The sequence below is a fragment of the Leuresthes tenuis genome, unplaced genomic scaffold (genome assembly GCF_036924035.1).
Source record: "Leuresthes tenuis unplaced genomic scaffold, fLeuTen1.0.hap1 SCAF_24, whole genome shotgun sequence".
NCBI lineage: Eukaryota > Metazoa > Chordata > Actinopteri > Atheriniformes > Atherinopsidae > Leuresthes > Leuresthes tenuis.
Window position 1 is genome coordinate 3,701,297 of NW_027325378.1, and position 72,089 is coordinate 3,773,385.

General features: G+C 41.5%; 1 protein-coding gene across 1 annotated transcript; it reads left to right on the forward strand.

The window, feature by feature from the left end:
* Nucleotides 1-16,761: 16,761 nt before the first annotated feature.
* On the forward strand, nt 16,762-23,139 carry LOC140284751 (dermatan-sulfate epimerase-like protein). Its single transcript, XM_072378738.1, has one exon. The coding sequence runs from the start codon at nt 17,736-17,738 to the stop codon at nt 21,390-21,392; it is 3,657 nt and encodes a 1,218-aa protein (XP_072234839.1). The 5' UTR covers nt 16,762-17,735; the 3' UTR covers nt 21,393-23,139.
* The last annotated feature ends 48,950 nt before the right edge of the window (nt 23,140-72,089 follow it).

The following is a 72,089-nucleotide window of genomic DNA, read 5'->3' on the forward strand; positions in this document are numbered from 1 at the left end:
ATTGGTTTTTATTTTGGTTTGGTAAAGGGGGCTAGGAGTGAAGTAATTAAGTATTTGTTGGGATAGTGTTTTCTGCCAGTATGTATTAAATGTTTCTAAGGGTCACAATTGTAGATGCACTCCTCAGGTTGACACTGAATGGTTGTGGCCATAGTTTTTGCACTCCCTAAGGTTTCATCTCATGGTTAAACCTTACACTTATCATTTTATAATCACTTTCCAGGTGATTCTGTTTTCGTTTGAAATGAATATTTCCAGTTGCTTGATGGCTCAGATCATCATGACCTGATTTCATCTCATGTTCGAGAGCCACGATGGAGTGTAAAAGTGATTAATTAAAGTCGAGCTTTTTCCAGATGTTTGACACCACTTTGCTGCTGCTCGACTGCTCATCGCCTTTCTAGCTTTGACCCAATTAACCCATTTTCAAAGCACAATCATCAGCTGTACTACCTAAATTAAATCACTATCACTGTCTTCTGCATAACTACCACGTACCGGACTGGAGAAAAGCACTTTGTTGCACCAAAATGCTGTGGAAAGACAAATGTTGCTTTCTCACATGTCAGCTGACCTGCATCAGAACACAGTAAGCTGATGTTCTGGAAGAATTTTGACGATCCAGGAAGGATTGCAGCTGTCTGAAGTAAAATAGATGCTGCATTTAGTGAGTAGTGGGAGTTTGCCTTTTTTTTAAATAATTATTTGAATGTTTACGTGTAATTCTGACTATATCTGTACACCGTTATGTATGCTTCGGTGTCAGATGGATGCTGAGCAAATTCATCTATTCTTCCTCAGACAGCTGCAGCCTTCCTGGATCCTCAAAATCCTCAACCAATGTGAGCAGCCAGGCAACATGTGTTGAGTGATTTGAAAACGTTAGTAGATATAATTCTAGTTCTATATTCATTTTGAAAAGTTACTGTCACTGAATCTGATGCCACACAATACAGAGAGAAGCGGTTACAAGTGGACCAATCACAGTTGTTGCAGTCTGCATTGCCTCCTTGTGTGGTTACATCTCTGAGGAAATGGCTTTGGTATTATGCTGCAGGTTCTGTGCAGGACTGATGCATAAATCTGACTTTACGATTGGGAGTATGCAAGTGCAATTAAAATTGATTTACTCATCTGTGTGGAGTTACACGGTGGATTTCAATTACCACTTTTGAAAACTATCAGTAATGTCCAGTCTGACTCAGTGTCCTTACCGATGGAAGCAAACATCTTTCTCAATTACAGTTTTTCAGTCAACAAGGGACAAGTAGCTGTTGAATGAAGAGCTCAGAGAAATGAGGGTTTGCCAAGAGTGACTGAAGATCCAGACCTGATGTGAATTAATCATTTGTAATTTGTCTGTGAAAATGTGTGACATTTTCCAGCCAATCCTGTCATAAGTATGGAGGATTGTCTCCCAAATCATTACATAAGAAGTAATTAGTGCTGTCTTTGGAGCCAGAGAGGAGTGGATCCAGACCATAGCAGAAGACACTACTGAAGACATCTGCAATACAGTGATACTTCTTTTATTGTATAAAAACATGTGTTAAGCTTTATGTTAAGGATTCATATGTGACCTTTAGCATCTGAACAAGGATATGCAGTTGAAAGTCACACCATACTGTCAAAGAGATGGTCTCTGGGAAGGGAAAGTTTCTATGTTTTTTAAAAGAAACTTCAGAATTAATTAAAAATCACATCAGAAGATGTCAAGGGATTCGCTTCAAGGCTCAGGAAGGCATCCCTTTTTCTGGTGAGGCCTCCCTCAGTGCAGACAAGCCTCTGTTCATAATTCCATTTTTCATCAAAGTGTGTTTTAATCTCAGCATTCTCAGTAAGCTACGGACACGTCTTTACAGGGAACCCGCTGTCCCTATTGTTTATTTTTGGTCTTTCTTAGGCAAATTAAAGCATGAAAGATGATCAACTATTTTTCAAATGTTCATGATTTTATAAATTGAAGCGTCAAGCTATCACTTGAAGAGCAACATGCTGCATTTTTGCAAAACTATGCACAAGAACAAATTCCAGAGAATAGCACAGTGCCTTTGGGTCAGGTTAGAAACCTGAACAAAGCAGGGAGCACGACTGCTCAGCGCTGCCAGAAAATTATGCAGGAAGCATTGAGCTACTGGTCACTCCTAATGCTGACTGCCTTTGAAGTAGGATTCTCTGTGGCTTGTAAAGCTGCTTCTTCAGGCCAGACCCCCAAGCACTGTTCTCTGAGTGTGTGTGAGCCAGGAAATTATGTCGGCCTGACAATAAGGACATGCTGAAAACCTCAGAGCACACATAGAAATGAAAACAGGTCAGTTGCTTTTATGTATTCTCCTTTTCTAAATCCATGCTCACTGTGACAAAGCTGATATTTTGAGGACATGTTGTTCTATCGCTACCACCCCTAACAGTCACAGCACAGCATTAGTACAGCATAGAGAAGGAGCAAATACTCTCTCCTCCAACACAATGTGAATCATTTGAGTTTGTAGGAATCCTCCTGAACATTTTTCATATTTTAAGAGCACAGGCTCCACAGAAAAGCAATCCATGAAAAATGTGCAGCATTACACCTTCAATTTCTAAGATTCAACATCTTTTTTTGTACTTTGCAGACAGACTCAATCCTCCTAAGCACGGATGATGACTTTGTTCAGCTGCTCTTTGCTGGAGGGGTTGTGTTGCTCTACCTTTCTCTTTCAAAAACGTTCTGTTGGATTCAAGTCAGATGAAACTCGGTCAGGTCGAAGTTTTTACTCTTTTATATTGAAATTGTGAAATCATTTCCATATCTCTGGATCATGGCCTCCTCTCCCAAACTTCTTTTGAGCTCATGCTGTCACGGAGGCAACTCTTGAGGAGGAATCGGATAATATTGATTTTCAAACCAAAAAACACCCCCAAAGAGGGAAGAACAGGAACAGGCTCTGATGTTACTAACACAGCCGAAAATACAAAAAGGCGAGAAACAAACAAAAACCTCTCTTAGCGAGGAAATAAGAAAATAACAAGCAAAACTAAAAGCTCTGATTTAACTCGAAGAGCTGCTACGATAAACAGCAAAAGGCCAAACCAAAATCTCTCTTTTCGAGGAAGTTATGAAATTTACAAATAAACCTAAATGCTCTGGGAAACAAACAAAAACCTCTCTTAGCGAGGAAATAAGAAAATAACAATTCACTAACAGAAAAAGCTCTGATGACAAAAACAGCACAGGGCCAAACTAAGAATAACTCTTTAACGAGGGATGTACAAGCAATACTATTCTATGAAAATACACAGAAGCTAAATGGCAAAGGCCAACAAAAAGACTCTTAACGTGGTTCGGGACAGACAAAAATATGACTTGACTTGACAGTGGCAATAAGGCTGGTGTGCAAGACGATAGGACACGACACACTGGCTATAAGTACACATGAGGGAAATGGGGGAACAGGTGGACACAATCAGGAATCAGGGAAGACAATCAGACTGGTGACACATGAGGAAGGGCCAGAAACCTGAAACGAGAGGAGAGTTGATTTTCAAAATAAAAGTCACAAAACGTGGCGAAAGGATAAAAACTCAACTTGACCAACAGGTGTGACACATGCAGCTCTATGCCATTACACTCCCTCCTCCATGCTTAACTGTTGGGACTCTAATGTATTGGTGTGGTCCTGAAAAGGTTCATGCAAAAACATGCTGGACCCCATCTGAGCGAATACATTCGTTTTGATTTAAATTTGGAGGAAATAGGAAAAAGTGGGTGGAAATAGTCCAGAAGTAACAATGCATGTTATTTACCTGTCATTTGCAACTGTTCAACTCGGTGTTTGGGGCCACACTGGGTTCACAAACTTAAGTTGTCCAACCAAGGTTACAACAAGACATCGAAGCACTCTTCCAAGCAACGGTGCTTTTGAAAACTTTTGGGGAGACCCGGTGATCAACAGCTAAACAAACAAGTGAGCCAAGAAACACAACTTCACAACGAAAGGTGATAAGAAATAGGGAAATATTGAAAAGACTGATCAATTATGTGATACATTTGGGTAAACAGGATCCAGCACATATAGTAGCAACCTTTGAGAGCTTCTTTCCTTTTCTTGCTGAAAACAACACAGATTTACATTGTCGTCTGTCCACTAATTAAGTGTTTAGTGGGTCTTCAGGCACAATATAAAACGATTTGATTAATGCTAATTATGCTGAAGTGTTGGGAGGTTTTAAAAAGCTCCCCGTGTCGCTGTTATGGAAGACGAGATGGCAGATGTGTGTAATGCAGCTTAGCTAGCTCTGGTCCTGCGTAACATGATGGACACAGGTGCCAAAGAGCAGTTTATCACAGATAATCACACGATTTGTTGGGTATTATGAATTCTATTGACATTTTCATTAGATGAATATGCATATGGTTCTGTTACATATGCAGTGAAAAGAATTGTGTTAATTAGGTGATGGACGATGATGCAACGCCCTGATCTACTGCATTTCTGCATAATATTGATGCCGTCTGTATCCGCGTTGTCATGACAATGGTATTAGGAGGTGGACTGATCCAGGTGGGATACCCTTGAAGGCTTTGGTGTAAAATGCTCTTACCTAAAGGTTGTTTACATTATCGTCATCTTGCAGTGAATTCCAGATAAACTTCATGATATTTATCTTCATGATATTTATCTAGGGCCAGAAAGTATCATCTTTAAAAAAAAAAAAAAAAAAGCTGTGATATATTTCAGGGTTTTGGGTGTTGGGAAAAGGTAGTGTTTGGGAAATATGATCCAAAAACCAATGAAAACATTTGAATAACACTTGCCATTCAACACTGACGGTAAAGTCTCGGCTTTATCGAGCCTTGATTCGACCGGGGACATGCAATATGATTTAAATTCATACACTTAGCACTGGTGTGCACGGGGTAATGTCTCTACATAACTAACAGTGTTATTAGATGTGATAATCACACAAAGTCGTGCTATTTCCTTACACACAACATCTAAACAAGATACAAAAAGCCCAGATTCGTATATAAAGTCTATGCTTCCAATTATGTGTGAATTATCTGGAGGAGAAGTTTGTAAAGCAGTAATCCGGCCCCAGGAAGCCACAGCTCGGGATTCCTCAGCTGTCACAGAACACAGGGAATCGATTAGATATTTGGATGTGAACTGCAGATGAACTTGCGCTTGTTTACGGATTTTAATTACGGCCAAATTGTCTCATGCATTTATGTAAACCTCTCAAACAAAACCGAGTGCATCACAGATGGAGCTGGGGGGATAGGGCCAGTGATATTCACAGTGGAAGAGGTCTGTGCTCCTCTGCCAAAACTCTGCATGATGTTAAGTACACAGCTGCATGCATATCTCTGCACTGTCTCTCATCTTTTAGTCTCTTTTCAGAGACACTGCAGCTTCCTCCTGGATGCTGCCACGAGCGGCTCTATGAACTCTTCTTCTCTTCACAGAGACACGTCAGCCACAGAAGCTGACATGATGTAGAGCTCAAAGTGTGAGATGCAAGTTTGCCAATTTGAATAATGTGCACAGAGGAGAACAGAGATTCTTTTCCAGACTCTTTGATGTGTTCGCTGAGAAAAGATGACTCCTGAAAGCATCAGATTAAACCCCAGACTCTCTGACATATTGGGAAGAAAAAAACTAACATTGCAGGAGTTGTAATCTCACTCTGCAAAGACCTAAACCACAACACTGGCAGGAAATGATGTATCAGTCATTGTGGGATGTTTAATTAGGCACCCTCAGGGAAAATCACATGTCACTCTTTGAGATTGGGAATCAGACTAGAGGACTGTTTGTTGCCTTCTTTGCAGAGTCAATGCGTTGTGTTTCACAAACCAATATCTGCATGGCTGTATCAGCAAATGGGAAAAAAACAGAACTAAATCAATTCTAGCAGAGGCGAAACTGGGATGGCAGCAGTGAAAGGGACCATTGTGGGGTTTCAATTGACTGCATGTTAGATTCATGCTGTTTTTAAACAGATTATACAATCTTCATCCCTTTTCCTGTCACCTCTCATAAAAGCGTACGCTTTTGAAATTCAAATTGTCCTCTTGGAGCCTGAAATTAGCATCCTGAGATATTCATGCAAAGCTTCAGAACTTGTATTGTACACCTGCGAGGGGCTGAACAGGTACTACATTTCCACATGTCATTTTTGTTAGTTTTTCATTGGTACTTGGCAGCAGATCAGTAAGTTTTTAATATCGCAAATTACCATTTTCTCTGAGTATTCATCAAAAAGTGTCCAAAAAGGAATTACCTTGCTTGTGTTTGTAGGACAATTCCAGTTAACAATAACTCGTGCTTTGATTTAATAGTTTTACCTATAAATGAATCAATAGCATTTATGAGCTTTCAGCAGATCACACAAATTGTGAAAAAGCCAAGAATATAGCCTGACTATTCAAATTACTTCACTTATACTTGTCATTTCTATAATAGGATGAGTAGACATATTATTATGGGAACAGGTAAAGCAGAACCCTTCCTCTCTGCTGTGTTTATTTATAAAACTTACATATGAACTTGCGCTTGTTTATAGATTTTAATTACAGCCAAATTGTCTCATAAATTTATGCAAACCTTGTGCATCACAGATGGAGCTGGGGGGATAGGGCCAGTGATATTCACTCTGGAAGAGGTCTGCGCTCCGCTGCCAAAACTTGTGATGTTAAGTACACACCTGCATGCTTATCTCTGCTAATATACAAGATATAAAGCAAACATCAGTGAGATGACACTTACATAAACTGAACTGAATTTAAGGTTTTATTGCTTATTTTACACTCTAGACTGTGCTGAAGGGCTCCAACAGGACCAGTCATGTGCACCAGTGGTAGGCCAGTAGCAGCCAAATTAGGTCTTCCAAATAAACTCTTTGGCCCCCTGATGAGAGTTTTACAGAAAACGTAAAAGAAAGTAATGGAAAACATTCCACCGCTAATGCAAGAGAATTCCTATAATACTCCCACATGCATTTAAACAGTAGTTATTAAATCTATTGCTGCATAAGAATATTTAAGCAGTGTGTGAGGCTTTGAGTCATTAATTCACACAAATTAGCAGTCCCAGTTATAACAGAGTTTAAAACTGCTTTGATTCCACGTCTTCAGCCCATATTGACTCTCTCGGGCCCCATATTGACAGCAGAAATGGCTCAAGCTGATCTCTGGGGTTGCTGTGCAACGCTGCACATCATATATGTTGATCAGTTTAATCCGATATGAATATTACTACATAAAGACGTGCTGTAGCATATGTTCCCATGTGTCGTGCCTTAGGTCTTTTTTAACAGTCTAAAACAAACATCTCTTATTCTTTAAAAGTTTTGTCTTACTTCATTTATCTTGTAGTAGCCAAACTGTATCTTATAGGGACTCTTTATTGTCATATAGTCGTGGTTCTTTTCTAGTTAAATTACATTAATAGGAATCTTCCACTTGCATTGGAAAGTCTACCCATAGAAATCTTAATAAATATGTGTATGAATACAAAGAGAACAGGTGTGGGTATCATTTTTTTACGTTTTATGATTATTTTTTAAGTATTCAAACAACTGAATCAGGTAGAAAACTGCAGCTGAAAAATGAAATAACTAAAAATGTTTTACTATATGGGATAGAAACATCAACTGTTGTGGTACTCCTCTAACTTCCTCTGCTTCAAATGGAAAACTAAATATTTGGATTTTTCTTATTCAGAGGATAAAGGTGACATGAACAAAGATATGTTGTTATCATTATGGATCCTAATCCTTGGTGACTTGTTGGAATTTACAAGCTGTCTTGTGTTGTTTTCAGTTGATGTCACATGATAGATGTTTGTTAAGATTCAGTTGAAAAGAGGGTTCAAAATGCTCGAGCCAAACTGTCAGGCTGTGAAATTAAAAAGTAAGCCTCTCTGGCAAATGATACAGGGTCACAGAAAGTCCAGGCAGCCGACCAAAAGTCCAAAAGCCAGGAAACAAAAGTAACAGTGACACACAGGGTATGTAACATAAAAACTTAAATTAAATCTAAATTAAAAGACCAGAAGATATGTTTACTAAAACAACTAAAAAAGTGTGAACAGATGTCTGTTCATGCTGAGAGGCAGCTATTCAGGGCATTATACAGTTGAAAACTCCAGTGAAAGGTATCACAATGCAGTCATTAAGCATTTTCAAATGAAGTATCCGCTATGAAGCCTGGCAGGAGCTTCCATGTTGCACAGAGGCAGGCTGTTGGCCGGTAGTTGGATGGAGCTGCACCCTTCTGGGGATCTTTTATGATCCGAACTGTCCGACCTTGCATTGGGATTGAGTCCCGCTGGGTCCCAACTCAAATATCGCGAGATTGGGCGGTATGAACTTTGCTGTGGGCGAGCGCAGGCGGCTTAAAAAATCCACTGCGGGATCGGGATGCAGTGTTGCCAGGTCGTGTGTGTTAGAGTTTTTAGTTGTTATCTCATGATATACCCTGTTTTACAATTATATTCCTGTACTTTTAATTGCACTCATATGCTATACCATAAAAATCATGTGTGATCATGTATGGATCTTATACTGCATCAGTTCTAATCATGTGATGATGAAATGTGTGTGTGAGTATGAACAAAGGAGATGCTTCAGGACAGAGCCTTCCAGAGGTTAACTGAGTTCAAACTACAACGCACAATGCCTGATTCAAACTAATTTGTAGATGTATCTCTTTGAATGATTATCGTCAAGGTCTCACACTCTGAAGTTGCGGATGTGTCTCTAAATGTTAGACAGATTCACACGCTCTGAAATTTCTATGCAACCTTTTGTTTTGTGAAGCTCTTCTCCTTTTCTTCTCCTTGAATAAAACCAGGCTGCTGCAAAAAAGGGAGTCGGAGATTGTTGTTGGTTGCTTAGACACATACAGACCTGTGGCTGAAGCGGCGACGGCTCTCTCCTTTTGCAAAAGCTGAACTTGATCTCTTGTGTGGTTCTTTCTGTTTAAGGTGGGACTTCGTTAATAAGAACGAAAACCCTATCAATGTGTACGATAATTATCGTATTTGTATGATAATTTTGCCCTGTGTACGATGTACAATCAATAATCCCAAAAAACGCCAAATATACGATAATTTGACCATTCTGTGAATGTGTGGTTGTAATCGGTTGTAATCAGCCTGTGGCAACGGTCTGTCGGATTTTTTTGTGAACCCTAAAGGCGTTTCCATTTCCATGTGATAAGTTTCAAGCCCATCATGCTTTTCTATGTGAGCTACAGTGACCTATAGGTGTTTGCCTCAGAAGTTCCTAACAGTAGGTGGCCTCCAGGCCTCATGATTTGGCTCATTAGTTCCCACTCGTCATTGTTTACGGGGAGATTTAGCCTAACGCCACTGTGGGGCTGTTGATGCAAAGCCGTGAGTGCCTGTTAGACGCTATTCAACCCTAGAGTGACTATAGTGCAAGTGTACGATAATTTCCCTCAAAATAGGATCATTTTATGTCTCTGGTACGATAAAACTACATTTCCCACCTGGCAACACTGTCGGGATGTATCCTAGCGACATGATGTGGAAAGGAAGCTCAAATAAGGTCTTTACAGCACAAAGACAAAACAAGGCAAGTCTGACATTTGGAGAAGTTTCTCAATTGTCCATGAATCAATTTATTGATAGCCTGTAAAATCACGTGTTTTCTGCTGCGGGAGAAGGCACAAAATCAATGCATTTCTATTATTGTGTGGGCATAAATTCTCAAAGTTTTCTGGGTGCAGGCAGGAGTGGACATACATGTTGCAGGTGAGGGCGGTAATGGTCAGAAATTTAGCGGGAGCGGGATGAAGAAAACAGTTCCTCGCAGGGCTCTAGTCCCAACCATATTTGATTCATTTGTGGCGACAGACTGTCATTGATTGCAGTTAATTTTTTTCGCGATTTGGTATGTATCAAGTGAAGACTAACTCTTCATAATTGATGCTCTTTCTCATCTCATTAACCTGCCACTGACACTTTGGATGGATCAGTGGAGAATATCTTATTTATTCTCCTGTCTTCAGCTTCTTCAGTGGACCTTCTCAGGTGGGAGTCCAGAGCTGTGAGTTGTTATTTGGCAGTCTTCAGTGCCTCGGGTATGGAGAATTTGTTATATTTCTGAGGGAGTTCACTCTTCATTGCACATTTCTGAAGCTCTGATAGCTGGCTAACGACCCTCCGTGTTGCCTTGATCTTGGCCTCCAACCTTCGTCTCCATGGGGGGTATCGCACCTTACTGCTCACTCCTTGTGTTGTTTATCTTGTAGCCAAGCATCTCACCGCAGCTGTGGCGTATACCAGCTCATTGGTCTCTGCAATGGTCCCAGTAGATATAGTTTGTGGTGTTACATTCACATCTTCTAGCAGACTTTAAAGGGCCAAGCAGGCTCCAAATATCCAAGTTATCCATGATCTTCCCTCTCAGGTCAGCTGCCTGCATGGTAAGGTTATGAAGCTTTTCTAATAAGGCTCGAAACCCATTGTCTGATGGTGAGAATGATAAGTCTCCCCTCGTCTTTCGTCCTCCCCTTTGCCATTGCATCTTTGTTGTTTCTCATTGATCGTTAGTTGGGATCCAAACATTAGAACACTGGGTTAGAAGTTTTTTTGTAGTTAGTTTGAAGTATCCATTCTTCCCACATCCTCTGCAAACGTCCCTTCTCACTGGGATTGCTGGAATAGCAGCATTCCAACAATGGGAGGATCTCCACTCTATTTCCTGAATGCCCTGTTCCAGTAGCCCACTTGCCAGTATGTCCTGGTCCCTAAACTGGGTTTGCAAATCATGAATAGCATCATTGGAAGTGTTACGTTTTGCGGGTGACATCCAAACTGCAGAGATTTCCAACCACAGCCAGGACCAGCTCATTTCAATAATGAATAAAGCTGTTCCATTGCAAGCTGTCTGCTTGGAGCCACAAAAAAATTAGCATAGTCGCACCCAAGTAAATCTGTTGATAATGAGCGGCCTGTATTTCAACGACACAGGCATTACGAGCATGAACTTGGTTAGATGATCAGTTAAAATATATAAGAACTGTTATTTGGCTCAGATAAAAAAAGCCTGTTTTGATAAACTTAAGACTTAAGATTTCCTTCTAATCAAAGCGTAACATTAAGCCAGCTATCACTTCTGTCACCACTATCTACTGACCCCTGGGATATCTGTAAACAGCTTTGAACACCTCCCACTGATTCAGGAATATTAGTGAGCTGAAACTTTGTGTGAGGAAAGAACATGCTGCCTATATATTATCAAAGACATTGAGCAATAAGCTTTGGAAATGCCTGTATTGATATGCTAGTTAGCTATATGCTAATTACCTTACACTGAATGCAGCTGATAACGATCCACCAAGAAACTCATTAATTTGGAAGCGAATACCTGAGATTGGATCGGGACATACTTAGTATTGTTTTATTGTTTGTTGCTGTAATGTTGTCTTCCTGCTGGTTGTGAAATCAATGATGTCTCTAAGTAGCATGGACGGACAACATTTTGTCATTTCAGTTAGGGAACTTGTCCGGTTCATCAGATGTTTCCTGTTCTCTGGCTGAACTGATTTAAATCTTATGAGGGATCATAATGATGTAAGTTACAGGAGATACATGGTTTTATTGGAGAAACACTACTGTCTGCCACACAGACACTTTGAAGCCTGAACAGTAGGAATTTCTGTCTCTGCCCAGTAGGCCAAGTGTGGGATGCAGGCATGCTGAGCAACCTGAGACTCTTTGAGAGAATTTTTAATTCTCTGCCAGGTGAAAAAGAGTATTTCAAGGGCCTGGTTCACACCTCCCTTTACTCTCAGAATGACATATTTCTAATAAGGACACAGCCGGCCAGGAGCAACCTCTCCTTTCAGCATGTACAGCTGGTGGTTTGTAAAACTTAACAAGCAAAGCTGACATTTGCAAAGCTTAAGACAGCCAGTATAAGCAGCAGGAATGTTACAGTAGGCACAAGGACACCAGTTGCCACCTGTCAATCAACGGTGCCCTCTGGATCCATGGTTGGCACATTCTTCCCAATCTGCTTCTCTGATCAGACTTGCCTCAGATGTCGCTAGGCAACAAGTGCCAAGCAACAACTCGAGGACCTTCTGCTCAACCCGAGTCCCAAACAGCTGAGAATAAGATTAAGCAAAGTATTAGTTTACTGCTGTTATCATTATATTATTTTGAGACACTGAATTTTCTCTCAGTTAAGATACTCAGTTGATCACGTTAACTCCGACGCCAGAGACTTTGTCATGTGCCACTGTGATGATTAGAAGTTGTTCCAGTTAGTTTGGGGGTAACACTTCAAAGAACACTCAGTGGGTCAGCATCATTAATCAGATTAATCTGATTATAGCTACAGTTGGGTTCTGCTCCTTATCTGAGGGTAATTATCATTGGATATATGGTGGTGAATGTATCGAATCACTGGCACAAACCGTGTCATACCCCGGCCCGATAGGTGGCGCTGTACCCATTTCAACAACCCCGGGAAAAAAGATCTCCAGCATGTGCAGAACACAAAGTCCAATTCACCGTCTACATGCACGTTTAGTGTGACTATCTTGTTATCTCGAGTTATCTCGTTAATCTGACAGCGGGTAAACCAATCCGGTCCAATTTTTAGTCAAACTAAGGTGTCTATATGAACTTAATAACTCAGTCTTATTGTAATTTAGCCATTAATCCGGTTCTTTACAGTACCATGTAACCCCACTGACTGAGGACAGGATCTAATGCAACGGGAGGGGACAGAATGAACATCAAATGACACAAAAGCAGTCTGCCGAGACACAACAGGGCTGAGCAGATGGATAATTAATGGAAGTTTGGGTTTGGTTCTGTATAAAATGCTTCAGTTTGAACTGTGTGAAACTCCTCTGGAAGAGTTGTTTTTTCTGCTGAAAAATGAAAATGAAGAGAATTGAAAATAGAAAATTGTACCTTAAAAAAAAGCTACAATTTGAACACTTTTAACCATTTGTGTCCTAATATGTAACCTGTCAACACATGTAAAACTAGGACAGCATTGATTTGGCATTGAAAAGAACTCTTGTTGCTGTTTTCTGATGCCTGAGTACAACACAGTTTCTTGTTGGCCTTATTTGACACTTGGAATTGCTGGAGTGACAGTAAATAGGTATATATTTTCACTGAGGTGCGCTGCAGTCAGATGTGCTTGCAAATGGTAGCCCACAGAAAGAAAGAAAAGCTTTTTACTCCAACTATGTGACTGCAGATGCAAGGTCAGAACTAATAAAGGTACAACAACAGGCCAAATGCTGATCTAAATGAGTTCTTATGGACACTGTAGATAAACATTTCCACTGTATTATGCTGAAACTGAAAACCTTCATTAGCTCTGATATAATAGATATATTCCTCAGCTTTGATTTGACTGGATCGTGAAACTGAATTGAACTGAATAAAAACAGTTAGTGTGACTTGCAGAGGTGTGATTATATCATTTAGGGAAGCTATCTCAGTCATAGACATCTTAAAGAATATTTTCTACTGTGGCCACAGGTACAATATTGATTCCTTGTATTCTGATCAGCTTTATTGAATGTGCAAACACAAAAGTCTCTGTTAAGTAGAAGGTGGCCGTGGCTCATTGGTCAGAGTGGGTCGTCCTGTCCATAAACTTGACAGGTTGGCGGTTCGATTCCCACTCTCACAGCTCAAAGATTGGTGAACTGACAGCTGAAGGGGTGGCAGTCCTTGCCCTTGAGCAAGGCACCACTGTATGGCATCTATCTCCATGAGTGTGTGACCCTGTGCATGTGTGTGTTCAACAGATGGATGGGTTAAATGTGAAGGAATAATTTTGTGTATCTACATGACAGTAAAGTTTTGTATAGACTCCAGGTCGTATTTTTCCAATTTATATTCTCATTTTGAATTTGAGCAACTTGTTTAGAATAGACGGGACAGCTTACACCTGACATAAAATAACAAATAATCACGTCAGCTGTCAGCAGAGCAGATCAGTGACATGGAGCATCTCAGAGCGTCCCTTAAAGTCAGTGATAGGAAGGGATTCCTGTTCTTTTAAGAACTCTGTGGCAAATAGTTCCACAAATCAAGAAGGTTTCACGGAAGAAAAATACCAAGGAATTTTCAGATTCAATCAGATTCAATCTACACATAAATAAAAGTGTTGGAAAATAGTTATTCAGAGAAATCTCAACACACAACAAACAAGGTTGTAAAGCAGTAGTGAATGGCCGCTATCAGCACGACCTTCAAGTATCGCTTCATTGAAAAGACGTAATTCTGCTGTGGCCATCACTACACTGACTCAGAAAACCATTCTCTGCGAATGCACTTTGCCTCTGCATTCACCCTCCAACGTAAACTCCACCACGCAAAGGAACTACGGTTGAGTAAAATGGACTGAGGTCTGTTTTCAGCTCACAGTTTATAGCCAGTGACTCTGTGATGTTACGGGGGCGTATCAGTGCAGGTAACATGCCTAACATCCACATCTGTGAGGGTTGTTGGAGCGTCCTGCTTATTTGCCCATTGCTTATTTCAGCAAGACGATGTGAAACGGCATTCTACATGTATTCACACAGCATTACATTAGATAAATAATCTATCTATTGTCTTTCACTCTCTACTGTGAGAATAAACATGGGTTATTTCTAGCATATGCTCTTAACATTTGATGTATAGTAATTACAATGCAACGATAAAGGCCCACAGATGGGAAAACGATTCAGTGTTTTTGTCAGAATCCATTTTCAAACTTCCATGCTTTCTTTTGGATAATAGAATAGATTTGTCTTTCTGAAGGGATCTGACTGATTTGAGGTCAACATCATCATCAATGTTTGTACTGAGGCAGCTCTCCTGAAACAAATCTCCACGCCATATGGAGGATTTTCCCAGGAAACACTGAGTGTGTTTCCTGCAGCCGTCCGATAAAGCCTTTCAAAAACCCGTTGGAATGAAAAGAAAAAACGTCATGCAACAGTAGTCCCTGAGGAATGCCGTGCTGCACGACGCACGTGTGATCTGGCTGTAGAGAAAGTGATCCATCATTTAATAGAGATGTTGCACAGAAACCTAATTCACAGAGAATTACCCAATCAATGAGCACACGGTGTGATGCACCAGAATGGGTAAATGTCACACGTTGTCTTTAGGGGAGAAATTCGTTAAGGTGTTGAATGTATTTTCTGATGCGTTCGGAAATGTTATTACAAATAATCCAGATAGAAATTGGCATGATGAGATATTTCTTAAATTAATCCGACATCACATACACTAGCTGATGAGATCTCTCCAGCAGCCCAATGCCGTTCACCGATGGATTCAGTGTATCAGCACAAAAATAGGTTCATATGATGTAGATTCGTGTTGTTTCAGTTTGTGTTTGGTTGAGAAAAAAACCATCATGGTTTGGATTAAAATACACCTTTAAGACCTGAAACAACAGTTGAGTATACCAGCTCCCATGTTGAGACAGCTCCTCAGACCCGATTGGGTTACGAAGTACATTTGATAGCATATTTTTTCCTTTTCTCCATTGTTTTGGTCCCCGTGTTGATAATCCCTGCAACAGTTTGCACTTTAAATAATTACCAGATCATTTTTCTGAAAAAAAGGAGCGTTAAAGCGTTAAAAGAGATGACACTCATTTGGTGTTACGGTTAAATGTAGATTGTGATTGGATACTGCCTATGAGAACAGTGGATTTTCAGCAAAACACTCAAACTGTGCACGTGTCTGGCATTTACTGCACCGATAAACTGACAGTAAGTTGTATAAACTGCCCACAATATTTTAACTGCATTGATCTGTTTTTGTTATTGGTTAATTGACCTTTTGTCCCACAAAACAGAATTAATCTGTGAAAGAACAAGAGAATAAACTGAGAAACATGTACTAAAAAATGATTAAATGTGGAAATATAACAAAAGAATAAATACGTTTTTTTTTATCATTTATATACGATTAAATGTATTTTTTCTCAGGTGCTTTTGACATTGAAAGCTGAGACTTTGCTGCTACTGAAGATTAACCTTTAGTTTCCAGATCTTTGTCTTGAACCTGTGTTTTCCAACTTCCAAGTGAGGTAAGCTAACCTCCAGACTGAGACTATCACCGGATTATTTTGATTTAAGATGGAGACCAACACACATTCAGTCAGAAACAGTTTTTCCTGGTTAACACAGTAACATTACTTGGTTAGATAAAGGTCATGGTATGTAAATATTCTTTTTACAATGTGACGGTCATTGACACAAAAGCTCTCACAGCCACTCGAGGTTCAGTTCTTTGAACATAATCATCGGCCATATCTGCCTGCATGGACATCACAGTTGGGGGAGATTGACAGTCTCTAATTTATATACGATACGGGCAACATGTTTCCCAAGTTCTTCTTGTATATATTTCTCTTTATATTTCCTAATTCTTACAGATTTCTGTGGCGCTTCTCACTTTTTCACCTATATAAACATCTGTAAACGTTTCTGTTAATTTAAATAAAATGCTATTTTAATGAGTCCTGTGCATCATTAGGAAAAGGTACAAAAAGTGTGCTCCATGATTAAATCTCCTAACAAGGACTAAACATAATATCATAAGGATTATGTTAGGAATACTTAGTAAAGATTTCATGTAAAGAAAAGAAAGCCTTCCAGCACTACAGGAAACATAAGGCTGAGCTTCTGAAGTCAGGGCTCCCTCTACAGTTTGTACAGTAGAAATGTTTCCATCTGTGCAGAAAAACAATCAAACTGACTGTGTTGAACAGTCAGGAGGACACAACGGAGACGCACCCGCAGATTACACACGTACACGACCACGTTTGTGAGATGCGTGTCTAAAGCAGCAGCGCGCAAACAAATATCCCCACTAATGGAGCAGATTTCCATGTGGACTATTCTTCATTCAGGGGGATGTTTTTCAGTTTCCTGCGGATAGTCGGGAAAATGTCTCATTCTTTGAATACTTGAGGGTTGACGACAACTTTCCTCTTTTCGGACTTCACCACACTAACCGGAGGACAAAGCGTGGAGAAAAAGGAAAAGGAGAGAACCGACTTTAACAGCGCAAACAGACAGATTTTCCGATGAGGTTTTGCGCACAGGAGCACCACCGAGTTTGGCGGCTCCGTAGTGGCGAGAAGCAATGCTATCTGCGGAGATGCGGTGTTTGCTGAGGTTCCTGCCCGCGGATGATGCAGCTCGGTCGGGCTGCACACGGAGCCTTTGGGCGGCTGTGATTGGACCGGACACAGACTGGGGCTGACTGATGTTTGTCCGACAGCAAGTGTTTAGGGGTGGAGATCAATATGAGTTACAGGCAAGGGGGAGATGTCAGTCTTTTGGAGCACCTGTATTAACACGAGGACGGAGACATTTGGATTTTTTTCTCTTGGATTTTGATTGGAAACAGACCAGAAAGATCTGCTCAACCATCACACACTTATTTGAATTAATTGTGACATGTTTAGCTGACTTTGCAAACTATTAGAAGATTGTTACAGGTGGATGTGGACTGTGTTTGCTTTTGCACTGAAGTTTTTCTTGATTATCAAGCCCTGGACTATTGAATGATGATATATTAAGAAATATATATTTAACAGACTATTGCACCTTGGAACAAATGTATTTTACTTGGACTTTCACTCTGAAATAATAAGTGAACTCATGGGACATTGCCAGAACACTTTTAAAGAAGACCGCAGTCAGCTGCTTAATTTTGTGGACTAATCGAGTAAAAATGGGCTGTCAAACGCCATACAGCATGGCTGTGAACTGGGTTATATATTTAGTTATTCTATTACCACTGTTCGCAGTGGGGACAGCTTTCTCGGGGGTCTTCAACACCACTGACAGAGACATATTTCCTGATGATTTGCTGCAGGTGAAGCTCACACAAAACAGAGGGAGCGAGCACTGGAAACTCCACTCTGCTGATTCCCATCCCAACCTATATTTTAACCAACTGGATGTGTTGCACTTGAGGCAAAGGTCCTCCACCACCCACAGTCACATATTTAAAGTCATCCGGGCGGCTGTGCTCACTATGCTGTCTAATGTCCCCTCTTACATGCCCCCTGTGAAACACGAGGAGTTTACAAGCAAATGGAATGAGATTTATGGGAATAATCTGCCTCCCCTGGCTCTCTACTGCCTGCTGTGTCCCGAGGACTCTGCAGCCCTGCAGTTTCTTATCAAGTTTATGGACAGGATGGCTGAATACCCAGACTGGAAGGTGACCAGTGCACCTAACGATGAGGTCCCTATGGCACACTCTCTCACTGGGTTTGCCACCACTTATGACTTTATTCACTCCTACCTGGATGAGCGCAGAAAGGCTGTTTACCTCAAGAAAATTCGCTCTGAGACAGAAGCGCTTTATGAGCTCTCGAAGTACAGAGGGTGGGGGAAACAGTACCTCCAAAATCATCAAACCACAAACATATTAGCGATCCTGACTGGTGCAATAGTGGTGGGATCACACAACGACCCAGAGTCAATGATCTGGAAACAAGTGGCTGTGAACTACATGGAGAAAACGATGTTTCTTCTGAATCATGTCGTCGACGGGTCTCTGGATGAGGGGGTAGCCTACGGAAGCTACACAGCCAAGTCCATCACGCAGTATGTCTTCTTAGCTCAGCGTCATTTTAACATTGACAACATGCAGAACAACTGGCTGCGAGAACACTTCTGGTTTTATTATGCCACTTTGCTGCCGGGCTTTCAGAGAACCGTTGGCATCGCAGACTCCAACTATAACTGGTTTTATGGGCCAGAGAGCCAACTTGTATTCCTCGACACATTCATCATGAGGAACGGAACGGGAAATTGGCTGGCTCAACAGATTAGAAAGCACAGACCCAAAGATGGTCCCATGGGGCAGTCATCTGCCCAGCGCTGGGCCACACTGCACACAGAGTACATCTGGTACAACGCCCACCTCACACCGCAACCTCCCCACGACTTTGGCAAAGCCAGAATGCATATTTTCTCAAACTGGGGTGTGGTCACCTATGGAGCGGGGCTTCCTAATGGCCAGAGTAACACTTTTGTCTCCTTTAAGTCCGGCAGGTTGGGTGGCCGTGCAGCTTATGACATTGTTCATGACAAGCCTTACTCCTGGGTGGATGGCTGGAACAGCTTTAACCCCGGCCATGAGCATCCGGACCAGAACTCTTTCACATTTGCTCCTAATGGACAGGTGTTTGTGTCTGAAGCACTTTATGGTCCAAAGTACAGCTATCTAAACAATGTTCTGGTATTTAGTCCTTCTCCTACCAGCCAGTGTAACAGTCCATGGGAGGGTCAGTTAGGGGAGTGTGCGAAGTGGCTGAGGTGGACCGATGAGGGGGTGGGCGATGCCAGAGGGGAAGTGATCGTTGCCTCCTCACACAGGGACACTATGTTTGTGAGTGGGGAAGCAGTCTCAGCTTATTCCCACGCCATGAGACTAAAGAGCGTTTTTAGAGCCTTACTTCTGCTCAACTCACAGACGTTGCTCGTGCTCGACCATGTGGAGAAGTGGGACGATTCGCCTGTGAAGTCTCTCAGTGCTTTTTTCCACAATCTTGACATTGACTTCAAATATGTTCCCTTCAGATTCATGGACAGATATAACGGCGCGATGATGGATGTGTGGGATGCTCATTATAAAATGTTCTGGTTCGACAGCCAGGGTCACAGCCCTGAAACTAGGATCCAGGAAGCAGAGCAGGCAGCAGAGTTTAAAAAGAGGTGGACACAGTATGTCAACGTCACTTTTCAAATGACAGGCACAGTCAGCAGAGTAGCTTACGTCTTACACGGGCCGTATGTCAAAGTGTCCAACTGCAGATTTATAGATGATAGCAAAAATGGAGTGAGGCTGTCTTTAACCATAAATAACACAGAAAAGATTGTCTCCATAGCTACTAACTACAAAGACATTGGAGCAAGGTTGTCTTATTTAGGATTCGGCGGTCACTGTAAAGTTGAGGATAGATATCAAATCACCAGATATGGCTTTGGGACGCAACTCATCCCTAAACATGTGAATAGTGACAATCAGCTGTTTGACATTGGATTCACAGTTAATGTGATTGCAGGGGTTGTCCTCTTTGTGGCCATCGGATTTCTGACCATGCAGAGAAAGTTTTATGTGTGCTTCAGCAGGCTGATGCGATACGCCTTCCTCTCTGTGCTAATTCTGTGGATAGCCGAGTTGCTGTTTGTGTCTTACAGCTGTGATCAGCTTCTCTGCGGAGTGAAATGGAAAAGTGCGGGTGCCAAAAGCGAAGTAAACAAACAGATCAGGCTGTACGAACAGCACCGGTTCCCCCTCCCCACCGTTGTCATAACAACCCTCCCTGGGTCAGGGTCAGACATACTTAAGCATCTTTTCTACAACAGCTCGGACTTTGTTTACATACGGGTTCCCACCGAACATGTGGACATTCCTGAGAGTGAGTTTGAGTTTGACTCGCTGATTGACGCCTGTGAGTGGTCAAGGACAGACGCGGTGCACGGGCGGTTTAAGATCATTCAGGGCTGGCTGCACTCACTGGTGTACAACACCAAGCTGCACTTGCAAAATATTCAGCTCGTAGAGAGCAGCAGGGTCAAACAGCCCCAGAGAGTCAGCACCTCCAGGGACAGAAAGAAAAGGTCCAGGCGGAAAGAGCCAGCATCTGAGCTGAAGGGCAAACTGAGGGCCAGTCTGGACAGAGATGCTGAGTATGTCAGGGAGATGAGACGCCATGTTGCAGAGTACCCGAATGCTCGGGTGGTCCTTAACATGCGGAGTGGAAGCTGGACGCTTAAACTGCCTTTCATTCAGGAAGTGGTGGGACCCTCCCTGAGGACAATCTATTTGGTAAGAGACCCACGAGCGTGGATTTATCTCATGGTTTATAACAGCAAACCCAGCCTTTATACCCTCAAAAACATCCCACAGCACCTTTCCTTGATATTCAAGGAGGATTCTGTTAGTTATGGGTGCCCTGCTGTCGCCCCAGAGTTTAAAATGATCCAGAGGCTGCTGTCCCGTGCTGAGACAAACCCTGTTTTGATTCTGGCAAATCTGTGGCTGGCTCACACCGCAGCAGCACTGAGGGTCAGTGAGAGCCTTCCCATCGAGTCCTACCTCCGAGTTAGGTTCGAGGACGTGGTTAACTACCCCCAGGAGACAGCGGAGACGATACACACATTCCTGGGGGTGCCCGTCTCACCCGAGGCCCTCAATCAACTTATATTCACCACCTCCACGAACCTGTACAATCTGATGTATGAAGGGGACATCTCACCAGCTAATATCAACATCTGGAGACAAAAAATGCCTCGAAAGGACATCAGACTGATAGAGGATGTGTGTGGAGGTGTGATGAGGCGGCTGGGTTACACCAGGTTTGCCAGTTAACTGCTGCTGGTCAGCTGATGTCGAGTTGTCATGTTTACTGTAGCTGGCAGTCAGTTTTTGTCCTTTTTGCACTGACAATGAATTTGAAAAAGATGATGTTTAGAGTTGATGAACTTGGCACAGTAGCCTCTCGAATCTGTGTTCAAGCGTTTTCTCTCATCGGGGTTGTGTGCAAGGACTTGTGCCAATTATGGCAACAAATATCTGTGAGGGAAGAACACTTCATATCAAAACATGTGGGAGGGAGTTGATGTTGTTTCCCCCAGCAGCCCTTCACACTGACTTGTAGCACTACTTCATTGAGTGAGACTTTAAATCTTTGCTGACTTACATGCAGAGGAGTATCGCTGAATTTCAGCATAAATGTTGTTGACCTTCGGCACAGCAGCTTCATTTCTCAGTGAAGATTATTTTCTGTCTTAGTAAGAGATGAAAAACCTGATTTTTTTCCACTGCTAATCTGTGGCGTCATTGAGATGATTGTGCAAAATTCATGTGTATTTATTGAATTGATTTTTTTTTTCTGGAGGGGTATGTTAAGATATTATGAAGCTCACTTAGAAATGTAGTAGTTTTCAACACTAATTCAGCTGTTTTACTATCAGAACTCACGTGTTGTTTCCCTTTAAGACTCAAAGCAGAGAAAAAGAAGACTTAAGAGATAGATGCATAAATGACAAGGTTGTATTTTTCTTACATCACCCGACAGATTTTATTTTGATGCTCAGATGTAATGAAGACCGGGTGGTTTAGCACTTTCACAGGAGCTCTTTTGATTGTATGTGGGACTTCACTCAATGTGCTTGATTATCTCGGAAATGTAAAACTTGAGGATATAACGCCTAGAGGAAGAAGTGTTTATGTGTTCCAAAGACATATCCCAAAGGATCAAGAATGAATATGATTATTATAACTACTCCCTTTAGCGTTTATTGAATCAGAGGGAAGTGCTTAATAGGGATCAAACTAAAAAAAACTGTCAGCCTTGACACATTTCTACTCAAAGCAGTTTCCAAAGCATTCCCCTCAGCTACTCATATTAATCCGTGAAATGCCATAACCGAGGCTGTGTTTCATTGCCATGATATCTTCAGTATGACGAACCGGAGGAAATGCTTACAGCACAAGTTTCCTGTTCTTGACCCAGAGTTCCTTAGCCAACGATCTTTTAGGTTTTTGTCTGCAAATAGTACAGCGAGCAGTGCACTGAACAGGGGGATGAATAACAAGTATAGCTAAAAAAAACAAACTGAGAGACCGTTTCTACTCTGTGATGTTAAGCTGTGGCTTTGGCAAAAATGCACGCTGCTCAGTAAGCTTTGATGCTGTCTCGCTTAAACATTTCTGTACTGTAAATGGATCATATGTAAAATGCAGATGGTGCAGTCATTTATAGACTCTTTGTTGCATCTGTACACACAAAAGAAAGAAGCCCATTTGGAAATATCCATCCTTTCTTGACTAGATCCTGTTTGTTTTCTCTCTCTGTGAACACTGAAACCCTTGACTGGCTGGAAAACCCGTTTGATGTTTGTGGTCTTTGAATGTGTAGACTTGGCAGACATGCTTTCACTTTGGTGTTGCAATCCTGTTACCAACTCTGTTTTGTATTTGCTCGTGAGGATATGGTTCCTTGCTTCTGTGGCCTTGAATTACAATTATTTCTTTAGAACATTTTTCTGTGGGCTCTTGAGCGGGCAGTGGAGATTATGTAAAGAAAATAATAAATTCATAAATATACTGGCAACCAGCCTTTGTTTGGATGCAGTGATTTATCTCGCATTACGATAATGGTGTGTTTCCTGTGATTACATGTCATGAGTTCTCATAAGCTGCATTCATACTTCTGTTGAACCAGCTATTATCCTTCACCAGAAAAGATACATACTGTAAATTTTAATTTGTACATGCTCTCTTTCACTGTGATTACTGCAAACCGACGAGCACTGTGTCTGTTCGGGCAGATGTCACTGTGCTGCCACAATTACGCACCAGCAGAATCTCTGTGTTATTAGACATGGATGACAGAAACCTAATTGCTTATGTGGCTGATGTTCACGACAAGGAGGAGGCAACAATTAAAAACATGTCAGGAAGTTCTTATGCTACGCTCTGACTGGAGAAAGCTTCGAAAGCGCACGTGTTTTCTCAGTCTCCGTGGCGATTCCTCCTGTAACACCCCGATGCTCGGCAGAGTCCTCTGTGTCTAATCCTGCCACGCAAAGGAACATTTATCACTGACAAACCTCCTTCTGACCTCAGGCACATTCTTTGTAAAGGAAGCTATTACAAGAGTGGACTTGCTCTGGCTGGTTTTAAAATGGTCTGTTTTGAATCATTCAGAAGCTACGATTGATCTTTAATATTGCTGCATATATACACTGATTCAGTGATGCTTTCTAATCATCCAGCTTTTACAGAGAGTTGTGCTGTGAAGGGTAATAACCTCACCCATGGAGAGAGATGTCTCCTCTAAACTCTGCACAAAAGAAGGTTTCAGAAGAGATAAAACTATGCTGAAAACAACCACATGAAGCAGAGCTTCCCTCCAACATTTATCATGCAATGACCCCTAACATTTATCTTGTCACTTCTTTGGGGAGCCTCAGCCTTGTGTTGGAAACCACCTTTCATCCATTGGTAAGAGTTGTTTGTGGTTCAGTTATTTTTTTCCCAAATAAAAGATCAGAACTGCATTTTTACAATAAGGAACCTTACTTCATGTTTTCCTCTGCAGGTCATCAGCACCATTTATTAACTATTTATGAACATCTACAACAGCAGACTGCAGGAAACCTGCAGTAAATAATATCTGGAAACTACTAAGCATGATTTATTACAGTTATGTGACACGTAATTAGTGATTTTACACATCATCCATTCCAACAGAGACTGTGTGTTGTCAGTATTAACATCAGATTTGCAGGTGAGATCATGTCTCACTCACACTCTCCAGTGTGCACCGTGGCATTAGGCTGATAAGGCGGTCTGTGTAAATATGCTTATCTTGTGGGCATAAAACTCTATTTTTTTCCTGTTTTTCACTCCTGGACATGAACATTCACACCTTATATAAAGGCTGACTGGAGAGTTGTTCATGTCTTAAAGGATATACTTTAAAAGAGTTTTATTAGTAGTGAAATAGAAACTTTAAGGACATTATTTTTGCTCTCATCAATGAGGTTCTGACTATCAAAGGACTGTTACAGTCACAGCTTGACAGTCTAAAATGAACCTGTGGCACTTACCGCTGCTCTAATTCATCTTTTATCTTTATTCTCAGATGTAATGTCCATAAATACATTCTAACCATGGAAATCAGGGGATCTGTATGAGTGAGTCCAGGGAGAGAAACAGGCATGAACTGCACCAAAACCACAGTGCATGGAGCATGAAAATCAGCAGGATGAAAGGCTTAGATACAGCTGTTTCGGGCTGTCCTTTTTACAGAGTTTGGCTCATTTATTTGTTCAGTGCTGTGCAGGTAAGAGGAGCGTTTGTAACATAAAAAAAGAGGACCCATAAGACCAGGATCCTTTGGTTTATGGTGCAACTGATTTACACATTAAGCAGTGAGTAAGAGTTTGCATGATTTTATTTATTTATTTATTTTTATTAACCTTTATTTATACAGGTAAAATCTCATTGAGACCCAGGGTCTCATTGGCAAGAGAGACCTGTTTTAGGCAGCAGCAAAACACAAAGTTAAAGACTAACTGAACGTACAAGAGACAAAAACACAACAGGAACATATGATAATTAATAATAATAAAACATCAGAAAACAAATGAACTGCATGTTGTGTGCTACAGGGTGTGCTGAGAGGCTGTTTCTTACACTTTATTCATGATTTTAGGCATCATCCATGCAAAGCAGAAATGGACGACAACACCAAAATGAATTCCATATTTCAGAGAGCTTCAAGAAAAGTTTAGGAATTATATTTTCACGGCTTTTAGCGTTCATGCATCTCAGGGGAGCAAAGCTTGCTTTAGTGTGACGGTGGTGAAGAAGCTGGTCCCTGCTGTGCTGACTCTCTGAACACACACTTAACCCTTTTAGCTCATGTGAACAAAGACATGCACAAAAATTAATTAAACACTTTGTCTCAAGTGTTCGAGCAGCAGCCTGTTGGATGCACATAGTTGTAAAACATGTCTTTGAATCCTAATTAAGTCCCGTCTATAGCTGATGATCTCATTTATGATGAATTACTTTCTCATGTGACACAAACATTTTGACTCATTTAACTTCAGAATTGTTTATTAGCCGTTTGGTAAAAAGTTATCACCCATTCACGACTTGACTATTACTTATATTAGTGCTTAATACCCGATGTGTAAAGGGTGAGAAAACAAGTTCCAATTTGAAAGGCTTTCATAGAGGGTGTAAAAGCTGTAAGAGAGGGAACACAGATTATCTCCACAGATAATCTGAACATAAAAGCAACATCAATGGCTTTGCGTCTTCCCTATAAAGCTCACACGTATCCATCTGTGGAGAATGACTCTGAAAAATGATATTTTTTATGGAATCTCGTAGACAGGATAAAAAATTAGCATGATTCAAGAGTTTTCTTCTATAGATTTATTTCACATCTGAAAATAACACAAGTATGCTTCATGAAATCCTTCTGATGTCTGATCACAAGAAGCAGATTTGCAGAACTAATTCAAGCTAGGAGGTTGCCTTGTAGATTATCTTTGATGTTCGATAACCAATGTATAATCACCACATGAAATATGGTTTTACAGAGAAAATGATGATAAGCAGCAGTATAATCTAATTCTATGCACTGAGCTTGGCTAAATGATCACACTGCTTTCTCTCTCATGGAGGTTATCCAGATAGAAAAGGGGACTCCATTTCAGCTGAGTAGACATACCCTTTCCTCTTCCACCTTTATCTTCTGCCTTCGGTGAATCCAAGTCCCAGGAGAGCCTCTCCCTCACCAGCAGCCATCGCTCCTGCCACCGCTCATTAATTAACCTTTGCTGTAGCCGCCAGCAGTCAAAGAGTAGGCTGATATTCTGGAGAAGAGTAATCATCGATACTGCTCAAGCCATTTGTGCTGGAGAATTAGCTCACTAATGGAGAACAACACCATCATTGTTAAGAGTTTCAAAACTCGAATGGAAATTTAATGTATGGCTTGACGAGACCTCGCCCTTCAAATGTCAGTGAAGAAACTCGAGTCGACTTTACTGACGAGGCGTAAGCAGCTGGCAGCACCGCTGTCCTATATTTAGTCATTTTCACTGTGGTAAACACTGCCAGCGAGGGCCGCGGGTCCCACTGTTCAAATTTACCTGCTGATGACACCGCTGTGTTTGGATACAGGGACGTGTGGATCCCAGGGTTTGCTGCTAATAAGAGCCGACTTGCAATGAAATATGGCCCATTGTCAATTTGCAGCTGGTGGCAAGTCATTTCTGGACTGAAAATGGGATCTTCCGTGCCAATAAAGCATAGCGGCAACTGCTAATGAAGCCCAGTCTGGTCTTATAACGCAGGGAGATCGAACCAGATGAGGAATTTTGAATTTCACTTCAGCTAAATCTCTACACTAAGACACTCGCACAGTTAAAATAAATGTTGTATTTTCTGTGGTATAGTATTCAAATTTACTTCCACTTGTTTATACACTTTTAGAGACATTCAGTCCACTTCCAAAAGGTCTGCTGACCATCCATCCACCTGGAAGTCCAACACATTCTGGCTCATAGCTCATCAAAAATCCTTGGAAATGCTTTCCAATATACAGGGAACAGGCCTATGGCTGCACAAATGTTGCCAGTCATCCCTTTAGAGGTGGCAGGGAGCAGAAATAAAGTCAGAAAACATCATGGTTAGGTGCTAAAATGCACAATAAGATCATACAGAACATTTAGTGCATTTCATTCCTCATAAACACAACATATTCAGCATAAAATATCTAGCAATGCTTGTTTGTGAGTGAGTAACTACGGCCGTTAAGAGTGCAAGAGACAGCGTCAGGTGACATGATGATGTGAAACACAGAAAAGGAAATTTACTTGTGAACTTGGCTTTACCAGCTTGGAAAAAACCTTGCATGTCCAAAAGCATCAGTGACCAAGTAAGAACGTCACGCTGAGAACGAGAAGTCAAAGGAAACTATGTGGAAACTGAATTTTCCTCCCGAAAACTGGGACGTTTCTGACTCCAACATCCTGTCAGCTGAACCTGCCCTCGCTTCTGTTTATCACGGACAGTTTGCAGTCTCTATTGGAAATTGAGCCACTGCAGGATGACTTTGTGTAGGAGTCCTCTGTTTCTCATATTTCAACCACTGTTGTGTGCTCACCGTGCAAAAAATGAGCAGAATGATCTGGGGGCTGCGAAAGGGTGTAAAAATGCACCAACAAAACAATGTTGCTGCTTTACAGCTGATGCAAGTTTACCATTTCTGCTGAGAGCATATATAATGAGCTCTGTCTGCTTGTTAAAGCAGAGGACAGCAACGCAACAGCATGTGAGGCATGTTTTCATTCTGAGGTGTGGGGCTGAATCCGTCTGGCTGACTGGGAGAGGCCCTTTTCCTGGATGACACGCTCGGTAGCCCTTCATTACTCAGAAACCCTAACCCGGCTGTCAGAGTGCTGCCACGGCCGCCGTTCTCTTGAACCGTGTCTCAGCAGGGCATGTCTGCCAAGGGGATTATTTTCATGTTTTATGTTACGCACAAAAGAGCTGATAGGAGGGATCGGGGGAAAAAAGAGATGAATATACATGTGAGTTTTTGTGGGGGCGTAATTACATCAAGCATGAGTCATTGATCTCTAATTAGTGGAATTTATGTATTGTGGGGGAGTAACAGTCCCTGTGACATTGGTCACAGTGTGCCTTGGAAATTACAGCAGTGCAATGGCTTGCTGCTTAGTCACCAGACTTTCCTGCTCCTCGTCCTTACTTACATGTTCCCATCTCACAGACCTTTGATAGAGCACAAATGGAAATCTTCTTCCAACAACTGACAGAGGAGCTGTCTGGGTGAGGGATTCATGCTTTGTGAGCTTTAGCAATAAGGCAACCATTGCACCACACACAGCTTCTACACCATCCCCCTCCCACAACTGTCCCGCTCACATCTGGAGTCAGTCCAACACAAACTAGAGTTTTACTCTTTTGTTCTTTTCTTCATGAAAGAGGGCTTAACATTTCCTTCAGTCACCCACTTGGCTCCACGTAGCTTCTGACAGCAGCACTTTTATTTTTAAAAGAGACATCTTGACACTGACAAGCAGCAGGAGCTGCGAGACGATCGTCAGTCTCCTCGCCCGCTGCGATTTTTAGCAGCCAAAGAAGCCAGATGGCCAAATTCTCTGCTCATATGGTTTTGTTCTTCAGAGATCATATTCTTGGCACGATTGGGGAAAAAATGTATACATAAGATTGAGGAAATTCAGAGAAATTCAACAACTAAAGACTTCTTGTGTAATCGTGGAATGTAAATCACAAAATAATCTAATGTTACAAAGAGTTTGATGACTTGTTCTGATACAAGATGAGAAGATCAAAAGAGTAAAGGGTATAGGAAATGCCACAATGATCAGTGCTGGTCCATAACTGTGCATCGTACAGCAGGTGGCAGGTCAGTTTGTCCATCATCAGCAGAAGTTTCACTGCATTGTAGCCTCTACACATCTAAACCAAGTTAAAGGATGCTGTTTGAGTGTAAATTAATCCAAATGCACAGAACCAGGACCATCTTAAAGCTACTTTTTACACAGGGCCACAGCTACTTAAGCTGTGAGCTGTGCCTTAAAACAAAACTACTCCAGCCTTTTTTGTTTGGATCTTGTGCTGGAACACTATGCGCTGATTCAAAGTATGCAACTCAGCCAAAGCTTTTATGCTAATGTCCTACTCAACATCTGGCAGGGTGAAGTTTAGCCATGCATTCCCAGAGGCAAGGAAGAGGAGGACTAACTCTGGCTAATAACAGAGCATCAAAGTTAGAATGGTTGATCTGAAAAAGCAGCATTTCTAGAAGAAAGACCTGATATTAAAGAGTTTTCGGGAGATTTTAGAGGAAAGATTTACCAACATAAGTAATCAATTAAATTCTAAGACTGTATTAAAGTCCTAATTGAATGTGTTCTTTATATAAGCATTTTAACATTTAGCTCATTTCTGCTGCATTCATATGGCAGCTTTAAATAAGGTTTTTTCTAACAAAACAACTGTATAAAAAGCTTATAAAAGCAAATTGTGCCACATGATCATTGAGCTGTCACAGGAAGATCAAAGGAATGCTGCAGGCAACAGCTAATACATTGATTTTAGCAGAAAATAATGGATTAATACTCTAAGGAATTACCCACATTCATCTCAGGACAGTTTATATTTCCAGGCAGTTCTGGGATGATGTTAAGAATAGTACATTTAACACCTATTTGGCTTTCCCCTTACCTTCAGTGTGTGTTATATCGCTCTTTGTGCAGGTAAACTGTCTTTAAACTCCACAACAAAGGGAGATATTTCCCATCACAGTCCCTGGAAACGCAGCGTGATGAGTCCAGGCTTTACATACGTTACTTAGTGACATCACCATGGACCATATTTGCATGATAACTGCCAGGTTGACAAAAAGGCTTTCCAGTAGATGCAGTTTGTGGTTCTTGATCGGTGCCATTTGCAAAGATATCCAGGAAGTAGCTACTTTTTCCAGTGGGCAGACATGAATGTTGGGTGCATCTCTCAAACTGTCAGAGGAAAGGACTGGCATTACTTTAACTGAGGTGGAGATGAGCAGGAAACACAGAGATTTGGAGAGTTTAGGCTCATCTGGGAGCGGCACCTGTACAATGACCGCTTCCAGGTCTGCTTTGGTCTCAAAAACTGAGAACCAACTTTAGACAGTCATTACACTAATTGTCTGATGTGGGGATTTGTTTAGATCTGCTGCACTGGAGTGTCGTCACAGAAAGAAAAAGCACATAATGTCGGACCTTGAGCTGTGCAAAAGTCCCTTAATCATAGCATATTATTCCAGAAACCTAAACAGAAGGTGACAAAAAGCCCAGCAGCAATGTGAGAAAAGTTTGTTTTTTAACATTAAAACATGGAAGCATATTCTAGCAGACTCCAAAAACACCACAATGAAACGGTACCAGCATTTCACTGGCTGCAGAGTTAATGGTTTAGCTTTACACTTAACCTGCTCCTTTTCTTCGTTAGCATTTTATCATTAAGTCCAAGTAGACATTTGTGCCAAATCTGAAGAAATTCTATTTTGTTCACAAGAATGAGATAGACAGACGAACAGACAAACAACCCCAAAACGATGCTGTTCAGATTCTGGCACCAAGACAGTTTTATGAGGAAAGAAATGCACTCGACATTGTTTAGTCTCATCTAACAGAATACAAAGTGTCTTTTCTTTCTGTCAGCGACATGAAGTCTTCGGAATGATTGGAATGACAAGATGAAGCAAGTTCATAAACAGCCAGACCCAAGAGGGAAAAGGCCCCCATTCTGGTGGGTTTTGGGTTGGTCAGAGGCTCAGTTGCACTCAGAAACACACCCACAGGCAGTCAGTGCATATGTTCGTCCAAAGCACACAGTTGGCACACTGGCCACGAGGGATAAATAGGATCCAGAGTTAAGTCCCACTTTCCCTCTGAACACATTTGCAGGAAGATGCCATGCATTTTGGTCCAACAAGTGTAGAATTTATGTCCTCTGAAGGGACCTCTCCATTTTTAGAGTGAGAATCTGAAGCCTTATCAATTTGTTTGGGCGAAATGGAAGATCTGCGTAGTGAGAAGAGGAGGAGAAGTGATTCGGAGGCAGCGTGAAGGCACGCTGCAAAGTGCCTGCCTCCAAGCCAAAGGCAGCGCAGATGTATGCGTCCTGCTAAGATAAAGTACTCTCAGGGGCTGAATAGACTTACAGATGAGGCTGTTTGAAATGGTACATTTATAGATATACAGCCAGCTGACGTTCGCTTCAAGCTAGTTCCAGCTGACTCATTTGTCCAGTAAGTTTTGGGTTTTGCAGGCGGTGGGCAAAGTAAGATGAAAATACCAAAGAATCACAGAAACCAAAGTAAACATGGACATACTGTCTTGATGTTCTCTGCCAGGATACATTCCTGATGTGTGAGGGTACAAAGCAGAGTGCGGCCCAGTGCAAATCTTTACAAGCTCTTGTTCAAATTAAATGTGATGTTGACACATTTGTTTTATCCATTTGCTATTTTTATCATAACTGCAGATATTTAGATATCTTATAGTTTATGGCCTCAGTTTACATGAAGATTGTGATTCAGAACTGAGAGATTTGTGTTGCATATAAACTTATTTCAGTTAGCCTATATATGGGAGGGCAGGGTTAGGATCAGGATGCAAATATTGCAGGAGTGACTGAGACAGGTAGCAGTGATATGTGTGGCCAGGTAATGGCACACCTGGAGTGTTCCATGTGCTGCTATCTCCCCACCCTCTCCTTTCTCTTTGTCCTCCTCCACAGGCCAGTAGGCAGTTGATAATCAGGTCGAGGATAAAGAGTGAGAGGAGGAAGGCTGCAGTCTCTCACTCTGGGGGCAGCAGCCACATGGATGGTTTGCTTTCTTTTGATTAAATAGTTAACCCTTGTTTTTTTTTCCTTATTATTCGTCTGTCTTAGATGGCAGACTTTTTTCTTGTTTTAGTTTGTTATTTTAGTTTGAGTTGGAGACTGCCGGTAGTCCTGTTTTGTCGTTTTTGTTTCAGGTTATATTTGTTTTGGTTTTTTAGTAAGTGGGGAACACTCAGGGTGCCACGGCCCACTGCGTGGCTGGCCCTGTGTTCCCCTTTTTGTTCCTTTTGGCCGGGGTCTCCATCTCTTTTTGGTTCATAACTGTATGGGTTAACCATTAACTTTTTTTCCCTTTTTCCTTTTCAGTGGCAACTTTTGAGTGTTATTTTAATTTTATGAGGCTGTAACAAGCATGAGCGGGCGGTCAGAATTTTAGCAGGAATGGGATTGAAAAAACAGTCCTGCGAAGGGCTCAAGTAAAAAGTTTCATCTTCATCATAACTTAATAAGGCAGAAAAACTCTGCGCAACAGCGCCAAAACCTACCGGTGGCCAAAAGAGGAATGACATGCGTACTTGTTAGGAGTCGCCATAGAGAAAGAACAGGGAAAAATAAGGCTGACGGTGTTGAAGCGACTTCAACACCGGATGGAATACATTACGGACATGTTTTGGAGGGCTATAAAAAATGGCATGGTGGGCCGTATCCAGCCTGCGGGCCGTGGTTTGGGGACCATTGAGTCAGAGGCTATATAGTCCAAGTAGTTGCAGATGATCTACTGAATAAACCGGTCTGAATATCTGCTATTCTGGCTTCTCTTGGTCATGTCTTAAATCAGGACTGCAATTTAGAACAAAATTTTATCAAGCTGGGACATTCTCCTCTGTCACAGCAAAGCTGGTTTTAATAATTCATCAGTCCTGCAGTAGATTTTAGCAACATGAGGTTTCTGGTGACTGTGTGGTGACACGGCTGCACACGGGCTCCTGGGGTGTTTACTTATTGTCTTCTGTGTCCTTTTGCAAATGGTTCATGACAGGTTTTGATTTGACTTGAAGGCATAAAATGATGGCATTAGTTTAATAACCATTCGTGGTCACAGTGGCTTTGCTCCTGAGCGTTCACTGTAATGGCAGTAATGTGTGGATGGTGTCCCTCAGGCTGGGCTGCCTCATTAAATGGCTGGAAAAGAGTGACTGGCTGCAGGGATGATGCATTATTGATGAGAGAGTCTGATTAATTGAAAATATCCTCCTCACCGGGGGAGGGTATGTGTGTGTGTGCAGTTGGTGAAAGTGGCTTTATTTTGTGTGAACAACTTAATCAGTTGATGCACAGCGCGTTTTTTTGATTGGTATTCTGCACAGGAGCTTTTGTCAAACAGTTGCTGCATATGCAATCACAAACGTGGACAATGCAAATTATATTGTCCGTATGAGCAGAGTCCAGGTGGGGGTAATAATCTTAAGCAATCCGCAGAGTGTCAGTCGGCATTACACAATAGGAGGTATTCATGGTGGGAGGCTGAGAGTATTGTTCATGTCCCTCGATGTTGGTCTCCTTGCACCTGCGTTGCAGGCTGAGTGGTGTAAATAAAAGATGAATCTGTCAAGAGATGAGCAACAAAACCAAAGCGAATTAGCAAAAAGTAATCACTTGTGAACGGCACAGAGGAGGTTGAACCCGTGTCTCTTTGTCAAATGAGACGGGTTTTCTTCACAGAAACTAAAACTAATGATGCATGTTGGGGTTCCACTCGTTATATCAGATATTTCCAAGTTAATCACCAGAAAAGTGCTCTTCTGATGGTCTACAAAATGCAACACAAGTAACAAACTGGAACAAGTGTCCTCATGCCTGAAATGAAGTTCTCCTAAGATGCAACATGAGTACACGCACATAAATGCTATGTAGAACTACAAATATGGCAGCCAAACAAAGTGTTGAGATCCATTAAGAGCACATGGCTGGTTCTGATTGTTTAAACTGGGGTGGTCTGAGGTACTCAGTCAGTGTATTACCAATGATAGGTGGTGATCGTCAGGGGGATTAGTACAGAAGCTAAGCGTCGTACTGCTGTAAACAAGGTCAGCTAAATGTAATACAGTCATTTTAAAATGACTCAGCCAAGGAAAATAGCAGTAAATATCCACCAGACCTCTGCAATAAAACTGTTATTTACACAGAATATAGCAGTTCCTGTTCCACATCTGCATTAACCGTCAAAGTGCCCACTTTTTGCTCATTTATATGCCCATAATTTTGCTTCTACCTGGCTTCTGCACCACCTTTCTGTCTCTTTAAACCCCACCAGCTGTTCAACTTGTCCAGCAGCTGTCTCGTTGTTGTTCTCAGGCCTTCCAGGAGAGAATAATTCTTTTTGGTGTCGATTACACAGGAAAAGGAAAACTCAAATAGTAAAATTCCTCCTCCCTAAAGTGCCTTCTTGTGACCACACAAAAAAACCTAAATGACACTGGCCACCACTATCTGACACCACAAGGTTCACGTACGTCTGAATTAACACTCTATAAAACAAGCAAAGACGCTCACATTTTGAAGTGGCTTCTTAGTTAGTGTACCTCAAATACTCCCAACATATGGGACAGTTGAATGCTTAGATAAAAAACACATATTTACAACATTTACGACACATCTCTGTGTATTTGATGTGAAAAACACTTCCAAGCCATCACACAACACCACTTTGTTTGGACCCCTCGTCACAAGACTGCAATTCACTGCAATTTTATATCTTTACACGCACAATGTGAACTGGTGTATTCTAAGGCAAAATATGACTGTTTTTATTAAAAACAAATCCAGGAAGTTTAGCTGCCTAAATCTAACAAAACAGCAAGTGACAGCAAAACAGAGCAAACACCCTCTGGACTCCCAGAGGGTGCAAACACTGGCTTTTTTATTGAAAATGTGTGAAAAAAACAATAAAAACGCCACGACCTATTCCGCTGCCACAAGTCATACCTCTTAATGTGGATTTTGTCTCTCATTTCAATTTCTAACACAGAAGGAGACACTACTATAAGTCAGAGCTTCCTTCCCTGAAGATAAGAGCAATTTGAAGCAAAGAAAATAAATCGATATATTGTCAAAGTGTACAGCTCGTGTGTACATTGAATTTATAAGCTGTGACAATGTGTCACATGTGGAAATTACTTTGCTTTAAGGGCTGAAAAGCTGCAAAGGAAAGCACAGATTCAGTTCATGACACATAAAAGGATACATCAGTATAAAGTGTCTGTGATCACAGGGCCATCTGGAGCTCTGTTAGGTAGATTATCCAAGTGAGAAAGCAACTGCAATTGTTTTAAGCGTAATATCACGTTGCACCTCACGTCTGCATAACTTGAGCAGGAAAAATGAGCGTCTCTGAAGATCAGACGAGTATGTCGGCCAATTATCAGTCACCTTTCAGTTATCTCCCATCTACACAGTGGACAGTAAAGGCTGGAGCTCAGCTATATATATATATATATATATATATAAAACAACCTTTGTAGCAAACAATCCAACAATCAAAGCCATTTCATGCAGTAAGTATCTTGGTGCACACGTTACAGGGTTGAGTAGGTTGTGAGTAAAAAATGAATTAATCATCTTGAGATGATCTCGAGTACTGTCCCTTAGAAAAGACTGTAGGGAAACACAACTCATAGAAGTGATTTTACATCCGTGTTTCTTTAAAAAGGCACGAAATCCTCATGAGGAGGAAGGAAGGGGTGGATGGCACAATGGGATGGGAAGCCTGGGAAGAGTCTTCAACAGCAGCATATGACAACTGGTTGCTCGTGAGTTGTATTCAGTCGATGGCAACATGAAAACACTGTTTGTTTTCCCACCACAGCCCTCCCGTCAGCGTTGGTGGAATCAGCTTTTAACGACCCAGTGTGGGTAAAGCTGCAGAGATTACTTCCCTGCATGTTCATGTTTGTTGCATTTCACTGATTTGGCAAATGTTTTTCATCAAAAGAGACGTATGAAGATGCACCGAATGGTTATTTGACTGAAGGAAGGGTTTGAATCTTTCGGGGGAGCGCTGTGGTAAGCAGAGAAAAAAAAGATCTACCGGTAAATAAAGGGGTCGTGCAATCCATGGGCACAGATGAAATACGGTTGATTTACTGGGTGTACTGGGTGCATCGGCCATTATTCAGACTTCATAGAACCAGGAAGTGTCTCGTTGTATGCAAGCGGCTCCAGAAATTATATTAATTACGCTCACTGGTGATTCTCTCTGACTAAAAAGCAGTTTACAGTGTTTCCACCTCACCTCAGTGGTACTGGCTTGGCTTGCTTGAAACCTCGGCTGGGGCTCTGTTAGCAAAGATCTGTTAGTATCAGCTCTGAGGAGATCAGATTTATTGTCATGTGGATACAGGAAACAAATGACTCCTCTGCATTTAACCCATCCAGGTTGGCATCTGTTGAACACACACATGCACAGGGTCACACCTCATGGAGACAGATGGCGCGGTGGGCAGCCATTCACAGCACCCGGGGAGCATGGGGGTACGGTGCCTTGCTCAGGGCACCTCGGTCGTGGCAAGGAGGTGGACTGCCACCCCTCCAGCTGTCAGTTCACCAATCCATGAGTGGTGAGAGTGGGAATCTAACCGCTGTGCACGGCCGCCCGTGGAAAGAAAGAAATGAATGAATAAAAGAGTCGCTAACTGTACCATGTAGTGGCAAAATGCCATTTAACACGTCTTGGGTGGCTTTAGGCACTAATTTCTTGGTCGGGGTTAGAAATCAAGACTTCTTGGTTAAGGTTAAGAATAACTGCGTAAAAGGAAAAGGCCTTAATTACCTTAATGGATGCCATTTTTACACTTCCCATGCAGCTGCTGTCATGACCTTTAGTGATATAATTATTTATAAGTGATTTCTGCCTGCATCAACAAACATACAGACCTCACAGCCCTTTTTACACTTATCAGTGCTTTTGAACTTTTAATGCATACTGACCTTTATCAGCAGTCCGGATGTAAGATTTTCTCATTTGAGCTGTTTTGGCAGTTGTTTGTCTGCATTCCCCCGTTACAAGATAATCCTTTATCCAGGAGAATCTTTGCTAAAACAGAGTTGTTGCCTTACACTTGTACAGGTTTGGTAAACATCACTAAAGTAATTTGTTCCTCTTCTCTTTCTGGGGTTATCTTGGTTCCTGTATGATGTTGTTCTTTTCTATCTACCTTATGTGAGCTTTAAAGTTATTTCCCAGTTGGATAATAAGGAATGCTTTGTGCTGATTAATGTTTCACTTTACTTTTATCTCTTGTGACGTTGAACCTGATGTTTTGGTGCCTGCTGATGAGGGTTGTGTTTGTGTGGACTGTAGCCTCGTTTTAAACTGGACTATACATCGATAACTGCTGGTACTCTGCACATGTCATAGTTAGATAAGATCTTGCATCCATGCTACATTTTTTATACTTGAATTTGGGGCACTGCTTTCCCTTGTTACCACCACCCATGAGGCTGTTTTTGAGAGAGGAAGTCCCTATTTTAACACTTATTGGAGCACTTTACTGTATCGTTCCTCTCTTCGTGATAGCTGGCTGTTTACTTCACAGTGAGTATGCCCTCGAGACATCGTCAGACAACATATAAACCATGCTGTCTCACCATTAGCATGTCTATTACATATACACATTCTGGCTCTCTCCATAAACTCTGTTGATACAGGCCTTCTGTGAAGAAATTCTCCCAATGAGGCTCAGAGTCGCTGGAATCAGTCGGTCCAACGTGTCCCAAAGCTGACACAGACTTGTCTTACTTTTTAAATGAAACGTCCGCTGTTTATGCTTTCTACTTCACAAACATTAGCCTCATAAGGTCATGATACCTCCTATCACTGTCTATGTTAGATGTGTACGTGCAGTTAATATCATTACGTCATGTAAGACTTCTTTGTTCAGTTAATCAAGGTTCATACCAAGGATAGAACGAGCAAAGACAGCAGGCCTCCCCAGCACACAGTGTCCCTTAATCTTAAAACATTCCTGCACACAGTACTTCTTTTCTTATAGTATATCCTCATGATTTTTCAGTCAGTTGTAACATAATCAGTGCAGAAGTTTGGACTTCAGAGTGTATGATCTAAGGAACAACTACTGCACCTCTATTATCCTGCAGCCTTTTTATCTTTTGTCGACATGCAAAGTTAGTCCATTCTCCTGGTTGAAGTTCCATTAAGACCCATTGCCGCTGCCATCAGGAGTCTGTCTGAAGTCATGCCGGGGGAAATGACGAGGCCTGCTGGCAGCCGCCAATATAAAATGACTTATATATAAATCCACATTAATTTGAAATTCATAAAGTCTGAGTATAGTGCAGACCGAGCCACTTTTTTAAAGTGCTTGAAGGGCATAAACTCATTTTAACCCCCCTATTCTGATGAGGCATTAACTGGCTAAAGTGTGAACATCATTGCCTATTCAGAAATAGATTATCGTCCATACATCAAGGTTTTCTAAAGTGTGAAGTGAGCCCGGCAGAGTCCTGAGGCAAGTATGAAACATTATGTGATAGACAGAGATTTATATATCAGCACATTTCAGAATGAAAAGAAGCAAAAGGTTTTAGACTACAGGGTGCAAAGAGATGCAGTGCACCATTTCTTTGAATGTCTGCGGCAGCATAATGAGTCCCGGAGTTGAGGCTGCAGTCACACACTGTTTACATTTATGTTAAGGGCTGATGTCTGAGGCATTTCTCTGCCTCCTCTGGAGAAATGACAATCAAACAGAAAAATATTACTGTAGAAACAACAAGAGCTTTCACTTCACTTCCATGACCGGGTGCTGCGACAATAAGTATGTAATAATGAGGACAGTTGTCTCACACTCTGACATCACAGGTTAACACCTCCTATGCTGTCATGGACTCTTACCAGGTGTTTCTATCCATTAGATGAAAATAACCTGTAGAAACCTGTGCAACAGGGAGGCAACATATATCATGCACTTTAATCATCCTACGATGTCAACAAAGAGTCACTCGTCTGTTCTGAAAAATCTCAGCGGCTATCCATGTTCACAGGTTCATGACTTGACAGCCGTTTAATTTCTCTCCACATGAAACTTTACTGAACAGTAAAAGACATAATGATGCTGTATTAGAAGTGGATTTGTCTGAGAAGCACACAGAGCTGGCACATTATTTTCAGGTGTGTAAAATTCTGTCTCTCCATCCATTTATTTCCGGGGGCCAATGGGGTTGGATCCCCAGACCTCCCTTTTTCCAGCGACATCCTCCAGCTCTTCTGGGGGGGACACCAAGATGTTCCCAAGCCAGCCAAGAGATATAATCTCTCCAGCAGGTCCAGAGTCTACCTCGAGGCCTCTTTTCTTTCTTATCTTTTAACAAAGATGCTTACTGTGTCCCTAAGGATGTGGACAGCTACAGCGGATTGTGGCTGCTTGTGCTTGCAGGATGATTCTTTCAGTCTCTACCCACAGCTCATCACCATAAGAGAGGTTTGAAATGTAGATAAACACAACCAGAACCAGAGAGTAAAACGACAGCTTCTTCTTTCGGCTGGCTTATTCTTTAACAGACCAATGCGATGTCGTCACCACAGATATTTAAACTCCTCCACTTGACTCCACTAACTCCCAACCCGAAATGAACAATCCACTGTTTTCTGATCGAAGAAAAAGCCTCAGACTCGGAGGGTTAATTGTTCATCTCTTGAACCTTGGATCTTAGAGGAGAAATGCAGTTTTCATCTAGCTCGTTACCCTTGTCAGGATACTGGGGGGTGCTTCCTTTACAGTGAACTGAAAGCTTCCAGCAGCATACAACTAAGACAGGTCCATCCCATGCAGATGTAATATTGCCTAATGGTGCAAAATGGCTTTTTATAATTGACATCATTAAAACTACATCTCAACAAATTAAATGATTACGATGTTTTGTGACACACTGATCAAAAATCCACAGTGAACTCCCAGCATAGCTGTTCCTACCCTCTCTACTCAAACAGCCATCTTACTTGCAACATCTCCTTTTGATATCTTGTGCATTTTTGTGTGACTTAGCTTCATCTTCCTCCCATGTCTCGTTGCTTTAACTTCAGTTTACGCCACTCTCTTGCAGACTTCAGACAGATACCTTTCTTCAAATAACCAGCCGTGACATTCAGTTCCTTTTCCTTTAGTTTATTGTGCTGCATAATTAAACGCTTGCTAACGGGTGGATTCAGACCTGCACATGTCTAAAAAACAACAGACGATCCCCTGAACTGCCTCTTTGTCCTTGACATGTGTGCTGCTTTTATGTCAGAAAAGGCTTAAAGTTATTAGTAACTGCCAGTCACGCCACTGCAATTTATTTTGTGTATGCCCATTGCCTCCTTTGTGTCCTCTCAGCTGACCCTGTTTCTTCTGAAGACCTCTGATTGCAGATAATAGCTTATTCCTGAGAAAATCGATCAGATTCCCTTCAAAGATTATCGGCCTGTGTGCTGCTTGTAGTGGTGTTTGCTCTGTTCAGACCGCGGTCATATCAAATAAGAATCTTACCCTTAGACCTTATACTCACAGAATTTAATTTGCTAACATTCAAGCATCAGTGTGTACTCTCTTCTTGATGCTTGATGTGTTTTCTTTCAACGACAGCTGAACAGAGCACAAAATGATTGCCTATTTTCAGCAAAGTCTCGATGATGTTGATGTAATAGCATGCACTTCCTGATTCAAATGAGACCCATATAATTGGAAAATAATAACCCTCTATGGTAAAATAGAATCATTTTCAGGTTGTGTGACCTGAAGGTGCTCAATTCAGAAATTCATTTGAACATTTGCTTCAGTGCTCCTTTGATGATACGTTCCTTTCCTCGCAGGCAGCATTAGAAACCTGTGCGACTAGAAATTAGATTTCTTGAGTGGATGTCATCTTTGATCAAGGTTTCTCAGCCCAGGTTGATTGCAGTGCCAACATTTGGCAGGTGGAATGTCAATTGCAACCCAGTTAGATGTATTTTCTTTGGTTGCAATGCCAATTTATGGGAGACTTTCATTAGGATTATTAGCAGGGGTGCTGGGTTTTATATTCAGTGGTAAAAGTAAAGTAGGTCATTTGCCACTTCAAGAATGTTCTTTTTATCTGGAATCCGAGAAACATGCTGAATTATCAATTTAAACCAATAAACAGAAACTGTTTTGTATTCAGCAGCCTTTCAACGACTGTTGATGTTCCATTACAGTGAGCACTGTCCACTTGAGTTATGTCATTGAGTTGAAGAAAGAGGCTTTTGGAATGCTTTACAATCCTTTATTTGTTGTTGTTTTTTCTATTTTCATGTTTGGTATTCACGTGAAGCCACAGTAAAAAAAGGGCAGCAGAGTGGGAAAAGCTCTTTTTACAGAAGCAGGCCTGATGCTAAACAGTAACGTGGCTTGAATCATCAGTGGCACTTGATAGATAGCCTCAGGATTGGACTACTGTAATTCTTTATTATTGGGCTGCCCCACATATTCTCTGAAAAGCTTCCAGCTGATCCAAAATGCTGCAGCCAGAGTTCTGATGAGAACTAACAGCAGAGATCATGTTTCTCCAGTTTCAGCTTCTCTTCACTGACTCCCTGTTGAATTCAGAAGAGAATTTAAGATTCTTATCCTCACATATAAAGCTATTAATGACCGAGCTCCATCATATCTTAAAGATCTCACAGTTGGATATTTCCCCACAGAGCACTTTGCTCTCAGACTGCAGGTTTCCTTGTGGTTCCCAGAGTTTCTAAAAGCAGAATGGGAGGCAGAGCCTTCAGTTATCAGGCCCCTCTCTGTGGAACCAGCTGCCAGTTTGGCTTCAGGAAGCAGACACCCTCTCTACCTTTAAGATCAGGCTGAAACTTTCCTTTCTGATAAAGCTTATAGTTAGGGATGGCTGAGGTGAGCCTGAAACATCCCATAATTAAGCTGCGATAGGCCCAGACTGCTGGGGGAGCTCCCATGATGCACCTTTCCTCACTTTGAGCTCTTTTTCCCCCAGTTTAATTTCCCATGTGACATTATTGTGGTCGTTAACTTGTGTTTCCCTGTTCCAACAGGTATCCTTTGAATGGTGTTATGGTGTTTTTTCTGTCCTCTCAAACCCCAGCTGGTCAAGGCAGGTGGCCACTGGTTCTGGTTCTGATGGAGGTTTCTTCCTGTTAAAAGGGAGTTGTTTCTCTCCACAGTCGCCTCATGCACGCTCAGGACGGGAGATTGAATTGGCTCTGTATGGATGAATTGAACAAATTTTGTATTTAATTAATTGGATTATGATTACAATGAACTGAACTGCAATTGACTTGAATTGGACTGTGTTATTGAAAGGCCTTGAGATGACATTTGTTGTAATTTGGCGCTATATAAATAAACCTGAATTGAACTTGACGCCTAAATACACAGATTTATATAAAATACCAAGACACAGCTCCCAGAATGCTGATTAAAAAAACATCTTTTTTCCTGAGAAAAACTACACCCATCAGAGTGAATTCCTTTAAATGATTTAACTCCACATTTCAGTCTTTCCGTCGATACAACTGACATTTGATGAGTACAGCTGATGCGTGTGGTGATCCCTGCAGCACACCTGGCTGAGGCAGGAGTCAAAATGTTTTGTATCATCAGCGAGGCTTCAAAGAGGTTTCAAAGCCAGACATCAAACAGAATCATAGAAACTTTCAGAACATCTCTGATTAGCAGTGACTCCTAATTGCCTTTGTACACATTTAAAAATCAAAAGCATTTCCCAAACATGCCTCTCATGCTCAGTGAAACAACCTCAGGCTCCACGTCAGCGGGAACCATTGATTTTCTTTTCAATGAGGGAGCCAGAAAATAGGGTAGCAGCTCTGACTCATCTGACATTTGTAATAACAGCCTAAAATTACGTGTTGGATGCAAATATGTGTGATGCTTCGAAGGTTAAGTCCCTTCAAATAGATTTATGATCTCTCTGTCACCGTATCAATGGCGACCATCATTAATAGTTGACAAGCAGTCAATATGTGCTATTTCAGAACTTGGCTGTCTCCATCATGGCGGTGACAGCTTTCTCGAGTTGCCTGATCCTGTTACACTGCATTGTGTGAGGCTGTCAGAATAGCCGTCAAGATGGCTGTCAGCTGTGCCGAGTGACTTTCTGAGTTTTATGTGAAGCTGAAGTTAATGACTCCTCTTCCAGGACAAGTAGAGATAAATGCTTTCTGAATTTGATCTGTATGAGATTAATCCATCCAGTGTTTTCAAGGTTCTGACAGAGAAAGATGTGTTCCCCACTGGAAAGATGCTGCAGCAGTTTATCCGGGTGAAGCAATGGTCATTTGATGAACTCCACAGTGGAAGAAGTAATTGAAGTCATATAAAATGTGTGGTTGGATTCACCCGAGTCTTTGAAAATGTCTGCAAAATAATGGGAGAAAACTACTTTACGAATGAAAGGTTCACTGAATGATAGATAAACCAGTTTTGATCTCTTTTTGGACTTTGTTCGTTCATATGAAGCTCGTTCATCTCACAGTTCGTGTTAAAGTCAGTAAGCTAACATGTGAAAACTAACAGGTGAACTACAGATCGAGCTTTGCAGCTGTTATGCAGATGTTTGTGGCTGCTATCAAACAAATTAGCCATGTTGTCGTGTGAAGGGACCAAGCTCAGAAAGTTCAGCACAGGCAATTCTAACACCGCCATATCAAACCAGATCAAATTTAGATCAACGGCAGCTCACATTATATTCTGATTAGTGTTATTGTTGTTCTAGGGACGTGAGTAGCACCGACGCTGAGTCTGTGCACGCTCTGGAGATTCACCACGAGACCAACTCAGCTATCATTCAGTTCCTCGCTTTTTGTTGGTATTAAAGAATTAGATGTCATTGTAGCAAAATACAAAGGTAAACCACAGTTTTATCTTTATCTAATGGTGCACCCCTGGCCTCTCGCCCTCTGACAGCTGGGATAGGCTCCAGCCCCCCTGCTACCCTGAATTGGATTAAGCGGGTATAGAAAATGGATGGATCGATGAAAAAGATGGACAGAGCTGAGTTGAGGGGCAATTACATGCAGTTTCACCTACAAAGGTATCATGCTGGTCATCCTTAGCCCTGGCCACCCGTCCATGCAGCCATGGCCCTCCTGTACATTACAGCAGGTTTGGGATAATATAGCCGTACACGAAGGTGATCTTTGGCTGCAACTTCCCCCTTAGTTCTGAAAGCATTTTGGCCCACTGTGTCCATCTGGCTGCTACATCTGCCAAAATGCCAAACTGAGCCTGGAAATGACTGTGTTAAAATTCTGTCCTTTTGTTTTTGTTTAACATCGTCCTTTGCTGAAGTAATTAACTGCTTTTTGGAGTAAATGATGTTATAATCTCATAGCTGAGCTGTGAGAAATGATAACTGTTCAATAATTCTTTCTGTGTGAAGCAGCAAAAATGATCAATTTAGTCTTTCTTGAGGGGTGCAGGGGGGTGTGGTGGTTAGAGGGTTCCAGGTTCGATTCCCACCTGGGGCCTTTCTGTGTGGAGTTTGCATGTTCTCTCTGTGTATGTGTGGGTTCTCTCCAGGTACTCCGGCTTCCTCCCACCGTCCAAAAACATGCATGTTAGGTTAATCGGTGTCTCTAAAATTGTCCCCTAGGAGTGTGTGTGTGGTTGTTTGTCTGGTTTGTCTCTGTGTGGCCCTGTGATGGACTGGCGACCTGTCCAGGTGTACCCAGCCTCTCGCCCAATGACGGCTGGGATAAGCTCCAGCTAGGCTTTATTAAGAAACAGACTCAAAGTCAAACAAATGTCTGTGTGTGTTTAGTGAAGCCTGTGTAGACACGCTGTGGTAAACCATAGGTTACATTCAGGCGATGCAACAGGTCTGAAAAACTTGCCTCGTGTTTTAATTGGGTCTTCTCAGTGGTAGACTGTTTGAAAAATGTCTTTATTTAAGGTACTCTGCAGCAGGGAGGGGTTAATGTGATGCTTAAGTGTACATTCTGTATGAAAGCCTCATTAGAGGAGCATTGGATGCATTGAAAGCAGTTTGTGTAATAGCTATTCTAAAAAGATTCTGACACTAAGTGGTGTTTATCTGAAAGGAGCTTCTTTTTTCCTCCACTCTTAAATTCTTCCTGATTCCAGGTGCAAGCCAAAGAGTGAGATCAAAGCAGCTTCTCTCATCTCTCGCTGTTTTTGATGATATATGTAGGGCACATGTTGCCTCTGCTTTCATAGCGCTCCAGATATTGTGGCGCCACAGAGATAAGAAATTGGCTGATGAAAATGTAGATGATTAAGCCTGCAAACAAACAACATTTCACTCTTCCTTCCACATATTATGAAAGTTGAGAGTCCATTTTAAACAGGTGTCCAGCTCAGAGATTAAAGAGGAGCGTCTCTGTTGCAATTGACTACTGTAGTTTTCACAAGTAATGAGTCATGCTGAGTTCAAAATGATTACAATAATAATCAGCTTAGTGTCTGAAAGCCTAATTTCCTTTTAAGCAGCTAATTTTCTCTGAAGCCTGCATTACAACAGAATTCTCACCTGTTGAATTTCTGGTAAAAAGCTGCTAAGAATCTACAGAGAACTGATGACATTTTGAACCTTTTAACAGCTGAATGATATCAAGCATTGAATTAACTGCTAAATTCCACTTTTAGACAAGGCCAGACAGCAAGATCAAATCAGTGATTTCCCTCCACAACTTACCGATGAGCACTATGCAACTTTCAATGAATAAGAAGACGCATTGTGCGTATATGTAACCAAATTCTTTTTAAAAAAGAAAAAAGTGAGTGAGTGAAACAGTGATGTCCAAGTTAAATGGTAAATGGACTGTTCCTGTATTGCACTTTTCTAGCCTAACTTCTAACACTACATGCAACATTCACCCATTCACACACACTTATACACAGTGGCGTGCACAGACTTTTTGAAGGGCAAGGGCGGAAAGAAAAAAAAGCGCACATATAGCGCGCCCTCAACACTGTAGAGGGCAGTTTAGCACGCGTTTTGGATCCCTAGGAGACACTTTAGCATAGGTTTTGGCTCCCTAGGGGGCACTTTAGCACGCGTTTTGGCTCCCTAAGGGACACTTTAGCACGCGTTTTGGCTCCCAAGGGGGCACTTTAGCATGGGTTTTGGCTCCCAAGGGGCACTTTAGCACGCGTTTTGGATCCCTAGGAGACACTTTAGCATAGGTTTTGGCTCCCTAGGGGGCACTTTAGCACGCGTTTTGGCTCCCTAAGGGACACTTTAGCACGCGTTTTGGCTCCCAAGGGGGCACTTTAGCATGGGTTTTGGCTCCCAAGGGGCACTTTAGCACGCGTTTTGGCTCCCAAGAGGCCACTTTAGCACATGTTTTGGCTCCCAAGGGGACACTTTAACATGGGTTTTGGCTCCCAAGGGGCACTTTAGCACGCGTTTTGGCTCCCTAGGGGGCACTTTAGCACGCGTTTTGGCTCCCAAGAGGCCACTTTAGCACGCGTTTTGGCTCCCAAGGGGGGGACTTTAGCACGCGTTTTGGCTCCCAAGAGGCCACTTTAGCACGGGTTTTGGCTGCCAAGAGGCCACTTTAGTATGCGTTTTGGCTGCCTCGGGGACACTTTAGCACACGTTTTGGCTCCCTTGGGGGCACTTGAGCACCTGTTTTGGCTCCCAAGGGGCACTTTAGCACGCGTTTTGGCTTCCAAGGACGCTTCGACATGAGGCCCGGGGAAGCTGGAGTCGAGCCACGACCTTTCGATTGGTGGGCGACTGCTCTTCCTGAGCTACAGCCGCCCCAACAATCAACACCTGAGATTGTCGCTAACCTTAGAACGTAGCTTTGCCACAGATACGTTCTCAGAGCTCCTTCTTCTGGTATTTATTCCAAATACATTCTCATGAATTTTGAATCGATTATTTTAGAAACTCTGTCTTTCTGCAGATTTTATGCGACACCAGTGGCCCTTCTGCGCAGCAACAATCAGGCCCAGAAATGAAAAAGTGCTTTTTTATGCAGGAAAGCTTCAAACACAACTCTCCATTATGAATTTCTTTAATTCAATACATGAATTTTGTTAGGAGGGAAACTCTCTTTTAACATGTGCAACAGGACAATGCGCAAAACAGCGTCCACACCTTTCAGGCACTAACTTACGGCTGGATAGTAAATATGATACAAATAAGCAATGCACCTTTAATTTGATTCTCATTGCCACTGTTGGCCACTGTTTTTTGATTAAATTCTTCATTTTTTTCATTTATAAACTTCCAATTTCTCTATTTTTTGTAAACATTATTTTGTACTTGTGTTCTTTTTTGGTACAAATTGTCCTTTAATCACATTTTCTAAAGTATGTCCACATTACAACCCGACAGATGGCAACACGGGTTCTTAAGGCATGAATGTCTCTTTAATTATATCGTGTATATAAAAAGGATTATGATCATGAAAATGATATGAATCATTGTTTATCACTCCATACCACCAGCTGCTAAGCTGTGAAACCGACTCTACAGACTAATGCTGTGGGTGTAAACCGTGCACAAGGATCACCTCTGCTTAACAAATAATGTGAAGCTGATACCAACATATACATGTAATAAATACCTGATATTATCAGCTAGTAGATATAGAAATGTAATTTTCTATAAGTTAAAGTAGCTTTGAATGTGTTGTTGCACAGCTTTCCCACAACAGCAGGAACAAGCTTGACTCCTGCTGAATTCTGCCGAGGATCCTAACTCATTCCAACTCAGACTGTATAACGTCTCGTAGGGCTTTCTGAAATGACCCAATAAACCTCCCCGCTAGAATGGATAGGTGCAGTTCACAGAGATGGATTTCGTTGGTGCAATTATGTCCCAGAAATAAAATTATTTACTCTGCACATTTTGGCTAGCCAACCTGTAATTACAGCTGAACCCGGGTCCGTTAATGTTTTAATCAGCCTGTGATATTGAACAGCTCCGGCTGTAATTAAAACATGAGCAGGATTTAGGCGCCGCCACATACAAGGCGCAGGATTGGCAAGACCGTCAAAGACAAGATGAAAATTAGTCCACAGGATTCTCCATTTGCAATGTAGATTACTTTTTAGAGCAACACAATGGGATTATTGAAATCAAAATCTGACCCTATGAATAAAACATGATAAGCTTAGAGAATAAAGCCAAGTGAAAAATAGGCCAAACAAGTTTCAGAAATGAATGTTTATCACTTTGCTCTAAAATGGAGAAACGAGAAAGCTGTGCAAACAGGTTAACTCCAGGGTGCCTTGCATTTTAATGAGCCCGTGCTTTCCAGGGAGCATTGGTGTGATATACAGCTGCTACTTTGTCTCTTGGTGGATTGCTGATTGTGTTGTAACCTTTAGATTTCCAACAACAGGACCAAGGACACATGAGCGAGGCTCGCTATGTAGAGCTGCTCTTCCACTGGGGATCAGCCCTGAAGTCCCCGATGCTTAGTGTGAAGTTTGTCGCCAAGGCGGTTGTGCAGGCGACGACAGAGCAGAAAGCCCTCTGAGAACCCACAGGAGTCGTCTCCAGGCATCTTAGCAGCAATTTAGTCATACTTCCTGGCCTTTCTGGCATTTGTTCATCCCTGTGAAGATAATAAATGAGTGAGGGGGCGCCAGTCTTGGTCTCTTATTTGCGCACTCAGCTATGATTGAGCTCGGGACCATTTGATCTGTGAGGTGAGGCGCTTGAGGAAGACTTGCCAGCACTTGTAGCATGAAAGGCCATGTAATAGAAGCACTTGGCAGCTCATCGTGTAAAGGTTGACGTCAATGTCAAAAGTGAGATCCTGTGACAGACGTGATTAAATATTTAAAACTGTTGATAGTGCAACTCGAGAGTCTTCCTGTGCTACTGGGATGCAGTTGTTTTAAAGAGGCCTTGTGGACAAGAGCTGTTAATTTTCACGTCTCACATTCTCTCACCCAGACACTAAACAGGTATCCTTTGCAAATTACCCATGAAAAACTAAAGATTTGGACTTTAAAGGATGATTGTGGTAACTCTGAGGTGTTACTGTACAGTTACACAGTTACAGTTACTGCATAATGGGGCATAAACTCAAACTGCAGTAGAAATAGGCTTCTTGTCACAGCAGCTGCATATTTGTAACGTTTCAGTGCCGATAGGACAACCGCAGGGGATGCCAAGTAACCGCCATAATGTGCGTGCACTAAATGTTGAATTAACTCCCAATAAATCAATAATAATTAGCCATGCCAAGGCTATCGCCCTGTCTGTTGTTGATGGTGGGGGCAGTGGTCATTGGTCTCCTGACTCTGGCTGTCCATCCTCGGTCACTCACCCTGCCGCTGCAGGGTCTCCTGAGATTGGTCAGTTTCCGCCTCCATGTGGGCCTCTTGTCATTTCTTCTGCCCAACATGGAAGGATTTGTCTTTCACTGAGCTGGGTGCAACGGTGGATTCATGAGATGTTGAACTTTACGGAGAAAAATTGTGTTTCTCTTGTTCACTGTGACACTATTCATCACTAATCAATCAGTTTCATTTGAGGAAATTGTCACAGAGGGATGATTACTAGTTTTAAAAGACTAGAGGTGTGTGTGGTAGAGATACAGACATGAGAGTTAAGACCAAAAACCAACGTTCATCTCCCATTTTGTGTTTTTAGTTCTTTCCTTTTGCTTTCAGATGGTGGTTACGGTCTCTAACTTGTTTGGTCAAGGCTATACACGATATATACACGATATATACACTATAGGAGATTACTTACAGGCATTAAAAGCAACTGTTCGATTCCATCTGCAAAAAACAGAAAAAAATATATCTATATGTAGACATATACATATATATCTATAGATCTATAGATATAAGAGTCTTACAAAGCTAATTCTATTCAAATCCGTTTATTTTTTTGTTTTAGTCTAAACATTTATAATTAAACAGATAGTATAATTAGTATGATTATAATAGAATAATTACACTCACCGGCCACTTTATCAGTTATATCTGTTCAACGGCTAATCAGCCAATCACATGGCAGCAACTCAATGCATTTATGCATGTAGAGGTGGTCAAGACAACCTGCTGAAGTTCAAACTGAGCATCAGAATGTGGGAGAAAGGGGATTTAAGTGACTTTGAACGTGGCATGGCTGTAGGTGTCAGACGGGCTGGTCTGAGTATGTCAGAAACAGCTGATCTGCTGGGATTTTCACCCACAACCATCTCTGGGTTTTACAGAGAATGGTCTGAAAAAGAGAAAATATCCAGTGAAAATGCCTTGTTGATGTTAGAGGTCAGAGGAGAATGGGCCGACTGGTTCCAGATGATAGGAAGGCAACAGGAACTCAAATAAGCGCTCGTTCCAACCAAAGAATTCAGATCTCTGAATGCACAACACATGGAACCCTGCAGAAGATGGGCTGCAGCAGCAGGAGACCACACCGGGAGCCGCTCCTTTGAGATGTGGTGGAACGGGATGCGTGAAGCTGTCATGTCAATATGAACCAAAATATCTGAGGAATGTTTCCAACACCTTGTTGAAAGTATGCCATGAAGAATTAAGGCTGATCTGAAGGCAAAAGGGATCCAGCCTTTTACTAACCTGATAAAGTGGCTGGTGAGCGTACATCATATTATAATAACAGTATAATTCAAACGGACAGTTCTCAGTGGCAGTAAATAAGTTCATTGCCTTACAGATTTTTCAGTTGCCATTTTTAATCATGAGTCAGTGAAGTTTGAAGCTATAGAGCGAATCATATATCATAAAATGAAAGTGACTAATCAATTTCAAACTTCTTCATGATTAAATACGGCATTCCTGCAATGCTTTAAACTCTTAAGCTGCATTAAACTGCCTCATATTGTTTTTACATGAGCCCTGCCACTTTAACAGTGTCTTCCTGTCTCTTATAAAAAGATTGTTTAATGCTGATGAAGTACATTTTATTTGTGATGCGCTGCTGCCGCAGTTTGACGGATCAATGACACAACAGAAACATATTTAGGTAAAGAGGAAAATATTGAGAACCAAAGTAACTTTTGAGCTGGATAAGGCTTTTTTAAAGCTGGTAGATGTAATGGAGAAGGCCCCTCGGGAGGAGCCGGCCTGGAAGCCATACCACCTCCGCAGATTGGATTAATATTGCATGGCCGCTTGTGCAGGGCTCGCGCTTCTGAAGGAACACTGATTGAAGGATGTGAAAGAGCGAATGAACCAAAGAGTAAAAAGTTATCAAAACTACTACAAAAGTGGGGCGACAATGAAAACAAAGCCTGCCTTTTGCCTCGAAAAACGTGTGAGAAAAAGCCTTCGAACGACTGAAAGGGACTGAAAGCATGTGACAGGGAGCATTTGTCCCTTATTTATCTTGCTCTGCAGGCAGCACATCAAGGACAACTTTTACTGCTCTGGAAACACGATGTGGGAAAAGGTTGCAGCTCACTTTTTTCAGACAGTAATTGCAAGGTAATTTGTGTGAATAACTGGTTTTATAATGTTTATGCACTGACACAGTTCCAGGAGGAGCAGCAACCTTGTGAGGCCTTCGTGTTTCTGCATACAATGTGCAGATGACGCTCCCTTATCTCTCATCACAGATTATACTGTTATTGACATTCGGTGGAGACACATTTCGCAAACTTTCAAAACATCTTAGCAGCACTGTCTGCTGGGAGATTATGTGTGTGGGTGAACGACTGACTGCAAGGTCTGAAGCAAAAACAGACACAAGGTTGTGGTTGAAACCCACACTGCGTATTTCCTTCTCTCTGCCACAGCGTCCCCCCAATGTTCTGCCCCCCCGGTTTATGACCCTGTGTGGCCCAAAGGGATCCGAGCGATGGTCATAAGGAGCGAGCACAAACAGCTAACCCATCCATTTGTCAACTTTTGCTTCAACAACTTTTGATGAATGAGCGAAGCACTCAGAACCTTTCCCCGTCGCACACCCTGTAGTTGCTGTGACTTTGGACTGAGTTTAGCGCCGTATGAGCGCCGAATTATCCCTATCAGCGTTGATTCTGAGGAAATTACCACACGTGCATAATAAGATCCTCAAAGGAACAACACTTTTGGACCAAGTGGATCTTTTGTTATAGACTCCGACATTTGAATTTGTTTTGAGGCGACATCTTGACTTCTCTGAGCAGTGATTGATTATGCTCTCAGCTGTGGACTGTGAGTACAAGAGGAGCTTAGGTCACACTTTCAAAAATCTGTTTTCATGAAGCCTCTAATAAGAGTTTGATAGAGTGGCTGTCTCTTGCCGGTAAACAAATCAATGACTATGAGGGGATCGATAAAGTTGTGACACTCTGTTTTAAGAACAGAAGGTGTGATGATTGCCATCCTCAGTCTGGCTCAGTTAACCACATGTCCATCTCGTTGTTTCCACAGGTTCCAGAAGGACTGCAAATTATAAAATGGTACCTTTAGACCTCATTTGTGCACATCGTGCTCATTCTTTTTTCAGATAAAATAGACTGAAGTCATCTAACGGTGCAAACATTTGAATATCGTCAATCAATTCCTATCCAGCTGTCTGAATCTAATCGAGTCTTAGTTTGGGTTCCAAAATAGTTAAAAAAAGAGAAATGTCATGGTCCACAGGTCCTTCCCGAGGCGCCGTAGTGGGGTGAAAAGTGGGACTGAGTCACCGGGCTTTGAGGAGTCTGGATGGTTTTCCCTTTAAATATTAATATAATTTGAAGATCGCAGTAAATGTTGCTAACTAATGTAAATGTGATGTTTTGGGTAAATAAATCGGTTGATTGATGAGTGATCCTGTGTAGAACTCCTAGCCTACATATAGTGTCTGAGTACAGGCACCCTCACCCTTTGCACGAAATGGTTTAGTCCGCCTTCACCGGGCTTTTTTAAGCATGTGCGTTTAACATGCCCAAGAAAGCCAAGTTCATGAAGATAAAATTAAATGAATAGCCTAACTTAGTAGGCTCAGTGTCATAGGTTCATAAAGAGGGGGCCTTGGGCACTGCTTGTGCATAGGGCCCAGAATTTGGTGCTACGCCCCTGTGTGCAGGTGTGTTAGTCTGGGTGTGTTTCCAGAGGCGGTGCTTTCCCTGGTCCTCGGCCTTACCGGCTTATGCACCTAAAGGTGCTGCGAAATCTTCCCACCTGTAGGCAGTTGGCTAATCTTCCTGTGAATTCTCAAGGCTGAAGTTTTCCACCACTTGTTACGCTGCTAAGTAGTTACTAAACGTGACTCAGTAGTTTGAGGATCTCCTGTTGAAACTTCCAACCGTTATTCAGATCCGCCCTGGTTTATGACAAGAGAAGAAGAATAAGGTTTAAAGTTGGTAAAGCAAAAGAGATTTCATTCTGAACATTCAAACTCAAGTGTTGTCTTGTTAATAGGAAACATCCTCAGCTGAATCATTTGCTGTTTAAGCAGTCATTTACGTCGCTACACAACATAACACCAGAATGTACACAGGCTCTGACACAGAGGTGTCATTTATTGGCAGGTTGGCATCTATCCAAAGTCTATCCAGATTTTATAGCTGACGTAGCTTTCTTCCAGGCTGAGCTGATGAAATTAATCAGAAGAATAAAAGTATTCTTTTCCCCGGGTGCCAGGTACCTTATTAATTCCTTTTTTGAATTAAGTTTGGATTCTTGATCTCAGTTAAGCAGTTATGCAATTTCTCTTCGCTGAAGTATGAACCCAACGTGAGAGAGAAAAAATCAGATTATGCACTACTTTGTTATCTTCTGAGTGAAAAGTGAGTATTCTGCACATTTGTCCAAACCATATCTGTTTATTGGATTGAATTAATTATACTGAGGAATGCATCATTATTAGAAGGCTTCATTACATTAAAGGTTTGAATGAATTCATTTATTTCAGACAAAAAAAAAGAAAAAATGGTGATTGGTAAACAGTATTTACAAAAAGAACAATCCAAAACAACATATACGTATTAAGCAGTGTTAGATCATCTTTGCATTATATATTCATACATACATTTGAACATAAATAGAAACTAATAACATAAACAAAATTTCCAATTGAATAAACTTGTAACTTGTCACATTAATTACTGCAAATTGTCTGAAAAGGGGTATGAAGAAGCAAAACTTATTTATTCATACCCCTTCTCCCTCTAATTGCTCTTATAGTTACCTTCCTGTTTGATTTCTATGCTTTTATCCAAAATTCACAAAATATAAATAAATTAAATACATACACACACACGTACCAAACTATATTCAAACCAATATAACAACAATCACACATAAATACACATTCACACCCTTGTGCATCAGCACTCAGAGGACAGAGACCCTCCCCAAACCCCCAATCATCTGTGGCCCAACCCGACACCCCAGTCCCTCTGCCAGGCCCCCTCACCAATCCCAGCCCTGCACCCCACAGTGCCAGGAGGAGGACGAGGTCCCTGAGACCCCCGCGAACAGCCCGGGAGCAAAGTGCAGACACCACACCAGCACAGACATCCGAGTCCCCCGCACCAAAGCCGGAGAGCCAGCCACCAATACAGAAGACCCAGAAACCCTTAAAAAAAGTTAGCCAAAATAGACTTAAAAGTCAGAATTTGTCAAATGCATTTAGTTACAGATCCGGTAACAGACGTGGCACACAGACAAGTAACGTGAACAGTTACGCCAGCAGCCCACATGAGCACAAGCTTAAAAAGCAAGTATGACCAAGGTAAAGAAGAGTGAAATGTGGAAAACACTGAATGAGATTCAGGATCAGGCCTGGAAACACCAGAAAGTAGAGTTTTTTGCAGGCTTTCAACTCAACTCTTGATGAAGAAGATGAACACGTGGCTTAGTCCAGTCACGCTGAGATCCGTGAGGTGGTGCCGGTACGTCTGCTATCAATACGAACGAGCTGTCGGGTCTAAAAATCTACTTCTAGATGATACTTTCTTACAAGAAAACCGTGATTATTTACCAAGAGCTCCACTGCATCTGAGAAGCTGCTCAGCAGGATTACATACACAGCTGACTCAGGTTAGGTGAGGTTCTGCTGGGCCGTTTAACTGGACCACCTTATAACAGTTTACATGCAAAGGGGAGACAAAAGAAAGAAAAGTCTTTGAGTGAGAGCAGCTTTACTTGGAGTTCAGCTGTACAAACATGTGGGTCGGCCCGTGTGAGTCTTGAACCTTCGTCTGAGTGTGCTGGTCTGACTTTGAGAAGCTTGATTTTGTATGATTATGGTCAAACTAACATGTTTACGTGCATTTTAAAAGTCCGGTTTTGGTTGGATTTCTAGTGTCATGTAAACATGCTCAGTGAAAGTTGATCATGAACAGAAAAGTGACAAAATACATTGAAAACGGACTGAAAATATCATGTTCATAGACAGTTGAATCAATCCTGATCAATGCAAATGTCCTAATAATGTAAATGATCTTACTGTGTTTTGCAGACTTGTTTATTTGGACTGAATAACCTTGAATTGCTGTTGGAATAAAACGTGAATTGGTTCAACTCACGACTTACTGTGCAAGGATTTTAAATGACATTCACTAATATCCAAGAAAGCACGTTTGACAGGGAGCCTTAAAACCAATCCTCAATTTAATGCTTTTTACACTGTGACGCACATCTTTTCCATGGTTATCTGTCAAACCCTGCACACTGCGAGAAGCCGTTTCACCGGTTTAAACCTCTGTTCACACAAGTTTCAAATGATTCATCTGCTTGATCGTGCAAGACAATGAGTCGAGCTCCCATTTGAATAAAGGGGAGAAAATTCTCGGATGCTGCAGCTGGCTGCGGCTTAGCTCACACTGTGTGCATAGGCGCCTTCCATAGCGACATTCAAGGAGATTACAGCTGGGTGACGTCAGGTGTTTGTGCACTTTTAGTTATTGGTGATGAACTGGGGAGTGACAGGAAGGAGGACGTTACCACACTCACATCCACACTTTCACAACACTTCTCTGAAATCTCTGAGCATGTAGAGACTTCAACAGGTACCGTCTGCCGTGTCAGTGTGGCTTCAAAATAAAGACAACAGCGTTAAACTAAGATGCACATGTGGATGAAGCAGTTTATCTTCACAAAGAAAAGTGCAGATGTGCCAAAAGCTTATTAAACCAACAGACTAATCAGGCTCCGGAGACGTCAGCTTTGCTTCTGGTGTTTGTCTATCACCTCATTCATTATCGCAGCGTTCTGCAGTCACATGTGACGGATGTGTTCCTTCCTCTTGCAGTGATACCTAACAGGAAGGCAGTGCTGCAGCTGAGGTATAATACATGGTATAAACCACTTTATGTATGACAAGTGAAATGTCTTTGCCTCACCGGAATGTTTCTTGCTGGCAAATGTGAATGGACTACTAAGGAAGTAATGCAGGCTTTCAGATCTCAATGGGACGTCGGCTTCATTAAGAAAGAAAGGATTTGCATAATTTAGAGCACTGGTATGCCTTATACATGTAGAAGTCCAAGAATACGCTGAAAGGTTCTTAACTAGTAATGAGCTTTAACAAAATATGTATGATTTTTAACATGAGCTAATGCTCTGCTCGGCCAGGAATACAAATGAAGAATGCCTCAATTTAGGTATTGATTCGAATGAGGAGCCAGTTAAATTAATGATGAGTTCCATGTTATACGTGTCACTCTATGAGCATTCGATAGCAAGTCTTCTTTGGATTTTATAAGCAATTAAGACATTAACTCAGCTCCAGAAAGTTAACGGTTTTCAAAATCCTCCTGAAGGTGATTTGCAGTAAAACATGGGTTTTATTTAGCCTTTCTTCTATTCCTTTAAGCAGTTTCCTCACCTGTCAGTGCTCAACTTGCTCTCTGTTGTTCCTATAAACTGCCATTTCTCAATTCTGTTCAACAGACAAAACAGCTGCTTTGTGGACAGTGGCGTGCACAAACTTTTTGGAGGGCAGGGGTGGAAAGAAAAAAAAGGGCACATATACCACTGTAGAGGGCACTTTAGCGCACATTTTTGCCTCCCAATAGGACATTTTAGCGCATTTTAGCTCCTGAGATGACACTTGAGGGCACTTTAGCACACGTTTTGGCTCCCAAGAGGGCAGTTTAGCATGCGTTTTGGCTCCCGAGAGGGCAGTTTAGCATGCATTTTGGCTCCCAAGAGGGCACTTGAGGGCAGTTTAGCACGCGTTTTGGCTCCCGAGAGGGCATTTTAGCATGCCTTTTTCAACGATTGGACCACAATTGGACCCCCCCCTCCTCTTTTTATATGCAATGCATAGACAATGCGTTTCTATTAAAATATAGGGAAATAACTTCACATTGACAGGTTTTTTTCAGTCCTGACCAACTTCTGCTGTTGCCTGAACCCAACCAGGAAGAGACAAAAAATCGTGTTTTCGTAAAGTGCCGGCGTGTTATTTACAGAACGCGTGTTGGTCTTGATCTCGCTCAAAGGTCACACAACAGGCCTATGGTTCAAAGTGATTAGCTGCGCCAGCCACTCTCCCCCTCCTTCGTCCTCCATTTCAAGACTTTGTGGCTTCTTAAACCAAAGACTTGAGAATGACATCTAGTCTGATGTGGAAAAACACTCACTTGAGTCCTATTTCCTTTCTGATGCTTTTAGGGCTGGTACTGTACAGGATCCTGTTATGAGCCGTATAAACAAACAACCCATACGATCAATATTTCTTTAATTGAAAACAAGGTCTGTTACTTATCTTAGTGGTGACTGGCACTATAAATGGTCTTAGATGGAGCTTTTAGAGAAACTGTGAGCGGCAGAAGTTTGAGATTAACTCAGACCAAACACAAACATATATTTAGATTAGATTAGATTCAACTTTATAGTCATTACATGTTCAGGTACAGAGCTACAAAATGCAGTTTAACATCGACTCAGAGGTGCAATAAGCAGTGAGTGCATGCAGCATAGATAGTGTGGTACAGGTTGTTTTTATAGCATATGACAGTATTTACAGATGAAAATCTATGTTCAGGTGAGGCCGTATATACAGGCGATCGAGCAAATACACAATGATTGATTGAGGTGTTGAAAACATATTATACAGATGGATAGACTGTTCACGGGAACTACAGCATGATTTACAATAAAGGAAATAGGCAGATGATAAGTTAGGTGATATACAGCTATGGGGTGAGGATTAAATAGAGCATGAATAATAAACTGTACGTCTAACTGAACTATTCTGTGCATAGCACTGTGCAAACAGCTTGTTTACTGTGTGCAGAACAGTCCAGTATTACAGTGCGTGATGGTTTCTGGTCAGTGAGGAGGTGGGAGGTGTGTGTGGGGCTCATATATATACAGTATATATATATATATATATATATATATATATATATCAGGTTAATAACAAACTCAAGAATTATTGTCATGCAGTCAAAGCAAATGGAAGAACAGGTTTAGCACCCGACTAAGAGATTAGAATATGCTTCAGTCAGAAAAAGTCCAACATGAAAGTGTTTTTACTTTGAGCGGTCTTATAAAAACGGATCTAATTAGTAATTCATAAAGGACTGCCTTTGCATTGTGTCTAAAAATGGCACTATTTATATTTTAAACCTCTTTTGTTCTTCTGAACACTGAGGCGAGAGCAAGTTGCTCTAAAACAGGCCTTTGAAGCTAATTAAAGCTCGCCTTGGTGTGCACGGGGTGATTCTGCAGGCTCCCCCGCTTCGGGCAGAAAGAGCTGCGGAGTCACCCGAATCCATCCATCTTCATCCACGTCAATTACACCGTTAGCAGGCTGCACATCTTCATTTCCAGTGTGGGCAATGTCTCAAAGTACTTCCCAAAGTCACACTAATCCAATTATATTGTGGCACTCACTATGATACAGCCCATTAGAAAAGGCTTAATCAATTTGAGGTCTTCATTAAAGCAATTTATGAATATTCATCATGACACTCGGACTGACACCTAAATCAAACTGCTCCGCTCGGCGTCAAAACAGAACCTGGCTTTAGCTTTAATGCTACCGCTTTTAATGGACAGGTAATAGAGTGTATTGGTTGGTTAATATGAAGGACTGCCTCTTAACACGCTATTTAATCCACTGATGATGCTTTTCAGAACTAAAAGGATTTTCTTTGTGTTAGAGAGCTGTCTGAAGGGCTTTCGACTCTTGGATGGTCTCACTTAGGTGTCTCCAGACTCATACTCTTCCAGGCACTGTGCATAAATAACTAATTGCTCTGTAACCCTCAAACTGGTTCTCTCTGTGGAGAATAACAAACAGCCAATAACTCATTTGAGGCCGAGTATGCATTATGAAAGCTTCCCTTTTTTATCTCCAAGGAGACACGTACAGAGCAACCTGAACTCAGCCTCCATTTCAGAAGCCACAGACGATTTTCATACCGCCAACAATTTCAACCTAACACACTAATGCATTACAGGAATCCTACATATGGCAAGCCACACGGATAAATAATGAATTATGAAATCAGCTTAGTGCTGAGGGAAGGCTTTCCAAAGGCGTGCATGTGCTCCTACAGGATTTAAAGGGGTAGTTTGATGTTTTTCAGAAATTTGCTTTCTTGCCCTCAGACACGGAGCTTCAGCCAGCAGACAGTCTGCTTACCTGAGCATAAACTGAGGAAAAGGTGGAACACCGACACTGCTATTCGAGCTAGTATAACATTACCTGTTCAGCTATGATTTGTGACCCTTTCAGTAAACATACGTTACATTAATAGATCGTCTCAATGAAAAACAATCTCCGGTTTAATGTGTAGCCACAGATTGTGAAGCACTTAACATCCAGTCCTAGCAGCTCTTCCGTGTCCTACTGCAAGTCTACTGTCTGATTTGTTATGTGAAATTGTGGCATGGAACCACTTAGTGTCCTCATTTGCATTTTCATACAGATTTTAAATGTCAGACATAATAAGCTCAACTCCAATGGTTTTAAAACATAGCTTATTATGCAGAGTGTGTTTGTTCCTCTCTCAGATCAGATCCATCTTATTGAAATCAACAAGCTGTGCTCCTCTATGTTGCCTCTTGATTGGGATTCTTACATGATATGCCTCTCTTTTGTTTAACTTGTTTTTAATAGAAAACATTCAAATGGTGACTCACACTTAAAGGCGAACTCCGGTATTTTTAAACCTGGACATTATTTCTGGCATGAAATACGTTCATCTACTCACCAAGAACAGTTTGGTGAAAGTCGGCGTCCTTCGGAAGATATTTAGATTCCACGAGATGAATGAACGAACTCGTACTATAGCTCTGTTAGCTCATAGCTGCTGTTATGTGGCTACTTGTCACCCACCGCTGCAGCACAGCTCATTCACTCCGATAAGAACGTCCATCTTACTCAAAGTCGTCGTTTACGTCGTCAAAACCTGACAAATATCCTGCCATGTTGCACAAAACTATCAGCAGCAAACTCTGTGTGAAGTTAGCCGACTGTCACAGAGCACGGAGTGAATAAACTGTGCTGCAGGGGGGCGTGTGGATGAAGTGGTCCCAGTGGAGTGCCTGTGTAGAAATCCCTCCATTAGCTCTCCTGTAGCCGCAAGTAGCCACATAACAGCAGCTATGAGCTAACAGAGCTATAGCACACGTTCATTCATTCATTCTTCTTAAAGTATTGGTGAAATAAAGACAGATAATGCCTTATTTAGAGGCTGCATCCTCTAAGCCCCGTTCACTCCGTTATATGGATCTCCAGTTATCTAAATATCTTCTGAAGGACGCCGACTTTCACCAAACTGTTCTCAGTGAGTAGATGAACGTATTTCATGCCAGAAATAAGGTTTAAAAATACCGGAGTTTGCCTTTAACTGTACTGATATTTCAATTTATAAACTCTAGACAGGAAGCAGCTTTGGGTGTTTTCCTCTGCATAATACTTGTATAAACTATGTTAAACTGACCTTTTAGAATGGTTTATATACAGGATTCTGCATTGCAGTGACATTAATGATTTGCATCACTCATCTGTTAAAAGATGGAGAGAGAAAAATTGCACATGAGCTGGTTGCATTACACCAGGGATGTCAACGTGTCCCGCAGCTTTTAGACGTTTCCCCGCTCCAACACACCTGATTCAGATTAAGTGGATCCCTTCAAAAGATTGTTCAATTCCGCACAAACCAGGTGGTGAGGCATCGATCTGGATCTCTTTGCATCTACTTCGGTGTCTTATTCTGTTCTAGATGTAGGTTTGTGTTCCTTTGGGGTTTCCCCCACTTTTGTGCTTCTCTGCAGTCACTTCTGATCTCCGAGCTGGCATCTCGCACAACGTTTTTTTTGTTATTTTGTTTGTGGAAATTAAAAAGAAATTCTAAATTTAGTCCACAGTCTCACAGCAACCTCCTACCAGGATCCAGGTTTCACAGCCAGTTTGTCATTTTCTCATCCACACAAACAGGAGCACAGAGCCTCTAATGTTGTATTCTCACTCTGTAAATGCAGTGCTTTCTTTTCTACGCAAGAGCAGCACATCGGGGGAAGTGTGGCATTCAGTGTCAGTGTCAGTGTTCAGTGCTAAATGACACTCTGACATGTTAAGGAGCTGGAGATCGAACCACCGATCTTTCTACTGAAAGGCAACAGAGAGGTGACTTCTCTCCCATCTGTTGTTTCTCTTCCTTTGTTCTACACCGTTACTTGAGCAGTTTGGCTCCTTTTGTACAACACCAACTGATTCTTCTTGCATTTACTTTGACTTTGTTACAGTATGAACTCAAATACTTAAATTACTTCGATCATTTCAGATTTATTGACCTGCACATGCAGGGAAATACACTGAATTTCTCCTCCGCTTTTAACCCATCCAGGTTGGCACCTGTTGAACACACACATGCACGTGCACATGCACGGGGTCACACACTCATGGAGACAGATGCCACACTGGAGCGGTGGGCAGCCAATCACAGCGCCCGGGGAGCACAGGGGTACGGTGCCTTGCTAAAGGGCACCTTGGCCGTGGAGAGGAGGTGGACTGCCACCCCTCCAGCTGTCAGTTCAATCTTTTGAGTGGCGAGAGTAGGAATTGAACCCCCAACCTTCTGGTTATTGGACTCTCAGCACTGAGCCAAGGCCGCCCGCATTGAATTTCTTAATAAAATCAAAGAGACAAAAACATAGAATATCTGTCTGTCTGCAGTGAACAAAAGTTCTAAGAATCTGTTTTTTCATCAGTTTTTTGTGTATTTTCAGTACGATAACACCTCTTTATGATTCAGTGTTGTACTTTTTACTCCCCCCCCCATTGGTTAAGGTTGGCTCTGCTCTTGCATCATGTCTCTCTTTGTCTTTATGATCGTTTCACCACTTTTTGCTGCTGCTTTTGGTGGTTATTTAGCCACACACACACTCACACTCACTCCTCACAACAATTAACCTAACATGCATGCTTGGGAAGCGGGAGGAGGCCAGAGTACCTGGAGAGAACCCGCAAATACACGGGGAGAACATGCAAACTCCACACAATTAAAAAGTGTACAAAAAAGGGAAAAAAGCATATAAAAGCAGATGAATAAATAACACACACAGCATACATACGTCTGAATATTGCACCGATCTCTTAAAAAAAACTGTGGCGACTGCAGTAGGATAAAAACTGGTCTTTAGTCTATTTGTCCGTGTTTTTAAAGTTCAGTGCCGTCTCCCTGACGGGAGCAGTTCGAACAGTGCAGGGTGGGAAATGTCCTTCATGATGTTATTTGCTTTCTTGAGGCAGTATAAAAACATCCAGCTAAACTCTACCAAAGCTCAGGTCAAACCTGCTGCAGCTGTGAGGACGTGCACTGCTGCAAATTAAAGTTCCGTTTGCAGAACTGAACACAACATCCGATGATGTTAAACAGAAAATGCAAAGCAGTGTGAGCTCCACCTTGTGTTTGAGCACCTTCAGTACATAAAATGATGTAGAGCCGAGTCACAGCATCACAAAGCAAACACATTTAGTGAATAAATGCACAACATCTGCTCTCAGTCTGACACCTAACATGATGTGACATCGTCATAATCTAACACATAATAAATACTTTCATAAATGTGTTTATTTCATCGTGAAATTCCAGAACTCAAATCCACTTCAAAGTGCAGTTGGTTCTGTATTTCTCCTGCACTTACAGAGAACTTCCACTAGATGGCATCGCCTTCAAATAGATGACGTGCATAGTTTAAGCGAACTGTCCCTTTACGGTACGAACGCAGACAGCAAGTAGTTGACCTCGTGTACCTCCATAATTACACTGTTTACACTCATCACCTCCTTCCCCTCTTTCTTACAGCAGAGATGCACACACTCACAAGTCATTACATGATGCAGAATAACTATCATTGTTCCTTTTTCATACGAACCCCCCCCCCTTATCTTGACGGAGTAAACAATGCAGTGATGTGTTTGGGGAACCTTTAGGGGGTGCATTAATTAGTCCCAATTGTTTTCCGCTCCACAGAATGTGTGAATCTCATTAGAGCTGCTTTTATTTAACAGAAGTAGAAATGCTCCGACTCGCCTCTCACGCACTGTGGAAGTCTTATTAGAAGATAAGAACATCCGTCATGGTGAAAGGTCAATACTCAATGAAAAGAGCCATAACACATCAGTGCAAATTTGTCATTTAATGTGCTGGAGGAGGGGAGATTAAAGCCACACATCATTCACTGATCCGTACAAGCTGCTGCACACTAAAATAACATTATTTGACATAAAACCGAGATTTTTATGTGTTTTTGCATTTCAGCAGACAAATTACTATCATTGATTCAGAGCCTTGTGATCAATTAATGTCTTTGTTGCCTTCTCACCCTTCCTGTTAGCACACGAGCAGTAGGATCAGTTTTCGTCCCTGTGCAGTGAGTAATAATGAAAACAAGATCTTTTTGGAAGCATTTGTCAAGGATCCGATATGTATTCTTCCCAGTGGACAGCACTGCAGCATTTCCTTGAAGACAAGTGCAGCTGTAAGGCGAAACAAAGCACTAAAAAAAAATCCTTCACTCTTCTTGTATTTGCCTTCATTCTCCAACTATTTGCAACTATCTTCTCTTTTGTAACATTCAGAAACAGGGAGCAGAAACTGATTTGCAGATGTCAGTATAGCCACCGTCTGCAACTGAAGGGGCTGAAGAGGAGAGGTGGCAACAGACAAGGTTAAAGCTGCATTTGTAGGTGAAAAATGAAAGCCGTCCGTACAGAACAGCGTTTTTATTAACATTTTAGAGCTGGCTGTCCATCAGCTCTTCCACAGGGCCATTGAATCATGTAATCTCTGTCACGGGTGAAAGATGAGAGGCTTGAAAAGCGGGACTGCAGAGCTTACTAGTTTCACAAGCACTCAGGTAAGGACCACAGCCACTACAGTCTCTCCTTGTGTGATACGTAAGAGCAGAGAAATTGCTCGCTGAAGAGTTGTTCATTTCACATTCATTAGACAGGCTCTTAAATTAATGATGCATTGTCAACTACGGAAAGCGATAAGATGAAGTAAACAAGCTGAGGATATTTATGGCACTGAGGTGAGGTTTATCACCTGCTGTGGCGCTCGTGTCATGTGCACAAACAGCACAGACATCGCTACCAACACATACTCGTGTATTTCAGCCCAGTCTGACCGGAAAACGTGTAATAGGTGCATTTGTCCAGATGTCTGAAACGTAGCAGCAGCACAATCTGTGGCTGTAAAAAGTGAGAACATACAGTATATTTGGGTTATTATGTAGCATCCATGTGACACGATAAAGACCTCTGACTGTATATTTTGTGACATGTAAAGCTAACAAGTTGCAGTGGGACAACATAGTTGAGAAGATCTGCTCTTTATGTCCAGAAAGGGAAATCGAGGGTCTTTGTTTCTATCTGTTTGGTTAGCTCTTCTGATGACTGAGAATGATTCAGTGGGTACAGAAACTGAAAGAACAGTGAAATTAAGCTAATATTTGAGTAATATTGCAAGCTAAAATACCTTAAACTCCCCACCTCCAGCTTCTAAACGAGTTCACCTGTGTTAGCCGATGCTACAGCCACAAAAACAACACCCCGACCACTGATGATGGTCTCTGAAGGTTTCTGTCATTTCTAAAAAAACACTGGCATATATCGAATAATTATTTCTACCGCAGCAATACCCTTTCCCTCCGGGGATGAAAGCATAATTAAAATTGATTTAATTGAATACGTTTCTTTCATTCAATTCTATCTAACCTGTTGTTATTTCTATTGAGTGTAGTTCAGTTTCTCAGGTCTTTATTAAGGCTGTCAAACGATTATGTTTTAATCGCGATTAATCTCTTTTTTTTCCCAAAGTTAACTCGCGATTAATCTCTACATTAAAAATATTAGTGTTAGAATCAAATAAACACAAAGAAAAAATGTCTTTTATCTCTTGTTTATTCTTTCAAATAAAAAAGTGCATTATCGACCCTCTTGACATGTCTATTTAAAAAAAAGCACAAAAAAATGCCACAACAATGTGGTCTTAAAACCGAGGAGGTTGTAGCCGACAAACGACAAACAGAACAGGGCCTAATGACAGTTAAATGAATGAAAGACTGCATTCATTAGACACATCAGATTCAGAACTCTTAGTGACTTTTCTCCTATCTATTAAGCCAATTGCTAAGGCTGCGATTAACCGCGATAAAAATAAATAAAGCGTAAATTTTTTTGATTAATCGCGTCGCGATTAATGCGTTAACTGTGACAGCCCTAGTCTTTATATAGGTTTTTAGTGTCCGAACACTTTAACTTTATACTTCTCTACTTTGTTTGTATGTGAGCACAACTGAACACCCCAAATACCTCCAAAAGATGTGGTTGTGTAAACTGTAAATACAAAAGGAATGATTCTTTTAACCACTGAAACTTTGTATTTGATTAGAAACTTAAATAAATCAAATACTGAAACCATGTTGTGTTTTTTTAATCTATTTGATGCCAGCAACAAGTTTCGTTTGTTTTTCTGAGAATAAAATAGTTTGCATTTTTCCTTAAAATAGGCTTTCAGCTGTTGAAAATGAGTGACAGGTGTGAACTGCACACCGGCCGGTTTGCTGTTATTTCCCTGAGCCATGCCGATGTTATACGTGCAGAATGTGCTTCTGCATCGTCTGGCTCAAATAAGTTTTGAATGACAGTTCATATATAATATATACTGTATATATGCCCCAATACCTGCAATGGCACTTCTGGATATTGTGGATGTCTTTTTGTCTTTTAATGGTATAGTTTACTGACGATGGTTATTAGAAGTATTCCTGAGCCCATGCCTTGATTTCTCCTTGAGAATCAGTGCTTCCTGGAAGCCTGTTCATCATGGCTATTCAATATAAGGAACAGCTCTTCCTTATATCGATTTATTTCAATGATATTATATTGTGATGAGGTGAAATATTCCTAAATTATTAAGTATGCGGCAGTCGAACTTCTCATTTTTAATCCTGACATTTTGTTAATCTAATTGTTTGCAAGATATTTCATGAGATTAATTTATTTAATCTATTTGTTTGTGCATATTCCCCTTTTTTGTTCTATTTTTTTTTTTTGCGGGGATTAATTAAAAAAACTCACAGTTATAAGATTTGGGGAGTTGAAATCTAAAACTACCTACAGGAGAACACACATCTTCTGGGAAAGGCCAGAGTCAGGTGATTATCCCTGCAGGCTGCCACACTACACAAGTCTTTCCCACTCATTTAACGAACCGTTACCACAAAAATATCAGTTCCTGCAGCTTTAAGTAGTCGAGTCTAAACAAATAATTAGAACAAACAATTAGGAAGCTCATCACAGTCTCCAGAGCACATCTTTCATGATTTAACCACATCTACTCAAAGAAATTAGAAAACGACTGTAGAGCATCTTTTCATGGTGGAGTAAATGGATTTACTTATGTAATACAGACACTAAAATTAGGAGGAGTGGTAGAAGAGCTATCTTTTCTATGCAAATCAAATTTAAATCGGTGATATTTGAAAAAGATGACATTATGAAAGTACACGATACTTAAAAGTAATTACGTGATTTTGATTACAGAATCCATATGCCTGCATCTCTGTCCCTGATATTCACCCGGCAAACAAACTTGAGATGCTCATGCCCTAAAATAATAATAATAATACATAATGCATCAGTGGATGCCACATGGATGATGCCAAGTGTACGTCCCACTTCATTAATTCATCCATAATGAGTTTTGCAGCATGTAGGAGCAACTACCTTAGAGGCAGCCCCAAGAGTCAAAGCTAATTAAATCAGAATTTTAAAACCCAATCTACACACATCTGCCTTTGTTTGCAGAGTAAAGAGCACAAAGCAGCCACTCACACATATCATACTCACTGTCTTTCAGACATATACTGTATGTGGAGGACATGATTCTACAGCACACATGCGCTCTTTCTGCACAAACTCCAGGGAGATACGGACCAGTAGGTGTCTCTGTAACACAGTTAAAGTTCCTCTCTTAATGCCACGTCACACTGATCTCCTTTTTTTAAATTTACATTCAAAACAAAACTGAAAATACAACTTAACACTAAGTTAAAGTGTAATGTGCTTTGTTAATTGGTTTCAGGAAGTGTGATCCTCATTTCAAGATTACAGGAACTCAGCAGGCAGAGTGATGTGTCTCGTTGCAGGTGCCCTGGGCGAGGGTGGGTTAATCCCCTCCTGTCTATCGCCACCACAACGTCCTCAAGGACATTATCAGCAAAGAAAGGGCCCCTATCTTTCTCTTCTCTCATTAAGCAGCTGGAGCATCTCTGATAGTGAGGAGTGAAGCAGCCTTTTACACTGGAGTGTGTTCATGTGCATACAGGCCGAAACAGAGAAGAAAAAGAAGTTCCATCAAACACTTTCACTTTTTCCTTAGACTTTGGCCTCATAAATAGTACATAACTGGCTCTATGCTGCATTTCTGTTGATCCAACACTGTGGTATTTCTTGAATGAGCTCAATGCATGCCAGGGAATTTGTGTCAGTAAGCAGAAAATTAAGAGCATCACATGCCTTAAATTTGTCTGTGCCACCTCCGAGCAGAAGCTATGAGATCTCACAGAATACTGGAGTGTGGTTTATCTCTGTAAGAGGAGCTGTCTCCGACACTACAAGCCTCTGTTTGAGCAGCCGAGTGCAAACCTCACAAAGCCATCGTTAATCATTTGAATGTGTCATGCATCACACAGAGGTGGGTTTTTGCCGCATCTGGTCTTTAGTCATACATCCTAATCATCACCATATCAGCGCTCCAAATCTGTCGGCGAATACATTATTCAAATTTAGCTCATTAGAAAAGTCATTTCAGCCGACAGTTAAGTCCACCTAAAAGTTGGAGAGCGGGCCCTAATGGCATTATGTTTCATTGTAATTCTCTGCTCTCACACTGTGGATATAGAACTCATTTGCTATACCTCATCATGACAAATATCAGCTCAAAATATAAAGGAAGCATCATTCCTGTGAGCTCAAAAGGAATTTGTAATGTCTCCAAAAAGAAAGTACTTCCAGTCTCTCTTTGGTCTTTTGGAAACACTTAATATTGAAGACATCATTAAGAAAATGAGCAAAATAAGATATTATTTCCTCTTTTGCCACAAATGATTCATTATTACTTCTGATACTTTCTAGCTTTTCCAGGATGCAGTGTGTGTACTTCGGACTTTGAGTATATAACGCCATGACAAATCAATCATAAAATTGTTGTCTAGATTGTTTTCACCGATAGCCACCTTGAGCCCTGGAGGACCCAAAAAAAACCCATATAGCAACACACCAGAAAAGCAGGCACTTCTAACTGCAATCCAGCTGAGTTTAACAGTCCAGCTGCAAATATGTGGAGTTTTCACTCCTGTAATATCATCTCAAGCTTGTTATCATGCTATTCTTTCTGTTACAGGTCTGCACAAACTTCAGTGAAGGCCCTTGTTGACACTGAACCACCATATGCTGAATCTCTGTGTAAATGATTTGAGTATTATGGGGATTTTTGCACTGCAAAACTGTCTATTTTAAGACATATTCAACTAAAGCTGTGTATCCTGCCTCAAGGATTATCCAGGCTTATGCTGTAGAATGCTTACTGGAGACAATGCATGATCCATCTGTGTGGGGGAAGCTATTCTCACCTCTCCGTGAACTAATCTCGCATTGCTACCATTAAAAGTCTCAGTTCTCACCTGTTGATGTAAGCTGAGTTTACCCTTGAGCCATTAACCAAGGACCAGTGAAGGATATTCACATGGAGTAGTTTTCCTGAGTGAAATACTGGTTTATATTTGTGCTCTTGATTGGTCTGACCTCTGCTGAGCTCTGACTCCATGAAGCTGAAGCACTTTAGAAAATAATTCATCAAATCCTTATGCACGAGCCCTTCGATTTTGTGTTGACTCAACTTTTTAGTTATGACCTACTGGAGCCCGAACTGTTTCGAACTGTTTCAAACAACAGCTGCGGGACCAATTTCCCTCTTCTTTGCCTCAAGTGAAAAACATAGCTGATGATGACTTACAGGGGGATGATGAGGATGGAAAAAGGTGCATTTGTTTGATTAAAAAAAGCCATAATATGACTTATACTGCACTGAAGATATAATGCACTGTATCTATCTACATTAATGTCATCACTTATGAATGATATTTAGCTGCAAAGACATGTGCAACATGTGCGAACTATGTACATGGTGTACAGGGGGTGGCTCAGTGGTGAGAGCGGGTCGTCCAATAACAAGAAGGATCGATTCCCATTCTCACTGCTCAAAGATTGGTGAACTGACAGCTGGAGGGGTGGCAGCCACGGCCTCATGGACTCTATGAGTGCGTGACCCTGTGCATGTGCGTTCAACAGGCACTTAATCTAGATTAATGTCAAGCAAAAACAACGTTACCTGTTGAAATACAATTTACAAACCAATGAAATTACAGAATCATTATATTTTTGGGAATTTTTTTTGCATTAGAGCTGACTGACAAGAGGTTTTATGTTGTTATATTAGAAACTAATTGCTCTTTTTGTCTCACGGGTTTTCATTAAATGTCATAAAACACAGTCTGCTGTCGCTGTCTTTGCTTTGTGTGTGAATTTGTGTGCACATGAGCACAAAAACTGTCACAAATATGAGTCCAGTCTCACAGCATGTTGTGAAACTTTCATTAAAAGAGAGTCTTGACAGATGAAAGAGTTTATTTGGAGGCTGGAGAGTGGTTCCACATGACTTTCCTCCAGGAGCTCTGTGTTCTTCTGCTGACTTTTTTCATTTAAGTTTGTTTTGAACTTCAATATTTCTTTTCACTGTTTGATTAGGTTTAGGTACTCTAAACACTGCTGGTTAGGTTTAGGAACTGATAAAAGAGTTGGTGTTAGGAAAACAACACGGCTTGCCTTAAAAGCCTTAAATAGTGACATCAGTAACATGTTAGAAAGCTTTTCCATCTGGTTCATTGAGTTCCACTCAACCTGTGATAGACACAAATGTGGTGCAGGCTCAAAGGAAACATCCAGTGGAAACACATTATGATGAAATTCATGCTGAGTATCATGAAACAATTGCTAAATTTCATTAAATGAAAGCAAGGACTTGTGTTTTGTGAATATTTCTCATTTTAACTGAGACCAGGTAGTTTATTAAGGGACTGAAGCTGCTTTTACATTGTCCATTTAAGGTAGGATTGTTGAGTTTCACCATTGCATTTTCAACTGATGAGGGACCAAGCTGATGAGTCTAAGAGCCAGCAGCAAAGTATATGCATATGCTTCTCAAAAGCACACATTGGGGCAGAAAAAATGCTGCTCCTGTTTCATTATGCAACAGCAGCAAAACGTGGGAGACTTCTTGGTGCTGTTCAACCAAAGGAACCTCATCCTCGGACTCAAAAGTCTCCCTGACACCCGTCATATGGTCAAGCTTTCCTTAAATGGAGAGGTTCATAAAGCTGTTAGCTCCTCTAGAACGCCCAGTTGACATCCAGTAGTCCTATATGCTGTATGAGACACAGCTACTATAATTCTAACTACTAGATGATGGGAGAGTCAGACTGCTGTATCAAGCCATCTCCTGTACATCCTAAATATTCTTAATAGGGTGTGTGTGCTCTCTGGTGTCCAATCCATGTGTGAAAATGGTGTCTCGTGTTGCCTTAACTTCCATCTCTAAATATCAAGCCTGACATTGTCATCTTGGAATTTGATGAGTCATAACGGGAAAGAAACTCTACTGATTGGGGCACAACATTGCCAAACCAAGACCTAACCGAGTGAAGCAGCAGACCAGTTGCTTCGTCAAAATCTGGGCGGAGATGTATTTGGCCAGGTGGTGTATATAGCTAAAATTATAGGTGTTAGATAACTGTAGCGGTGTTAAATGAAACTGTAAAGGGTGCTTTAACAGGACAGATTTCCTCTTGAAACAGACATGATATATGGTTTCATCATGAGAAAAAAAAGCATCATGAGTCCACACAGATTGCAGATATAATTTTCTGACTGATTGTAAGACGGAGCAATAAAAAAAGTAACTAATGAACACAAACTCATTTGGTTGCCAGGATTGGCAGGGTGCAGTCGAGCTCTGCCGTGACCCATCATTCGTTACCCAGAATGGTCGTAGCTTGCCAACCTAAAACGGAAGAGATAATGGTATTATTGTTATTGCATTGTTGCCGCCTTCGTTGGCCCAGTCGCTGTTTATTTTCCTAACACTCCATGTCCACAGACAATGGCAGTGATCCATCCTGACAGCCAGAGGCTGAGCGACAGATTCCACACAAGAGGGAACCCCAAGGTAATCATTTGCATTTGTTTTTTATTGCAATCATTAGGGCTCCCCTGCCGGGCCTCAGCACCACTCTCTGTGACAGACTCAATGTTTTATCTGAGAGTCAGGGGAGGTATGTTGCTGGGAGCGTGCTGAAGAGTACAGTACACTGGGCTGATAAAGAAAACAGGCTGGCTAGTATGCATCATAGAAACGCTGACATCTGTGTGTCCCAATATGTGCTCCGTAGAGCTGGAAAAAAGCCAGGGAATCTGTGATTAAAATGCAGAGGATGTTAATTATCACACTAACTCATACTGCTAATTTTCTCAGTCAGCATAATGAAAGAAATGAAATTATTTTAATTTTCTATAATCAAAATCTGGTGCACAACAAAGCCGAAATTGCTGACAGCAAAAGAGAAAGAGTGACATGACCTCCTCTGCACCCCAGTGGAGGCCCAGAGAGATCAGGAATCATATCAG

Excerpts from the sequence above, each read along its gene's own strand:
- LOC140284751 (XM_072378738.1), top strand. The coding sequence starts at position 17,736 with ATGGGCTGTCAAACGCCATACAGCATGGCTGTGAACTGGGTTATATAT.